General features: G+C 36.9%; 4 protein-coding genes across 6 annotated transcripts in view; 2 read left to right on the top strand and 2 right to left on the bottom strand.

Annotated features, from left to right (window-relative positions):
* LOC583894 (transcription initiation factor TFIID subunit 12) overlaps positions 1–9,002 on the bottom strand; it is a 9,903-nt gene extending 901 nt beyond the window's left edge. The window contains exons 1-8 of the mRNA XM_030995020.1: positions 8,857–9,002; positions 6,439–6,600; positions 5,730–5,825; positions 4,788–4,901; positions 3,625–3,762; positions 2,572–2,649; positions 2,136–2,250; positions 1–142 (exon numbers count right to left, since the gene is read on the bottom strand). The exon at positions 1–142 is cut by the window's left edge and continues 901 nt beyond it. Coding sequence (XP_030850880.1) covers positions 15–142; positions 2,136–2,250; positions 2,572–2,649; positions 3,625–3,762; positions 4,788–4,901; positions 5,730–5,825; positions 6,439–6,591 — 822 coding nt within the window. The 5' untranslated portion in view covers positions 6,592–6,600; positions 8,857–9,002 and the 3' untranslated portion in view covers positions 1–14. The remainder of the gene's footprint in view (positions 143–2,135; positions 2,251–2,571; positions 2,650–3,624; positions 3,763–4,787; positions 4,902–5,729; positions 5,826–6,438; positions 6,601–8,856) is intronic.
* Positions 9,003–12,817: 3,815 nt separating this feature from the next.
* LOC583913 (pre-mRNA-splicing factor SYF2) lies at positions 12,818–23,753 on the top strand. 2 transcript variants are annotated; one of them, XM_783801.5, is made up of 6 exons: positions 12,818–12,863; positions 17,922–18,059; positions 18,616–18,741; positions 19,628–19,745; positions 20,752–20,941; positions 21,894–23,753. In XM_783801.5, the coding sequence occupies exons 1-6, from the start codon at positions 12,843–12,845 to the stop codon at positions 22,057–22,059; spliced, it is 759 nt and encodes a 252-aa protein (XP_788894.1). In that variant the 5' UTR covers positions 12,818–12,842; the 3' UTR covers positions 22,060–23,753. The 2 variants fall into 2 exon arrangements, with proteins under 2 accessions (XP_788894.1, XP_011662337.1); XM_011664035.2 differs by lacking the exon at positions 12,818–12,863 and adding an exon at positions 17,289–17,307.
* Positions 23,754–24,349: 596 nt separating this feature from the next.
* Positions 24,350–41,364, bottom strand: LOC583936 (cell division cycle 5-like protein). 2 transcript variants are annotated; one of them, XM_030995366.1, is made up of 17 exons: positions 41,239–41,364; positions 39,800–39,903; positions 38,805–38,966; positions 37,133–37,202; positions 36,950–37,010; positions 36,233–36,561; positions 35,658–35,737; positions 35,251–35,326; positions 34,854–35,015; positions 33,516–33,690; positions 32,370–32,521; positions 31,213–31,393; positions 30,405–30,526; positions 29,448–29,633; positions 28,160–28,357; positions 27,101–27,313; positions 24,350–26,056 (listed from the first exon to the last, which is right to left on the bottom strand). In XM_030995366.1, the coding sequence occupies exons 1-17, from the start codon at positions 41,281–41,283 to the stop codon at positions 25,916–25,918; spliced, it is 2,457 nt and encodes an 818-aa protein (XP_030851226.1). In that variant the 5' UTR covers positions 41,284–41,364; the 3' UTR covers positions 24,350–25,915. The 2 variants fall into 2 exon arrangements, with proteins under 2 accessions (XP_030851226.1, XP_030851225.1); XM_030995365.1 differs by lacking the exon at positions 36,950–37,010 and having other exon boundaries at positions 37,072–37,202.
* Positions 41,365–41,445: 81 nt separating this feature from the next.
* Positions 41,446–52,130, top strand: LOC583954 (glutamyl-tRNA(Gln) amidotransferase subunit A, mitochondrial). Its single transcript, XM_030995367.1, has 8 exons — positions 41,446–41,566; positions 43,054–43,213; positions 44,371–44,469; positions 44,745–44,841; positions 46,205–46,414; positions 47,301–47,476; positions 48,409–48,521; positions 51,891–52,130. Exons 1-8 carry the CDS (start codon positions 41,543–41,545, stop codon positions 52,101–52,103), a joined length of 1,092 nt encoding a protein of 363 aa, XP_030851227.1. The 5' UTR covers positions 41,446–41,542; the 3' UTR covers positions 52,104–52,130.
* The last annotated feature ends 19,959 nt before the right edge of the window (positions 52,131–72,089 follow it).

The raw sequence follows: 72,089 nt of genomic DNA, 5'->3' as shown, positions 1-72,089 counted from the left end.
TAGTCCAGTAATGTTTATTTCTTGAGTGTTTTTCGTATGAGAGCCATCCTTTGTTTATGTGCTTCTGTTGATGCTGGTCTCTTGTGAGCTTTAGGTGCTTCATCAGGGTTATAACCTGGTACCCACATGTTCCAATTCCTCTCTGTAAACAAAAAGAGAACACAAATAAATAGGACCCTGTCTAATAGAGCTATCTACTGTATTTTAAAGTCTGTTAAAGTCTTGCCTTTTTCAAACGTAATTTTGTACCATTCTTTATACAATACAATGTATTATACATGTACATGTAGTTTCAGTTTGGATATTCATCATGCTATTATGTTCTTATCATTTCATTTCTACTGTACTCACTTCTTGAATTTTTTCTATGTTCCATAGCGCTTAGAGTCTTAATTGTAATTGGTGCTACATGTATATAAAAACTGAGTAATTACTGAGTATTACTATTATTATTATTATTATTATTTCTGATTGCCTTCAAGTTTGTGTATGTATCATATAAAAAGTCTCAGTCTACATCCGCATCTACATCCGCATCCGCAGACTCAACGGATGCACGGCTCTGCAATTAATGCATTTCCTCGTTACTGGGACGAACTCCCCGAGTCCTTGCGCACGGGGGTGGTCGAGACTTCCTTGTCGACCTGGCTTGCTGCGCTTGGGTGTCACCTCCGCCAGTGTGGGATTTAAATGATTGAAAGGGTAAGAGGGGAGAGGAGGCTGGAGCATAATATGCGGTTGAGTGGTTTTATATTAAACTGAATACTAAATTCTACTGCTTCCGCCTCTTCTTGCTTCTTTTCCTCCTTAATATTTCCCCCGCTTATTATATTGTTAACACGCACGTGTTTATAATTGCAAAATAACGATGTTCTTTTGTTATGGAACTGTTCTTCCGGTATCATGGGTATAGGTCAGTATTATAGATATTTGTAACCTGTATCTTTAATGGGTTATATATATTTCATTGTAATTTTATCTTTTGGTATAGGTCAGTGTTATGAATATTTGTAACCTTGAATGGGATATATATATATTGGGATTGTGTGGTCATGTCGAATCCTGTTATGGTACGGGCCTAAATATACACTGTAATTTTGATTTCAAGAAAATATATCACTGATAAATATGTACTTCTCTCCTCTCTGTTTGCTTTACTTTTCCCTCTCTCTTTGCTCTCTCTCTCCCCCCCCCCCCCCCCCCTTTGTCTCTTTTAGTTTCCTTTCATTTTTTATAGTATCTTCTATTCCTTGCTGTCAGGGGAGATACAGTTATAATATGCTATTTAATATGCTATTTTATATTTTAATATGTTGCCCTATACAGCAACATCTCCTACACTTATTCAATGTGTCAAATGTTAATTAGCCTATACATTTGTTTGTAATTGATTAATATTATATAATGTATCTGAAATAATGATACCGCATCTTGCATTTAATTACATCACTTATAATTGTTTAATAGGCCCTAATTACTTTTCAACTTTGAAGGTTACCCAAGGCTAAACTTCTTATTTCTGTTTTATGTAAATCATCCATTGGAATTGGGACAGGAGGCTTTATGCCACAGTAATTTAGTTAACTTTTTCTGTCCCTGGCGTTCCAATGGTTGATAATTATGTCTTATTTTGTATTGTGTACACTGATATGTAATGTTTTCCTTTGCCGAATAAATAATAATAATAATAATAATAAAATCAATCTCCTGAAGTCGTTGGGAGACTGAATAACACATATATTATTATATCTGTTTTATGAAGTCATGAAATCATTCATGTATAACAGGACAAGTAAGGTTATATTGAACTTGCTCATTAGCATGGCTTGTTTACCTACGCCATGTAAATGTATCGCATCCATCATCTTCTGTACAAACAAAAACTTTCATAAGCATGAAACTTTCAAATGCATGAAACTATCAAATGTTTCAAAAGTTTTATGCTGCAAAAAAGGAGGTCCTTAACAAGTTGCAAAGTTTGTGGTTTTACAGTATGGAAACCTGTTCATCGTTACAAGTTTACTGACATCCCATTACAATGCATTTTCAATTTAATACACATATTTTGATAGGTTTTCTGCGAACTTAAACGCTGCCCTGAAAGACTACAGCTGAATGTTGAAATGCTGACTCACCTAGATGCATAAGGATGTCTTTGACTTCAAGAGTTGAAGACTTTCTATGCTTGGCGAGCTGACAGCCTGCCGTTACTATGTTCTCTATGAAGTCATCAGCTATTTGAAGTAGCATCTGAAAGAATACAGGTTTGCATCGTCAGTTGAGTAATGGATGAAGTCAAGAGCGGGCGGTATATACATATATATTGTTGTTTATTGTTTGAATACTTAGGATGCATTAGTAGGTCTTGCATGTGTAGTTCTAAAAACATAATAACGCTTTCATTAGAAGAGTATTAACATACAGACACTGGTCATCGATTATCCTTTTATTACACTAAAACTGCATTAATCAGTTGAAGAAGTTTGACAAATCTTGGAAGATGTATGCTACATCGTTATTTCAAAGGAAAGAGCTCTCTAGCAACTCATTAGTTTGAAATGGATTCCTTACCTCTTCAACGTCTTCATCAAGTTGTGTGTTTGGATCCACCTCCCGAACAAGATCTTGAATCTTCTTCTTGTTTAGGATCTTCAAAAAGAGAATATGATCAAAATACCATCTTGCATCAGTTAAAAAGTAAAATAAACTACAATGAAGTTGAATTGATAATCATTGTCAGATAATTATTTATAAATTGGTCTCCAAGAACCTAGCTGTACACCATAATATAAAGGATTATAACAGAAATCCAAATCAAATTGCTTAAATTTATCTTGTATTTATGTTTTGGAAATTATTATAATTTGCCTTTATACATTTTTCATTTAAAGGTATAGATCAGTTCTGGTCATGCGACTGCATTGTGAAAGAAACGTTGTGAAACTGATCAGAACAGGTTGATCATTTAGCATATGAGGATTGGTGTGTACTGCAAGGTTCTGGAATCATCAAAATGATTTTTTTAAAAATTGGCTCAGTCTTGGTAAAGTTACAAGCACTGAACACAGAAAGATATATATGGGACTATGCGATATAATAATTTACCAAATATATCAATTAGTAGGCGGTTTCCCGGCAAAGTTCGTATCATCACGTATTAGTCAAAACATTCTTTCACATGATTGGTAATATGAGCTTCCATTTCATTCTTTGAGAGGGGGTCGTTTCCAAAATAACCGGTATACCTTTAATAAAGACAGTTTCTTATTTAAAATGCTAAATTTGTATTTTAACATGATATCCTTTTATTGGTTTACTTTAAGATAATCCTATCATGTCTCTTATTACAATGAATTAATAGTTTTGTGATGTAATCAACCTTAAACTAAAAAAAGTTTTAAAGCCCCACAGCACTACTTGTACCTACTTGCGTCCTCTATATAGCAAACGATGCCTAATCGGTGACCATTGGTCCCCCATGATCTTTTTCTTATGTTAATTGAGAGCTGATTTGATGAGATAAACACTTGTCAGTGACCTTGCAGGGTGGTCTAATCCCTCCTGTAAACTAGTACAGATGGGCTTTAAACATTACACAAGTTAGCATGCATTCCAGCACAGTACCTTAGATGCATCTCCTCCTGTATCCCCACCAGCTCCTACAGACATTGAGATTGGAGATTCCCTTGGTGTATCACGTATGCTAGACGAGGAATGCTGCAGTGAATGGGAGCCCGTACTACTGCTACCACTCGCTCCAAGCTGAAACAAAAGGACAAACATAGAAAGTGATACATTTTGTATATTTTATTTTTGTTCTCACAAATTAAAAAAAGTTTATTATTTATTCAGCATCAAATCTGGCATTCCATGAAACCCTGTGATGTACAACAAATAAATATTTTAAAAATTAAATACAAACGAAGGAACATTTTACAAATAAACAACAAAATCAACAACATTACTACAAAATAAATCACAGCAACGAAAATATAAAAGTTAATGACATAAAATAATCCTAAAAAAACACCTACTCTTTCATATTTGATATTTTCAGACATATTTCAAACTTTCCATATGCATTTAGGGTTTCCAACAAAGATTTAAACTGGGGAATTCCCAAAGACAAGGCATGCAAGATTTTATTTCATTTATTATTTATTTCTTTGGCAACTCACAAAAAATATAACAATGTAAATATAAGTAAACAAACATTAAGAGAATGTCAATTATAAATCCACAATCTTTCTGGAGGTCCTCTGAGTGCATCAGTTGGCTGCCGGGGAAGAGGAAAGCAAACTAAATCACTGTAACCGAAATGGTCCCTCTTCCCGACCAACTGGTGCACCCAGAAGACCTGCAAAATATAGCGTGAAGGTAATTAAAATGTATAACATATATCATTAAAAAACCAGCTGACAAAAACAAAGCACAAGGAGGAAATCATATTAATATGTATGATGACACTAGGTCATGACACGATACTGAACATAAACATGAGGAATTAATTCTGGCTAAAAAACTATTGCATAAAATGTCTAGTAGGTAAACTGAAACCATGAAGTATAAAACTGAGAAAAGAACAAAATGTGTGAGAGCATGTAGTAGCGCACTGACAAGAATGTCTAAAATCATACAGATTGACTGGTATATAAAAGTTACAAAAACATGGTAAAGATACATGCAACACAACATAATCAATCTTCTGAGATATGCACCAATAAAACATTTCATTGACATGATTGTTACAAAGTGATAAGTGAGAGTAAGTTTGCATAGAAAGATACCTGAACATTGCTATTGTTGTTACTGCTAGAAGCCATAGACTTGATAGCTTGTGTAGCTGAATTGGGTTGCTGGTGAACGGGAGTCACAGTCACATGCATCTTCTCAACTCGCAGCTAGAAAATAAAATATACGGTAATAAATTAAAGACATATGAATCTGCTAGGCAGAGAATTCGTCTTAGAAGCTATTTGTTTTAATTGCATTATAGAGAAAACATTTTCTCTATGTCCCAACCTTTAAAATAATCCCTGACATGGTGAAGTTGATTCCCATGGCATACATTTAGCTTCAAACTCATAATAGGACAAAGTATGAAAGTTACAGATGAAGTTGAATACTGGTCATGCAATTACATTGTGAAAGAAACTGTCTTGAAACTATCGGGAAACATTGATAATGTATGTAGTACATAAGAAACATTTAACCCTGTGAAGTTTTTCAAATATCAAAATGAAAGGAAAAATGATTACAAAATGAATAGAAAGGACTACATGCAAATGTTTGGTCCGAATTTTCTAGCAATTTCTCGTCATATTTCAAATATGACGTCATTTTACTAGCAATCCTTTTCAGGTGACATTCCTGCTATAATATTCTTTTAAATTGACAATCATATTTTGTGTACAAAGAAAGATGAGGCTCACAATTTTTTTCTTCATCTTGACCAGAATTCAACTTTCTCTTTAATGTCTTGTGGAATTTCATTACGAAGATTGTTCATAAACTTGGTGTCGCAGAAGGGGTTAAGCACTACAAAATGTAGAGGAAATTTTCATTTCATATCTATTTATACAACACTGACAGCTGCAGGAGCTAAAATGTAAATACTTCTCTCTTGGTGGCCATACATCACTGTAAACAATACTTCTTTGCTCATTAGAACTCTTTTTGGATTTAGGTTGTGAAAGATTTCCTCATAGTGTTTTATATCAAATCTTTACCCTCTCTTGTTCCTGCAAAGCCTTCTGATGAAGTTCTCTAAGTTTTGTCAGATCACCCTCTTGCTTTGATGACAGCTGACCCAGCTTCTCCATTATCTAAACAAAATAAAGAGAAAAATTACAAGAACAAGCTACATGTATGACAAAGTTATGGACCAGCCAAAGGATGTTCCATGAGTTGATATAATCTCATCTTAGTTCTAAATGGTTCAGTTTATATTCTACCTTTTTAAGGACTCCTTTACAAGATTAGGTTGAACTTACACTATTAGTCTGTAACCTTGTTCACCTATCAAAGCTGTCCAAAGTCAAATAAAATAACCAAACAAGCAAGCAGGCGACAGTGGAAATTCAGGGAATGGATCAGGGTCCTGTTTCATAAAACTTGTCATCAATAACAAGTGTGACAATTGTCGCATTTTTCTAAAACTAATTTGCTCACAGCCAATCAAATGCAATGATTTGATGAGCTTCTAACAGTTCTTGTAATTAGTTATCAACAAAAACAGGTTTTATGAAATGGAGACTAGAAGGGTGTTTCACAAAAGGCTTTTTTCAATGATAAATGACAAAAATCAGTGACAAATCTGCTGATTACCAATCACAAGCAAGGATTTCTGTAGCTATATAACAAAAAAAACTCATTTGTCACTGATGACAAGTTTTGTGAAACGGGGCCCTGAACTAATTATCTTGATAACATGCTCACATTGATCTGAGTTTCAATGGCCTTGATAGTTTCTTGGAGAGTCTTGCATGGTACGGCTGGTTTAGGAGCTCCTCCTCCTCCTAGAACCACTGAACCTGATGTGATAGGAACCAAGGGTGGCACTGACTGTGTGCTCGATGTTTGTGGATTCATTGTGAAGACCTGCAGAGAAAAGATAATGAAAGGAGACATTAGTTTTGTTTTATCTTTATTTAATACAGAGCCTTTATTAACCAAGCCCCCCCCCCCCCCCCCCCCTTCCCCCTGAGGTTACACCAATCACATTTCCTTGCTCTTTCTCGACCACGAGTATGATATGTCTGACTAAAATGATGTGTTTTTTTTTCCTCTTTTTTTAATAAAGGTCCCCCCCCCCCTCCCACTCAGTGTTATTTAGGATACGTATATGCATGTTCCCTCCTTTTGAAAACACCCCCTAAGTCCGTTGTGTAAAGTCACTACGTGCCAAATTTTTGTGTACTACGAGCCAGACTTAGGTGTGTGAAAAGTAACCCTTTACCGAACATTTTGGGAACATGCATGGAATCCCTCCGTTCACGGAGGCCAGTTCCCGCCCCCCCCCCCCACCAACACAATAATAACATAGGAATAACACCACTTTACTCTAGCTCTGTAATCAAGACTGCTAATTAGACCATTCCCTTTTTATTTAATACATTTTTGATATGCTCAAAGTCAAAAGTCAAATTGGCAACTATCTTCCGTCTCAGATCCTCACTAGACCCTAGACCCTAGTCTACTTTGAAACCCACCATCGGTATGCACTTGTATTGCATATTGTGCAGCGGTTTGCAGTGAAACCTGTGAAAAGTGTATAGATTTAGTCTTCTAAGTTCTAGACCTTCTATTTAAAGTATTATTATTAGACTAATATTGTCTTTGTTTTTACTTCTCATGCTTCTAGCTCTAGGCCCTAGATCTACTTTAGGAAAAATAGTCAAAAAAAGAAAAGAAATTGACACGGAAAACAGGCAAGACTAAGAAAGATAACGACTTTTAATCATGACCAATATTTGAACAATTGTTGAAGATTTATTTCAATATAGCGATAGTCTAGTCACGATCTGATCTCTGACCCGTTATAGGCCTACTTGTGTACCCCGGTAGCGACTTTGCGTTTTACACCCTGGCCTGGACATTTTCCCGGTAAATAGCAATGAAACTGCTTGAATGAGTCTAGTCTACGCTCCTCGATCGGGCGCGCCAGTTCCAAATCGAATCGTACATGCACAGACGTACGTCGATGCAGCATTTATACACACCGTACGCAGCTGCAATACTGAAGATTAAGGGAGAAGATATAGGATTTCAAGTTCAGAACAACAAGTTAAGAAGCTTGCTGCACGATGGAATTCATCGAGGATGATGACGGAGTGGCAATGCAGACGCCTTTGCGGGTATGAATACTGTAAATCCAGTTTTGAATTGTAGTTATATGAGTACGATTAACTGTAACTGTTAGGCATCCATAGTTAGCAAAACTAAGAGTAAGACTAAGTGAGTCGCTGCACAGTGTCACATTGTCACTGTCACTGTCAGTACTGTCAGGGAGAGGGGTCAAGAGAATTAGAGAAATTAGGTCTTAGAAACAAATGACATGAATTTAAAAAATGAAAGACGTGATCCCACAATAATAGAAAATGGTACGAGTGCAATATTTAAATCACAGTTTATGTATTACATTACCATTACACATATTATGTCGAGTGTAGTCTGTGTATGTGTCGATATGTGTACACGTGTGTTAGGGGGGGGGGGGGTCCGAATCAGCAAATGGTTTGAAAGTAGGCTACACGTCAAAAATTGAAACCCTGAAGAAGGCGGAATTAAACCACAAAAACCATAATATTATTTGGTTTCTCTCTTTCCTTACTTTGATTAATTCCTTCTCTAATTTCTCTCTTTCTTTCAAGTTAGTTTTTGTTTTCTCTCTCTGCTTATGACATTCTTTGTTTCCTCTCTGTTCTTTGATTATTTATTGTTTTTCTCTATTTCCTTCTGTTGTTATTCGTTGTTTTTCTCTCACTCGTACGTCTCGATACAAAAGTACATGTACCGCGTACCGCGACACTGGACATATAGGACGTACGTTGAGCATTGCAGAAGAGCTACGTGCGCGCGCAATATCTTGTCATGGATAGACTTTTCCCAGTCGGTTCCTTGAAATTTATTGGGAAAAGGTCCAGGCCAGGGTGTAAAACGCAAAGTCGCACCCCGGTAGTACCGATGCCTCCCGCCCAAAGGCCGGGCGTGGGGGTCGGGCGGCATCAAAAAGGTCTAACGAGTCCGACATGTCGGACAGGTTAAGCCGTGAGTCTAGATTGGAAGTTTAGCAGTACAGTACTTGACCAACATGAAAATAGCAGATCTACATGCAACTGTTATTCTAGAACTTACCAAAAAACACAGGCAAATTGGAAAAAGATGGCCAAAAGTTGACTACAAGAAACTGAAGCGAAGGATTACCAGCACCTTCTTGAAAGTTGAACTGGAGAAAAAAACTGCGAAGGAAACCTTAACTGAAGTTGCGGGCTGGTTTTGGATCTTCGTTTTACATGCACACTGTACCGTAATTCTACTTTTCAAAGCATGTCCACACTGTCGTGTGTTTCTGTCGGGGCACGTCATCCGATCAGCGTAAAACCAACACAATACAGACAAATAAAGAAAGTGAGAAGAGGAGGGGAAATATATGGTAGTGCAAATGTATTGTTTCATAATAATCTGTAAGAGTCCAGCTCCAAAGAATTCTTTCTGAAAATGTGATCCCTTTTTCGGCATGTCTCTCTTTCTCTTTTATTTTCTCTGTTGTATATAACTACCGGTAATACTGCTATATGTTGTGATAAATGATTCTCTTCGTGGTTGAGCGGACTGCCTACATGCCTAGCTGATCGAGCAACAGATGATGATGATAATTATAATAATTAAAATAATAATAATTAAAATAACAATAATTCCAATAATAATAATGCTGATGATAGTACGGGCTTGTGATAATAATAATGATAATAATATTTAATAATAACGATGATGATTGACATTAAGTGAATGATAATAATAATATTGATAATAATAAAAGACCTCTGCCTATAGGTACTATGTCCCATTTGCAGGCCAAAAATGAAAAGGTTAAATTCCAACAGCATTTGAAAGATTATACTAATTTAGAACTTCCCTAAAAAAAACTTGGGGGGCTTGAAAATGTCTAATTACATGGGAAAATAACGACTATAATAGTTGTCGAATCGAACTCTATAGCTATAGAGCCAATAAGTAATAGTCTGATTTTCAGACCATTGTACCGAATGGTCGTTCGTTTTATGCTGCGCAAAGATTCAACCAGTTTAATTTTGGCCATTACAAGAAGTGGGTTATTGATGTAGACAAATGCTCATGAACCCTTTACAACTTATGTATGTTATTACTGAAGAAGAAAAGCGAGTCAGTCACTCAATAGTGTCTGACAGTGAAGCAAGTAAACGGGTTCCTTGCAAAATTTGAATATTAGGACACTACTAACGTTTAAATTGCACAGATAGGAGATACATGACATATTTATAATTCCTGCAAAGTTCTACAGAATTTGATATGTTGGCTGCAAAAGGGACATATTATTTTAACTTGGCTTTAAGTAGCATGCGCCCCCCCCCCCCCCTCCCCAGTGGCGGATCCAGGGGGGAGCACAGAGGGCACGTGCCCCCCCCCCCCCCCCTCCCCGACCAAAAAAAAAACTGTTAAAATCAGCCCCAAATTCGCCAAAAATGTACTGGCAAACAGGCACGTGCCCCCCCCCCCCCCCGGTCAAAAAAAAATAGCCCGTGCAATAGGTTATACCAGGGAGGTGTTTTAACTCTCATACCCCTGGTTATATACGCAGCCCTAAATGCAAGAGGAGCCTCGATCCTATATTGAGGTTTGCCCCAAAACCCCAAATGATATGATTTTTCACTTTCTAAAATGTTGAACTTTAAGAACAAAAGGGATCAAAATATTTTTGAGCACCTCAGTTTGCATTTGAGTGCCACAGCAATGCCTATATAGCCCCATTTCGATCACCAAATGCATTGTGTTTTGCACATGTTATTTTTCTAGTTGAAGGTCAGTCCCCAGACGTAAATAATCATGATCGATACACGTCGATCTGAAATAACTCAATTACACATGACGCAAGATTATTATGCTTTTTATAAAGAATAGAGAATAAAGCTGATTTCCCTTGCAACAAGAATATATTTTTGACAAACCGAAGGCGTACGATCGCCGGATATTGGGATAACTTCTCGGTATTTAGAGATCTATAACAGCTGCATTTTTTTTCTGTCTTATAGGGACCCCACTGAAAATAAGCTCTCGAGCTTTCGTGGGTTATCCTGTTCAAGCTGACTTATTTTTGATCTGTTATTATTGTATATTGTTGTATGTTGGAAGCTTGTCGAATAAAAAATCAATCAGATATACCATTACTAGTGAATTACACATTTTACTGAAATTACATGATTTTCTGGGTTAGTTTCGCACTTTTGCCCACAGTCAGAGGAGGCATTCTTGGTTGGAGGGGGGGGGGGGACACTGTGCCCCTACTTTTTCAGGTCCCCCTAAAGTAAAGTGCCCCCTTATCCTTTGTACATATGTCATTTTCCCTTCTGATAAGTGCCTACTTTTCAAGGCATCTAAGAGCCCTTATGATTGAAATATAGAGCTTGCTTGCGCGTTTATAGATGTTTTAATTATAATGCACTCATAATTACATAAATGTAATTTTTCAAATGGGACCTCATACTTTTTGCTCGCTTGCTCGAAAATCGATATTCAGTGCATATCACACCCAATTGCGAAGTACGTTGTTCCACGTAAAGAAATACACAAATATTGATGTCATGCGTGGTCAGTGGCGTACGCAGGATTTTTTCAAGGGGGGGGGGGGGGGTTTAAAATCGGGTCCAAAATTTCGCAACGATTCAGAAAAATTTGAAAATCGCGCCGGCCAAAAAGTCGCTCAGTGGGGGGGAGGGGGGGGGGGGGGGGGGTAAGAGGACATTTTTTTTTTTTTTTTTTTTGGGAGCCCAAAAAATCGCAACGACTCAGCCAGCCGAAAAGTCGCTCAGTGGGGGGGGGGGGGGGGGGGGGGGGGGGGGGGGGGGGGGGGGGGGGGGGTAAACGGACACTTTTTTTTTTGTCTCAAAATTTGAAAAAATTGACATTTTGCTCCGTTGGGGGGGGTAAGGTCACCTTTCTTAGGTCAGCCATGGTGGTGATTTTTTTTTTTTGATTTTTTTTTTTTTTTTTTTTTAATAATTAAAAAATAAAAATAAAAATAAAAAACCAAAGGGGGGGGGGTTTTAGGGATTTTTTAGGGGGGTTTACACACATAAAAATACCAAAGGGGGGGGTTAACCCCCCAAAACACCCCCCCCCCCCCCCCCTGCGTACGCGCCTGTATGTTCGTGGTAGTGTATTCACAATCTTGACGAAGGGGTAGGCCTATATACAAATGTCTAAAAATGGTTTTTATTATTGTTGATGTATCTAGGTGCCCCTTTTTTCAGAATTCCGGCCATTGTTGCGATCATAGTGTCGTATAAGTAAGGCGCATCATGCATGCAGCTTGAATGTGAAGGGTGGGTGATGAGCCCATTTATTTGTGAACAGCAATATACATCAGCATGAAGAAAACCCTGCAAATCAATCAGATGTGCCAAACATAAATACAAGACAAGTATAGATTCTTATCAACATAATTATATCTGATACATAGTATACAACAATGTGGGCGAGGTAAACAGACAGTAAATTATCACACTGCGCCAGCAGTGGGGGCGGGGGACTCGCCCCCTCCCAACGAAAAAGTGTGTGTGTGTGGGGGGGGGGGGGTGTCAATTGTCAAAACGTAGTTTCATCCTCCCCCCCCCCCCCGAAAATAAAAATCAGCAGTAAAGCATGCAGCTTCATTCTTTAGAACGTATGCTCTCAAAATACTCACAATTTCCATGTTATGATTGTGTTTATAAAAGAATAATGAATACATAAAATGACAATTTCATCTAAGATAAGGGATTTTAGATTAGGTATTATGACGAGATATCCAGGGTATTGTGTCGAGTTGTCCAGGGGCGAGCTGTCTTTGTGGCGAGTTGTCTGGAATTCAGGATTACAGGCAACAATAATCTAGCTCCTAGCTTCATTATTATCGAATACATTAGTTAATAAATGTAGATTATTAATTAATATTTCCACTTTTTTTTGTTTTAATTTTTATAAAAATAAAAATCAATTAATTATATTATTACTGTTCTTTGAAATTATATTTTTGTTTATTATGTTCCTGATAAATTTCTATTTAAAAAAAATACATGAACGAGGATAACACTCTCCAAGATAAGATGGCAGCCACCAGTGATCAAGTAAGTTTAATTGTTTCTCATTTTTGTTGGATAGACGTCGTTATTCCATATTTGATATATCGAATATATATTGGGAACAATTGCAGAATACCCTACCACGGTTTTACAGAATTAGATCTAGAACTAGTCTATAACAGTCTGACAAATATTAGAAATAGAGTCTATAGTCTAGCACTAGAGTCTAGGTCTAGAAGCCAAATTCCAACGACCATCGACCAACAGTCTGACAAATATATTAGAAATTGAAACCAACGACCATCGACCAAATACTATTGAATGGAAGAGTCCAACGACCATCGACCAACAGTCTGACAAATATTAGAAAAAGAGACCAACGACCATCGACCAAATAGTGAGGCATATTGTTTAAAAGAGCCAACGACCAACGACCATCGACCAAGGACTCCCAAATATTAAAAAAGAAGCCAACGACCAACGACCATCGACCAAGGACTCCCAAATATTAAAAATGAGGCCAACGACCAACGACCATCGACCACCCACCAATACTAGTCTAGTCTAAGCACAAAGCTAATTTATTCTTTTGTATTTTTAGCACGAGACATTCCACTAAAAAGTACCCGGTAATCGGTCAGCTCCGGTTTTCGGCCAATTGGTTGGATACATGGTAAAATCACTTTAAAATACATCGCATAATAGCATAACACATATCCCACACATACCATACCATGCCAGTGTCACTGAAGAACCACATTTGCAATGAAAAATATATCCTAAAATATCACATTTTAGCGATGTAATCGGCGGTCCCGCTACCCAAATCTGAAAAATCAAGTTTCTTACGCGTGTATGTAAGAAATATGGGTACCATAAAATGAGCTTTATTTCAAGTATTTTTCAGATATAGAGCCCGATTTTGTGCTGGTCGCAAGCTCAAAAGTATCTCATCGCATGTATTAAATCAATGCAGCCGCACACCGCGACGCACACACGATATGTCTGTCTAATTCAGATTCCAACTTCCGATCACCGCCGTGCCTGTATTCGGCCAGGCGAGCACCCGGGAGCTCCGGCTTGGGATACCTGCTCCGCCCGCTTGTGCTATACATCAGCGCAGAAACGCACGGCGCGCGCGAGCGCTTCCTATTGACTTTGTACATGCGACCGTAAACTGAAACGCTCGGCCGATAACCGGCTCCAAAACAGTGAAAATTGAAATGAATATTGTCATGGCAATTCGTGATTTTTTTTGGGATTCTTTTTTTGTTTAAATAATAATAATATTTGCTTCATGATTTGAACAAGAAATGATAATAAATAGGAAGTAAAGAGTCCAATAAATAGGATTTTGTCTTAAGTGGCCGAAAAACGGGTACTTTACTCTATTAATCTAAGCACAAAACTATTATTTTTCTTTGTATTTTTAGAACGAGACATTACTTGTTGATTAAAATATCTAATAGGGTCTTAGAAAGCAGACTAGCAGTGTAAGAGAGGGCACAAGGTACAAACAAATACGTGTGTGGGACTATGTACGGGCTGGACATTTTGTGTTACTGAAATGTGCTTAGAATTCAAGTAATTCATCTATTAAATGACTATAACAGACAATAAACAAGACAAAGGTAAGGACAAGAATCAGTGCTTATCAATATAACAGACATTTTGCATGAAATACCATCAGGAAAGCCATCTAAATTTGTCACAAATTAGCGACAAACACACCAAATTCAGCGCTGCAATGACGCACAAAACCGCGTAAAATTCAACTTTTCATCCACCAAATGAATTCAAACACTTGCATTATACAATCTTCAATACCTGTATCACCGTTATCACAAATAATAAAATCACAATCTATATCTACGGCTAATAATATGAAGACTAACGATATGGTAGGGTATTCTGCAATTAAGCCATATATTGATGTATAATTTCTAAAACACGAAACCTTCGGCGCTAGTGAAAGTTTCGCACCGGGCATGTTCATTCCGTCATACACAAGTTGGGGACGCAAACTAACAACAACAACAAAGGGTGTCTGATCGCGCACCCGATGTTGTGTGCTAAAATCCTTCCCATAGAGATTGCACGCATACCTATGCAGTCTACGTGCGCATTGCGCGATCATGCAAAATAGGTCAATGATTTTATGAACAAATTAAAATTCAAACCTTTATCGCTCGTGATTCTGAAGGTGAAACTCAATAAATGAGGTGTCATAGAGCAGGTTTTGGAACAATTGCAGAATACCCTACCACGGTTTTACAGAATTAGATCTAGAACTAGTCTATAACAGTCTGACAAATATTAGAAATATAGTCTAGAACTAGAGTAGAGTCTCCGGTTTGCGGCATAGCCCGGTTTGCGGCCAGGGGTATCACTTTTCAAAATAAAATCAAAATGACTCGATAATAATCATTGAAACCTACCGTGGATTCCCCGGTAAGTTCTGCGCTGCCGAAAACGTCCGTAGCAGATGCTCTTGTCGGTACGGAGTATCCGTCAGCGATGTCGGAAATCTACGGCACCAGTCGGCGATGAAAATTCCAGCAGGTGCTTACTTTTAAGTTAAGAGATCGAGGCATGACTAGATCAATATTGTAGCTCTATTTGTCCGATATTTGTCCGATTGGAGGTGAAATTTGATGTTTTTGTGGAAGTATGATGACTGTGGTCTGTCTCCTATCGCAGATATTTTGATTGTGCCACCGCATGGCCAGTTGCATGGGGTGGCCGCAAACCGGCACGTAATTACGTGATTTTCTGGTTTGCGGCGGGGGGTGTTAATACACACATAACATGCGAGATCGTGTATGATGGTATGTGTGCTGATGTGTGTACCCGCTGTGACCCGATAGTTTCTAGTAGTACGTACCCCCGTATGGGATGATCCATTCAGTAAAAAGGTGAAATTGTTTAAAACTTGTAAAATTTACCGTAGCAACAGATAAACATGAGAATTTGGGTTACCCGTAGTAATTTGGTATATGCTTTGATCGTGACGTAGCGCTTAAAGCTTTGTGACGTACGCGTGCCGCAAACCGGGTTACGCACGGCCGCAAACCGGGCAACTTTTACGTCTTCTAAAGTGGACAGTACTGACCACGCTGTGGGTCAGTTACGTTATTTGTGCCTTCTATTTAATAACTAAATATATGAACTCTCTATTGACGGTATTGAAGTATTCTGTGAGTAATTGCATCAAAAATAAAATCGGCAATTCCCACTGGACGGCCGCACACCGGAGCCGCTACTCTAGAGTCTAGGTCTAGAAGCCAAATTCCAACGACCATCGACCAACAGTCTGACAAATATATTAGAAATTGAAACCAACGACCATCGACCAAATACTATTGAATGGAAGAGTCCAACGACCATCGACCAACAGTCTGACAAATATTAGAAAAAGAGACCAACGACCATCGACCAAATAGTGAGGCATATTTGTTTAAAAGAGCCAACGACCAACGACCATCGACCAAGGACTCCCAAATATTAAAAAGGAAGCCAACGACCAACGACCATCGACCAAGGACTCCCAAATATTAAAAATGAGGCCAACGACCAACGACCATCGACCACCCACCAATACTAGTCTAGTCTAAGCACAAAGCTAATTTTTTTCTTTTGTATTTTTAGCATGAGACATTCCACTATTATAAGCACAAAACTATTATTTTTCTTTTGTATTTTTAGAACGAGACATCACTTGTTGATTACAAAAGCACAACACTATTATTTTTCTTTTGTATTTTTAGAACGAGACATTACTTGTTGATTAAAATATCTAATAGGGTCTTAGAAAGCAGACTAGCAGTGTGAGAGAGGGCACAAGGTACAAACAAATATGTGTGTGGGACTATGTACGGGCTGGACATTTTGTGTTACTGAAATGTGCTTAGAATTCAAGTAATTCATCTATTAAATGACTATAACAGACAATAAACAAGACAAAGGTAAGGACAAGAATCAGTGCTTATCAATATAACAGACATTTTGCATGAAATACCATCAGGAAAGCCATCTTAATTTGTCACAAATTAGCGACAAACACACCAAATTCAGCGCTGCAATGACGCACAAAACCGCGTAAAATTCAACTTTTCATCCACCAAATGAATTCAAACACTTGCATTATACAATCTTCAATACCTGTATCACCGTTATCACAAATAATAAAATCACAATCTATACCTACGGCTAATAATATGAAGACTAACGATATGGTAGGGTATTCTGCAATTAAGCCCAGGTTTTTCTCTATTTTCCCCAAAGCCTCAAAGGCAAAGCCAAAGACAAATTCTAAAAATATCTTGGTCAAAAGAGCAATTGAAAAGTTGTTTGCATTCCTAGAATCTAGACTACTCCTACTTCCTAGCCAGAATTTTCTGTCTCTTTCGTTTGCTAGCCTCTGATTGGGAAGGGTCGGCTCCTCTCTTTAGAGCCAGAACTTGCAGAAGCCGACCATCTGACCATAGGCGTAAGTGCTCACGTTCGGTGTAACGTTTTTGTACACCAAACTTGGCCAAACTAATGCCTAATTTTGATATTTTACCGGATGCATAGATGATACTGATAGAATCTATTCAATTTATTTTAATTTGTAAATTAGACTAGGCCTAGATCTAGGCTATAATACATCTAGACCTCTACACTGATTCCACTTAACAACTTGACTGAATAAATCCGTTTAATGGTCCATTTTCAGGAAATTATGGGTCAAAATCGACATTCATGTTGAAAATATTGCAGCCGTATTTTAAACTATCGCTGCGCATGACGTCATCTAAATTTCATCCCTTCTAGTCTACGTGCAAGGCAAAAGGATTATTAAGGAAAAACTGTGATAACGTCATTACAAACTCGTCAGCACTCTTGCATTGCATGTGAGGCTGCAAACATTGTCATTGAATGAGACCAAGATGCTAGGATCTGGATTATCTTGGCATCTGTTGATTTTTAATTTTTTTATGAATTTATTGATTTGTTTCAATATTAATAAAAGGCATCCCAGACAATACTTGTGATATTTTGAGTAATCCCAACAGATAATGCTATTGTAAGACATATTGTATTTTGTTTGTTTTTATATAGACCAAGGATGTTCCATCCAGTTCCTCAAGCAAACCTGAGGGGTCAGCATCGGGGTCAGGGGTCAAGTCAGGGTTCAAGTCAGAGGCAATGAAAAAGTTTGATCGAATGAACAGACTCAAGAACCTTCATCTCAAAAGGGTGAGAATCAATATCACATTCAATACATGTATCTGCAGTATTCACATAAATTATTTATATTATTTATTTCAATTCTTTATACCGTATAAATATACATGTATATGTAGGGCAAATATTTCAAGTAGATTGATTCACACAACCTGTGTCATCATTGCCATGGAGAACATGTGCAAGGCTAAGATTAAAAAGAAGAAAAAAATTGTTCCTTTGTCAGAGACCCATTAAATTAATGAAGATAACATTTTAATGGCAGGATTTTTATATTCATTTATATCACCTACCGGTATTCGTATTATTTTTTTTGAAATAAAAGGTTTGTTGTAAAATGTTTATTACCTACATATAATAGTATATTCCATTTTAACTACCCTGGAGGATACAAACTGTTCATTTTCATTTCTACTTGGCCAGCCATATTGATTGTACTTATAACACAAATCTAGCTCTGACCTCAGAAAATGTCACATGTAATTTCGTAGATGGTCATGAAGACACCTTCAATAACTTTTTCCACTGTCTTGCCTTCATACAATATTGATTTATTGATCGTTCTAAGAATGAAGCCAGAAAGCTGAACCATGTAGAGCTTGTTGAGGAGGACAGAAGAAACAAACTTCCTGCAAACCATGAAGCGCAAAAGAGAAGGAATGAATGGATTCTACAAGATGAAGAAGAGAGAAAGGTAAATGTTCTCTATGCAGGGAATAATTTTCCTCAAATTTTTTGATTAGCAATTTCAGGCGATGGATGAATATTTCAAATGAAATTCTGTACATTTCTATGGAAGAAAACTGCTACACAAAAGATATTTTGTATAGCAGTCATGCAAAAATGCATAGCAAATTGCGATGCGATACCAGGAAAATTATTTCCTGTCTATGTGTAGTTGGCCTCACCTGTGTCTCAGAAGGGTAAAAAAAAAAGCATATAGTCACTATGACCATCACATCTCTCTTCCAGTTTATAACTTTTATTTAGAACAGTCTTTATCGAATGTTGCCATGCTAATTTGGATCCATTTCAACTATCTTCACATTATATGAAGGAAACAACTGCTCTAGGTCACATTAAGGTCCTTCTTATTAAGGTCCTTAAAAGCATGCCTCTTTGAAGTCAAGTAATATTTTGATGTATTGTGTAAGATACAGCTCTACCATATATACATACACCTTCTATAGTTAAAAAGAAAAGCTTCATCAGGACTTGCATACTCTCTGTCCGTGCTAAATATTTTGGCTTTGTAACAGAGATATATGTCTTTATCTTTTGTATAAAATGAGGGGCATAAGACATTCATTTCTACTAGAACATGTCAATCCAGGATGTAATAAAAGATGTGAATGATGCGATGCATTAATGTTAACATGGCATTGTATTCCCCCAGTTAGATTTAAACATTTAATCACAGATTCTATTCTGGTCACATTTTATTGTCTTTATTACCAGTATGAGCTATTTATATAAATATAAATTTTAATGCCTTTGTTGGTACTTGAAGAAATTTAAAGGCTAGTATCAAGCTTGATCATACATTAGTCTTATTTACTCTCTTTTTTTTCCTATCCTAGCAAGCGGAAGCTCGAGGAGAAGACTATGAGAGAGTGAAGATGTTGAACATGTCAGCTGAGGAGGCAGAGAGGTTTGAGAGGAAGAGAAAGAAGAAGAATCCTGACCAAGGATTTGCAGGTAAGTCACATTATTTCACTGTTTGATTGGTCTGTCACCTTTCCCGTTTGTTTCTCTCTCTCCCCCTCTCCCCCCCCCCCCCCCCCCCCCCCCCCCCCCCCCCCCCCCCCCCCCCCCCCCCCCCCCCCCCCCCCCCCCCCCCCCCCCCCCCCCCCCCCCCCCCCCCCCCCCCACCCCCCCCCCCCCCCCCCCCCCCCCCCCCCCCCCCCCCCCCCCCCCCCCCCCCCCCCCCCCCCCCCCCCTCTCCCCCCTCATCTTCTCTCTCTCTCTCTTTCTCTCTCTCTCTCTCTCTTCTCTCTCTCTCTCTCATTCCTCTCTCTCTCACTGTCTCTCTCCCCTCTTCTTTCTCTCTCTCTCTCTTTCTCTCTCTCACCCTCTCTCTCTCTCTCTCTCTGTTTATCTTTCTATCTCCTCTCTCTCTCTCTCTTTCTCTGACTTATAATACCTTTTCTGTCACTTTGTCTCTCTATCTTGACTCCTTCATCTTCCTGGTCCACTCTTAGACAACTTTTGAAATCACTGATGATAATTCATTAGTCAGTAGCAATCAGTTTGCTTGATTTTTAGCATATAATTTTGCAATTCTGTTTATTTAGTGCACCCTTTCTTTGTATCTTCTGCAATAAGCCAGAATTATGCCAACTCTTGTACTTCACTGAGCTTAAGCCCTTCTGGCCCTGTACGGAGCCCTGGAACCAAGAAAGTTACAACTAATTATATCTTCCTTAGATCTCCCCATATTGATGATTTTGATGACTCCAGAACTTTGCAGTACACACCAATACTTACATGCTAGATGATCAACCTTTTCTGATCAATTCCACACAATTTCTTTCACAATGCAATCGCATTACCAAAACTCACCTTTATCTTCAATAGTAAATTAGGATCAATTTGATATTACAGGTAGATAACATGCATGGTAAGGTCCAATTAATTGCTGCAGGATTGTAGATGCAATAGATTTTCATGATTGATTGTAAGTTGAAATCTTCTTTCGTACCAGACTATGAGCAGGCGACGTTCCGTCAGTACCAGCGTCTAACGAAGCAGATGAAACCAGACCTTGATGGGTATGAGAGACAGAAGGAGAAGCTAGGAGATGATATCTACCCAGATCAAGATACTCTCACTCAGGTGGACTTCAAGGATACAGAGGAAGGTATCAATAGGATGGTCGAAGACCTCGACAAACAGTGAGTCTGCCACAATTCTATCACACATATTTTACAAGTTTTATCTTTTTTAATCGACTTGTTGGAGAAAGAGACTTGGGGGGGGGGGGTGTTTCACAAAGATCCTTAGTTGAACTTATCTCTAAGTTGGACTTAACAATTATGGAAATATTTTGTAAAAGTTATTTTAAAAGGCATAAAATGTTGATTCAAATCATACATATTTCTGTTATCAAGAAGATTTTATGTTCTTGATGTGGAATTTATAAAAAGTCTAAAATACTAGAATTTTCACTTTTGAATATATTTTATTTCAAGGCTACAAATGGCTCTCCATAATTTTTAAGTCCAACTAAGAGTTAAGATCGACTTTAAGTTTATCTTACTATGGCAGGCCGTTTATGCCTCTGTTTGCTCTCACCATTTACTGGCATTAGTCTCTCAAGGGACTTACAAATCATGGTCACAAATCTACAGAATTTCTGTTTTTTGATAATTCATTATTGAAGGAAGAAATATTATCTAAAGATCATAATGATGAGAGCAAACGGGCACGAAAGGCCTGCCGTAGCCAAGTCCAACTTAAAGTCGATCTTAGTCTTTGTGAAACACCCCCCCCCCCCCCCCCCCCCCCCAAGGAAAGGAAGAAATTGAAGTAAGGTAAACAGCAAGAGACAATAAAGAGAGAAAGACATGATTATCATGTTATGAATGAATAAATAAATATAAAGAGAGCAGTAGTGATGACAGAGAGAAAGAGGGGATGAATGTGATATGAGAAAAAAGAGAATGTAATTTTTTCAGGGATTTCAATTTATAATGTTGCATTTTGGAGTTGGATATATTATAATCTTAAACAGAATTTTCATGAATCAAAATACTTCTCACAGACATTTTGAAAGACCTTGATACCGGGCATTTACATGTACATGACAGTGGACTTAATTTATTTTCACCTTTTTTTTCTCGTTAGGATTGAAAAGAGAAACAAGTACAGTAGGAGACGAGCATTCAATGAGGAGGATGATGTGGATTACATCAATGAGCGTAACATGAGATTCAACAAGAAGATTGAACGCTTCTATGGCAAGTACACTGCAGAGATCAAACAGAATCTGGAGAGGGGAACAGCTGTATAGTGACAAGACAAAACAGCTTCAGACTTTCAGCATGACACATGGACTAGAGGAAAGAAGCCTTTTAAATGTCTGTAGGTTTCCCATGGTGATATTTAGACAGACTTCATTTATCATAAATATCAGCAAAGTAGTAAAGTCTGCTCTCTCTCTGTTGTTGTCAATCGCCTGTTAGAATTCACTCGACAGGATCCTCTATGTGTAGTTCAATAACGTCAACACCTTTAGAAAGGCTGATAACCCAAACAGCTACTATTGTAACTGATGAAAATGGATGAAAGACTGGAAAGTACGACACTGTCTCTGGGACTTGTGATACTGGGTCCTTTCTTTATTTTATGACAGATGAATTACACCTGGATCCAATTTTACCAACCATTGCGATTGATCCAATTTAATGGCAAGACAATGCACAGAGCAAGTATAAGACTAGAGACCACAAATATATCATCTGCTGGGAGAAAGAAGGTTGTTTACTGGATATCACTTCATTCAATCAACGTTCTTCTGGTGCCCAGTGTATAGTGTATAGCAGAACTGATGACCATAATATAGAAATCAAGGAAGATGTATATATAAACTGTCGCATGACTTTAGATGTTTATGAAAGCACTCCTAAAGCGATCATTTAAGATAGTAACGTCTTTCCTGTTATCCAGATAGATTTGATGAACTTCACAACAACATTCTCACATTATATAGATGAACATTCATGTTTTTTTTGCAAGTTTGTGTCAGGTTAATACATTGTGTAAATAAGAGGAATCAAGATGACACTATATAATGCTATATTATTTTTACCTGCAGTATCATTTTATTTCCTTGTATGTTTTCATTTTTTTGATGTTCCATCTCATTTAACTTAAAACTGTTCTTTGATCAATTGAGAAGGTAAAAATCAACTTTTATAATGACTCATGAATTCCAGAAAGTATGATTTTCAGTATAAATGCAGTGACCTTTTTGAATTTATTATTATTATTATTAGTCTTGTTTTTTCTAAATAATGGAGAAATTGATGCTAATACAACCATCCCAATTGGCTGTCAAAACCATTTTGATTAATCGTATACAACTATTATTGGGGTTATTTGGTTGGTTACTATTATTAGTTTCTATTAACATTCTTTTGTATAATATCAGAATGTATCTACAGAGAGCTAGAAAGGCAGTCAAATTAGCAATTCCCCTTGGAATGAAACACCTACTGGACCTTTGATGGCAAACTGATGAAACATAAAAGTCATCATCTTATGTGCCATGTTTGGTGCAAGGATTCTGGATTTTGATCCATATGAAAGTAGTTGACCATAATTCAGAATTCTTAACATTGTCTGAAAGAGAGGGAGAAATGTTCATAGAGGAGGGTTCAAGGGAGCTGGAACTGTGTTTGTAGGAAACCTGAAGATAAATAGGAAAGTGGTCTTGAAATACTTCATTTTTCTCATCATCTTGCATATTATGTACATGTAATAGTAACAGATGTATATACAAACTATACCACATACATTTTTAGTGCAGGAAGAACCATGTTGTAACTAATGTATTACAAAAAAGACATTTGTCACAGAAAATATTTTGTTCATATATCATCATACATATTTTAATTGTTTATGTTATTACTTATATGTGTATCATATGTCATTTGTACAAACACCAATAAACGCTTTATGAAATGTATAATGCTGTGTATTGGATACTCAGAAATATTTTGTCCATTTATTTCTATTAATCATAATTTAAGTAATGTGTCACCCCAGATCCTGTTTTGAAATAAGTTTGGGGGAGTAGTTTATCCAGTCAAAGATTAATATACATCGTCGCCTGGGTGGCAGAAGGGCGTTAGCTCCAATTTCAGGTCAAAAATGAAACTTTAAGCAGAAGGGCGTTAGCACTAAATCGCCACACAAAAAATGTGGCCGTGTTCTATTATAACGTTTCTATTAGTCTTTTATGTTTTAAACCAATTTTCAGGACGGAAAGCAATTTAATTATAAAACAAATCTTTAAATGTGAATAATTTGAAAAGTAGCTTTCGAGTTGCTTACCATTCACTAAATTTCTCTTACTTTCTGTGTCATTCATTTTCTCTATATTATCTCCCCCCCCCCCCCCCCCCTCTTTGTCTCTCATCTCCACCCCTTTATTTATTTATTTCCCTCTGTGTGTGTCTCTCTCTTCTTTTCTTCGCTTTTCTCTCTCTTGCTCTCTCTGCCTATCTCTACATTGTATCGTGTGTAAACAAGTACACAATTTCACAGAAAAATAATGCTCAGTGCAAATTAAATTCAAATCCTTTGTACAATCTGACCATTCATGTCAAAATTTATTTCTGCACATAATCAATTGCTCTCGATACTTTATGTACAATCAGCATAACCATATCACTAACCTTTACAAGACTGTACTTTTACAACCTTTCATTGTTTTTATTACAAAACTTCTGATGTTGATTAATTATTTCTAACAAATAACACTCCCTTCTGTTTTCATCATAACAGGAAAAGGGATAAATTACAAAATGGTGAAGCTAATTGCTTTGACCTGACACGCATGAAATGCTTACACAATCTCAAGAGCTGTCATCCAAAAGAATCACAATTTGGATGATTTAAATTGCTTCCTGTATGACAGTGTGTCAGATGTGATCTCAATACTATTCATTTAAAGATAAAGACCCAGTTTTGGAAACGCCCTCTCAAAAAATGAAATGAAAGGTTTTTATTACCAATCATGTGAAAGAATATGTTTTGACTAATACGTGATGACACAAATTTTGCCGGAAACCGCCTACTAATTGATATATTTGGTAAATTATTATATCTATCCGGACTGGATAGATATTACCGCAGTCCCATATACATATTTCTGTGTACAGTGCTTGTAACTTTACCAAGACTGGGCCTAATTCCTTAACATTTTGATGATTCCAGAACACCCAATACTTATATGCTAGATGATCGATTCCACAACGTTTCTTTCACAATGCAATCGCATGACCAGAACTGGTCTACCGGTATACCTTTAATACTACATGTAATTATTGTCCATGCACAATTTGAAGATAAAAATACTGATTATCTCTTGCACTTGTAGATATCTTGCATACAATGCTAACAGCCTGGTAACAGCATGACATGACAGGTCAATAACTGCAATACTTCATACTATGTGCAATTACTAATACAGCACAGGCATTGATGAGAGAAGTTCTTCATATCTCATGGTCTCAATGATAAAACTCCAAGTAAATGCAGAAAATAAACTCAGAATAACTGAAATGGATTATTTAAAATTTACCAAATACCGCAATCAAAATGATTTAAACATTGAGCTTACAAAGAGATCTGTGATGTATAAAAGGAGATGTTATTTGTGAACGATTTTCCAAACACAATACTGAGTGAACTATCCTATTTCTTCTCTCTCTTTTATTCATAAAAAGGGGTGAGTGGCTAAGCAGTACTTAAAGGGGGTGTAGCATGACAAATACTGGTTAACACCATCTACGACTTCTTTTGGACAACTGCACGTAAATGAATGGACTTGATTAACAGTCAGCACGCGCTAGCGTTCGCGAAACAGACCAAAGTTCTCCTCATGCTTCGGTTACTGCAGTCGCGTCGTCCGTAGTCATATTACACCCAATTGGCCCTGAGTCAGGCCACAGGAAAGACACATAGTCTTGTCATGCTATACCCCCTTTAACTCTTGATTTATCTGCTCTTCCAAAATTCTCAAGAATTTCACAAGAAAATGGGTTTATCTGTAATTTCACGATCTTGAAATTACAACGTAAGTCCTGCTTGTTGCATCTCCAGTTTGGTAATCTGTGTGCTTAGCATCTCTCATCTTCAGATTAGAACTTGGGTCCTGCTTGTTGCATCTCCAGTTTGGTTATCTGTGTGCTGAGCATCTCTCTATCAAACATGAGATCAGAGTAGCGTTGTTGGAGCTCCCTCTCTCGGTCACTCTGACGCTTCACATCTTCTCTCAAGGACTGAAAAGCAAACACAGAAATCAGTCAGTTATAATGATAATATCGTCGCCTGGCGGGCAGAAGGGCATTAGCTCGAATTTCAGGTAAAGAATGAAGCGTTAAGCAGAAGGACGTTAGCACTAAATCGCCTCAAACTTTTATAAAACTGACCTATAGAGAAAAAAATTGTGGCCGTGTTCTACTATAACATTTCTATTAGTCTTTAAAGTTTTAAACCAATTTTCAGGACGAAAAGCAGTTTAAATATAAAACAAATCTTTAAATGCGGATAATTTGAAAAGTAGTTTTTGAGTCGCTTGCGTGTTAACGCCCTTCTGCCAGCCGGCAAACGTTATAAGGAAGTACACATAAAATACAAACATGTTTTTAAAATGAAAAACGTGCACACTTATCCTTGATTGTAATTGAAACCAACGATAATAATATTTAAGTCACATGCTTGTACACATAAGTATTAAATTATGTACTAAAATTAATATTGTATACAAAATTGAACATGGAACTGCCATGAATAGAGGAAACCTTTTATGTCTCTTTCTAGAGCATTTGATCATCTTTACTCTGAGAAAAAGATATTGGAAAGCTAAAGAGCCAAGGACTGTATTCAGATGTGCACACGATGGCCATTGGCCAAGACAGCACCATGCTTGAGACTTCATAATTCTTGATGACAGTTGATAACAAAGCAGGAAACTTTTGTGAATTACATACAACGTAATGTTGTCATTTGGGTATTTCACATCATTAAATTGAGTGAATCTGGGGGGTGTTTTACAAAGATCCTAAGTCAAACCTAACTCTTAGTTGGACTTAATAATTATTGAAAGCCGTTAGCATCAATGAAAATATTTTGTAAAAGTTATTTAAAAAGGCATATTTTCTATTATTAAGGAGATTTCATGTTCTTGATGCGGAATTTATGAAAAGTCTAAAATACTTCAAGGCTACAAATGACTCTCCATAATTTTTAAGTCCAACTAAGGGGTTAAAATTCAACTTAGGATCTTTGTGAAACGGGTCCCAGGTAAGGTATAACTAGCTCACCTCCATCCTCCTTGGAACAGCGATCTCTTCATTCATCTGTAGTTCCTGGAATGTACAGAGTTCTACATAGGCTTGTTCCCCCTCCTCCTGGACCTCAGCCAGCTGTTTGGTGAGTCCTTGAGCTCGGGATTGGTAGCCTCCAAGTAACACCTTCAGCTTCTTCTCAAGCTTGGCAGCTTTCTTAGCTTCTCGCGTCATCACCCCACGATTGGACTAAATCAAAGAGATGTACATCAAGGTTGAAATGAGGTAGATCATTTTGTTTGCTTAAATACCCTTTCTTCCCCCCTACCATTCAATTAAGCACAAGTTTGATTTGATTTGATTTGATTTATTTATTTCTGTTTGATTTTCTTTTTCTTTTGAATTTTTACAAATATATAACAACAAAACATTGCACATTTTACACATTTCAAAAGAATATAATGTTGAATAAAGTAACTAATCGAAAACATCAAACAGGGGGGTTGACAAAGTAAGCAAAGCTTGATAGCATGACCACCCTCAATGGATACATAATACGAATATGGTAGAACAAATGTTGGTAAAAGGGGAAAGAGAGGGAGAGAGAAAGAAGAAAAAAGAAAGGGGGGTGTACATCAAGATTCACAGAATTTGTGTGACTTGTCATGAGTTCTGGCAGTCAAATTAGATTAAAGAAATTCTTAATATAGTTTATCATGCAGTGGGTGGGTTGTTGATGGGCAAAATGTAAACAAAACAATACCAACATGCTGGAAATTTCATTTACTACGAAACACAATATACATTGTATAGATAAGAACCGAGTGTTCCAGGGCTTGACATTTTGTGTGGACACACAGCTTGATTTCAAGATATTTCTTTGCTATATTTTCTTTCAAAAACGTTTGGTAGATATCTTTTAAGTCGTCTTTGCACATTAAGAGTAAGTTATATTCCTTTATTAAGGAGAGAGCCACAAAATAAAGACACCTCTGAGATAAATGGTAAAACAATCAGCATAAATTAAAGAATTTAATTTACACTGTCTTCACAAACCACAAGTTTCATAGAGGTTTCTTTCAATGGATAACATACCTCAAGTTTCTTCTCGGCAGACTCAATCCTGTCTTTCTTACTGGCCATGTTAGCTCTGGTATATCTGTTCTTAGATGGTATGTAGAGGACCTGACCCAGACATTCCTCCCACACCTGGGTGTAGGCTTCTTTAGGGAGATCCCCGTGAGACATACCAGCTTTCACAACTTCCATCTCAGCTTTTAATAACTCATTGGCCTGTACAAAGAAAAACAAGTAAAACAAAAAACGAAAACAAAACAATATAATTATATCTACAAGTAATGCAAGAGCATAACAAGTGGGAAGGTACATTTTCCTACCAGAATGATCTTTTGCATTCCTAATAATAGTTCATTAATAAATTTTGAAGAAGAAACATACCGTAACGACTTGTAACTCTTCTAGAGTTCTGGTAATAGAATTGCATTTTGAAAGAAAACTGGCATAAACTGATTCAGAATCATTAATCTTGCAATACATGGGTTTTTAACTAACAAAGAATTAACAAAATTGAGTGTTGAAAATCACATTCACTTGAAAGCACAACTCTCAGTCACATAAAGAGATTCTGATTTAAGCACAGGGCAGAACTACTCTGTCTATGAATTCCCTCCCTTGTGGCTCTAAAGAAACAATTAATTCCTTGAATGCTTTTAAAAATGAACCACAATCCTGCTTTGTGTTATCTGTATCCCCTCTTTCTTTCTCCTTTTCTCTCTCTCTCTCAAACTGTCTGTGTATAAGGTTTCACTGTATGTTATCTATTCAAAAATTCAATTCAATTTAAAATCATTTTATTCTTGAACATCAAATAAAACATCAGATTGTACGTTCGTAAATAATTACATTTGAACAAGAAAAGAGAACAACAAAAAGTATACACTTGAAAATAGGAAGCCTCCAGATTATTGCATTGTGTGTACTTGTCTTATTTTGTAGGCTAATCAGAAAGGACCAAGCAGAAAGTGACCCATCAGATAGTGACCAAGCAAGGAGTCAACTATTTCATATATATTTTCTCTCAAAATTGTTCAGCACAATTTGTAGTATTGTAGAACCAAAAACCAATTTCAATTTCAATTTCAATTTCAAATTTATTCATATTTCCAACAAAACATTACAAATCAATTATAAGCATTTAAAACAAATGTAAGAAATACATGTTGGAAACAGAGGGGTCCACTAAAAAGCAATGATTGTACAAGTGTGAACACCTCAAATAAAACTTAAAAATAATGAGTAATTAAATTAACTAATCTACTACAAAAATGGAATCCATTTTGCCTGATTGGCTGAGCCTACTTACATTCTTCATGTCCTCCTCTTGATACTGGTGATATGGAGTCTGCTCTAGGTACGCTGCATGTACAGCTGGGTTGATCTTACTAGAAGGCTTCTCAATCTTCTTGGCCCCTGGTTGATCCCCTACTGGGTTCTTCAACGAGTCATAATGCAGCATCGTTATCATCTCTTCCTTGATCATCTCCTCAGCCTAGACGGAACAAGAACAACATACACAATCCTTACAAGATATGAAGGAGCTTAGGGAGTTTCAAAAGTGTAGATATAATGGATATATCTAATAAACAGTTCTCATGGAATTTCAAAGTTTTTGTTATGTTTTGTAATACTGTAAAGCGCCAGCTAGGGCGCATATAGAGACGCAGTGTCGCTTGACACCCTGTCCTGTGTGCGTTCATTGCTGGTGCTTTGCTGTAAATGTCTTATGCTCACATATACTGTATGTCTTTATAATCTTTTTCTAGTATATATTTGTTTTCCCGTTAATGTTATTTTTGTTAATTTCTTGATATATATAAGTCATGGTTAGTGCCCCAACCACAAGTTTGTATTCAAACTTTTTTAGTGGCTCCTAACCCCATGTTTTTATATTTCCATGAATTATTTCCATGAATTATTGCATATGTATTTTTATTGTTGAAATAAATTAAATTGAATTGAACTGAAAGTCTTTAAAGTACCATTTACCTGTTTTTAATTTGTAACATTTTCCTTCAAGGTTGAAAACTAATAATATAATGGTGTTGATTCTTTGTGAAATAAAATAAATATTTTCAACTCGTAAATAATATTCCCTACTTGTGCCCCCCCCCCCACCCACTTAGTTATTTTGCAAAAACTAGCACTTAGAACTCATCATGGATCACATAATTTGAATTGAGTATACGTACATATGTACTTTCAGTCTATCAAACCATAATAGTATGACATTCATTTAATAAGGGCCCCATTTCTTGCTCACCTTCTGTAGCTCTGTCATAGGAGTCTCAAGATCCTTAGGTCTCAGGATAGCTGTGTTGATATCCACAGGCCTTGGAAGACCTCTCTGGAGCGACTGGGATCTACTCCGCAACTCCTTCTCTCCTGCAAAGAGAAAGGCATTAGAGATGCACATGATCATTAGAATCATGTTTCAGTCAACAATTGTTAGCAAGGGAAGCTAGTTATGAAGAACCCTGATATACTGAGGTATCCGACATTGTAAGAAAATGTCACTGGTCCCAGCTCTTTATACCACATTCTTGTTGTTGTTGTAAACCTTATATAACAAATACCTGATATAACAACATAATTTTCATGGTCTAAATGTTCTCATTATAACAAGATTCCAATGTATTTCTATAATTACATTCAACATTACAGATACAAATAGTTTCTCAAAGTACAATGAATGCCCACTAGATTAATGTAATGATCAAATTTGTTGTGTTTTGTGAATATAAAATGCTGATATAATGCAAATGTCAAAAAGTGGGCATCAAAGTGATTTTAGAAATGTGTGAAAAATTCCAGTCACTTCACAGGGTTCAACATCAGCACTCTTCAAAAAGTCATGAAAGCATCTATGGGTATTTATAAAAAATCTTACATTTCATAGATAAACAGAGTCCATACCCAAGTGATGTTTGAATTCTTTTGCTCAGTCTTTCAAGAAAATGTAGCTAACTTTCTTAAGCTACGACAACCAGAAACCTTTGCCACTGCGAAAATAGCTTTATATGTATAACGCAGCTTTAACATCAAAGATACCAACTTTGAGAGGGACTTACTCTCTTCAGCTAACTTTGCAAGGCGTCTATTCTCTACATCTGATGCGTCTTCCATGAAGTTTGAGCTCTCCTGAGGCTCCTCTAAAAGCTTCTCATCATTTTCTGGTATCACGATCTCAAAGTCATTCCTTGGAGCTGGAAGTGATGACAGACCTCGACGAAGACTGGCCTTCAGCTCCCTCTGAAATAAACAATGTCGTCTTTAGGTCAAGTTTCAGGGTTACAAAGGGGTGATAGTGAGCACTAAAAGGACAAGGACTAGAACATCTACCTACAATACAGCTGTATCTCCATCATGGAAAGTATCACTGATCCTTCACTCACAACAATGTGGTATTTTAAAAATGTCACCAAATCAATGGTAATGTATGTATACAACGGTTGGTCATATAAACTGATTGGACAATTTCATACTGTGCATGCTTGATCCTGATCCACTTATTCATTAATGTGAACACGACTCTCATTGAATATGGTTTATCTAAATTTGAAATAACTGATATAATACAGTGCAGTGCATGAATCAATATCCCTAGTCTAGATTGGCTACCCATCCAGTCCCGTTTCCAGTTTATATTACTATTATTAACTTATCAAGGTTTCCATCAGTTTGCTCCATCATATCTCATTGAATCGTTGATACAGTATAAACCAGAAAGAACACTGCATTCCAGTAAAAAAAATCTTTATTTAGGTCCCACAACTATGATTAAATCTTATGTGTAAAGGTCATTTCCACATGGAGCCACTGTTTTATACAGAAACATAGAAATATAGAAACATACAAAATGTTCAAAAGTACTTTGAAAACATGATTACCAAGTACTTTGTAAACTCTCATAATTATGAACCCAGTGCACCATTGCCACTCCTTCTGTATTCTGTTCTGTGGAGCGCATAGAGACATGCAATTATGCCCATGTTATGCACTATACACAATCGTTGAATTATTATTACTATTATTCAGGGGTGATAGGGAGCACTAAAAAAAAAGGGGGGGGGTTTATTCGGGAGGAAAAAAAAAGAAAAACAAAATTGGTTTAAAAAAAATAAAAATTGAGGGGGGAAAAAAAATCTGGGAAAGAAAATCAGGAAAATATTTTAAAAATTGGGAAACCAATCTAAATCGGGTAATTATCAGGCCTGTATTATCATACCTGTTGTTGTTTGAGACTGTGTATGTTATCATATTCCATGAGCGCTTCCTCCGGGTTGATGTTGAGCTTGTCTCTGAGAGGGGTCTGACCAGGGGTAGCTCCTCCTCCTCCTCCTCCTGTACCCATCCTAGGGGTCAGTCGAGGGGTCAAACCTGATAGGAAAGATATACTGGTGGTTACCTGTTCCTTGTCCCCTCTCACCCTCTCACCCTCTCTCTCTCACTCTCTCTCTCTCTCTCTCTCTCTCTCTGAGAGCATACTATTACTTTTTATATTAGTTGTCATGTTGACTATAATAATAATAGTTCCAGGGATGCCAGTCAGAATTGATCAGAGGGCCTGAAAATCACCTAGAATGAGCTATTTTGTACCCCAAAACTATGGTCTGAAAATAACTTGCCAGGGCCTGAATTCAGGATATTGCCTGAAAATTGGCATCCCTGTAGTTCGTTCTTATATAGCGCTTTTCAGGACCGCAGGCCCTCTCAAAGCTCTTTACAGATATATACCCGGTCTTCGGAATCAGGTTTACCCGGACACAATGTATAACTATCAGTATATCATATATATATAAATATATGTCAGCACACTTTGAAAATAATTACAATAAAATGTCAAATTGATTACATAATAGGGGGATTCATTTGGTGGATTGTCTTGTTTTTTTTTTAAACAAAAGACAAAGAAATTCAACTTAGCTGGGAATGTATGAAAACTAAAGAGCATCATCCACACAAAGTGAACTGCAGAAATTAAAATTGAGCAAATTTCATTAGAACGAGATATGAAGAACATGAATGGATGAGTAATGTCTTCAAACCTCTGTCGCATCACCAAACAAACTCCAAACTGATCTTAAAGTGTACTGTAATTTATTGTTTGGTCTGTTGTCCATCTTTTACCAGTTAGCTTACCTGATTGTCCCTCATGACCTGGTGTTCTGAATGGTGTATTGAATGCCATGTTAGGTGTCTGTGTAGCTTGTCTCTTAGGTGTGATACTGTGAATGAGGTATTAATTGTTAGCTTACCTGATTGTCCTTCATGACCTGGTGTTCTGAATGGTGTATTGAATGCCATGTTAGGTGTCTGTGTAGCTTGTCTCTTAGGTGTGATACTGTGAATGAGGTATTAATTGTTAGCTTACCTGATTGTCCCTCATGACCTGGTGTTCTGAATGGTGTATTGAATGCCATGTTAGGTGTCTGTGTAGCTTGTCTCTTAGGTGTGATACCATCAAAATCACTGCTTCCTACGGCTGTGTTTACACCTCCTTTCAATGGTGTCTCAACGTTCTGCAGTGCAAGGATGTTCTGGGCCTCCTGAACACAGAATCAAATAACAATACAAAGATATATCAATGGTTGTGCATGTATGTATCCTTTATACAAAACGTTCTGCAGTGCAAGGATGTTCTGGGCCTCCTGAACAGTGAATCAAATAACAATACAAAGATATATCAATGGTTGTGCATGTATGTATACTTTATACAAAACGTTCTGCAGTGCAAGGATGTTCTGGGCCTCCTGAACAGAGAATCAAATTTCAATACAAAGATATATCAATGGTTGTGCATGTATGTATCCTTTATACAAAACTATAACACTTATGGGGCGTTGCAAGAAAGTTGCAATCAATTGCAAATCCCAAAAATCAAGCATAAGTCTTGCAATTAATTGCATAGTTGCAATTGATCGCAACTCAACTTTCTTGCACGCCCCATTAGTAAGAGAGAGGGGGGGGGGGGGGGGGAGAATAAAAGCCATTTAACTTAACTTAATTGTTAAAACTTTAATCCTAACAAAATCCTAGGAAATTTAGGAGATTAGTGGGGCGTTGCAATCGATCACAAATATCAGTTATCAATTGCAACGTTCTTGCAATGCCCCATTAGTTTACGAGAAGGAAATAATAAATATCTTTCCATCTCTCTCAAAGGGCATTTCAACTTCCTTGAGTTCAATGGTTCATTGGGCCATTTTTACAGAGCAGAGATTAAACAATGCAACTATTTCATACAAATTCAAGGATATATGGATGTGCATCCTTCCTAAGAGCGGAGCAATGTGCCATGTTCACTTGACGGGCATTACCATGAAGAAAGAAATGTACACCCAAATTATTCTGTTGTGAGTCAAACAGGGCATAGGGGTCAGCTCTGATACCATTACAAGGTATGCATCTTATTAGTCAAACCACCAATTTGAGTCAAATATCAACTGACGATCGACAACAACTTGTCCATTTGGAGTAAAGTATTGTTTAGTTTGATCACTGCATGTTTGTACATTTTTTTTAAAAACAAAGATGGAATTGAATTGTCAATCTGGTGTTGGTTTAATCAGTTTCTCTTGGGTATATGACAGAGTACAAAATCAATAAGACCACTGTAATATGAAAAGACGTTAAAAGATGGGAGTTGCTGCTACCTTGTTTGGAGTGGACTTTAAAAGATTATTATCATACTTATTATTATTATTAATACCTGAAGTACTGTGTCATGTGTAGCAGGGGTGCGAGGTGTTCTCAGATTAGCCGTTCCTGGAGTCATGGTGTAGTCTGAGAGGAGAGCATCTGATGCACCATTAACAGCCCCTTCCTCAGCGATCTGACGAGCATTCTCACTGGCTTGCCCAAGCTTCACAACCTACATCACACAAAATATAAGGATTCACTTTTCATTCCATCTAATACATCATATTTTACTACTCAAGAGCACATATTTTTCAGGGCAAACCATGCTTCCCCAAAGATGTATCTCCATAGGATACCTACAAATATAAACTGGTTTCTAGTTCTATAACTCCACCAACATTAAAATACATTTAGCATGTACTACATGTACATGAATTTCTCAGTATAACAAGTTTGTCAGCACTAACCTCTTCTAACTCAGCATCAGATATCTGTGGTGTAGGTAAGACAAGTTTACTTCTCTTCTTCATTGGCTCAGCCATCCTATCATAAAAAAGCAAAGAAACTTGTCAGTGACTTTCGATATTATGTACAGAGTCATATCACGGACTAGGCTATCATTTGATAAAAAATGCTTTATGTGCCATATCTTTCGGAAATTCATTCTTAAAAGGAAACCATATAACAGTATCATGACTTAGCTGTGATTCACAAAAAGGCAAGCAAAGAAAAATTCATTTGAGGTTATTCAAAATTGTGAAAAGTCCATCTGCTACTAACTTTGGAAAAACTTCATACTGTGGTATGATCTCCCTACAACATCTTGGTAAACAAATATCTTATCATTTATGTAGCCAATGAGCTTCAAACTTACTTGTTTGTCATAGCAATGGCTCCAGGTAAATCATTCTCTTTCCTCTTCTTCAATTTCTGTCTATCCTTCTTTCGTTCTTTCTGTCATGGAAATGGAATACACAAAAGTGAAATAAAAAGTGTTTACAACAAAATCTATTTGTATAACATATGTATGTGTTTAGATTTCTGTTATTGAAATGTAAATATAACTAGCTCAACAGAGACCAAAATGTCATTGAAAATAAAAAATGTAAATGCATTCTCCTAACTGATATCTCTGATACAAACAGATAAAGAATGAAATGTGCAATCGTGTATGAATCTATGGAACCAAATATATGAATCTAAACTACTAATACATTTTTAATCTATAATGGTAAAAGTAGTTATATTACTTATTTGCAAAACCATTCCTGATTGCACATGAGTATTATTACATTCTGTTGATGTTATTGCAAGATCATAAATTTGAAATTAATAAGTAAACTAATAGCTGTTGAAATTCAAAATTTGGGCAGGCATTTTAAAGTCAGGTACTGTCGATTCACCCAAAACTAACGCTTCTCCATAACATTAAGGAAGCCCTGAGAGTACCTCTTCAATCTCATCCCTTCGAGCAAAGTCCATATCCTCCCTCCTGAGCCGCTTGAAGTTTGGATTATGTGGAGCTACTGCTTCATCCGCCGTGTTGTAAAACCCTGGTGCTGGCTTCTTCTCAAACGGAATCTCAGCATTGTAATCCACTCCTCGCTTCTTACGCCTCTTCTTGTTGACCTCGATACCGGCCGCTCGGAGTTCCCTGCGCTTCTGAAGAGCTGCCAGACGACGGGCTTCCTCAAGCTGCTTCTCACGAGCCTTCCGCTTAGCCTTCTTACCCTGGGTGTTGGCCAGACGAGCACGCGCTTCAGATAACATCTCAAGCTCTGTGTGGAGAGTGTGAGAATGGACCAAGGGGGTAACACATGGCAACAAATCTAATTTCACACATGCATGCACGTTCTCATTTAAAACACTTCTGATAGCTAGTATATCTACATTGAGAAAAGTAAAGTAGGCATTTAAAAAAATACATTCTACTTGCTCTTATTGAAGAAAATGTTAAATTTGAATTAGTCTGAGTCCCACTACTTTGAAGAGGAAATTTGGCAAGTTCCTAAATATACCAAGATAAATCAACAAGATAAGTCTAGTGCCATATAAATAATGTGCTATCCTAGTGGATAAGCAAAATGTTTTGACACAAATCACACCACTTCAACATTAAGAATTATTCATCATCTTGATTTGTATATTTCTGTATGTAAGTCTAACCGTCTTCATCCATATCAATAGGATCAGGTCTAGCTGGTTTGGTCTCTGGATTAGGGTCTATCTCTCCTGGTTTCAGGGATAAGTTTGATATCATCTTACTCTCTATATCCCTCTCTACTAACCATCTTCATCCATATCAATAGGATCAGGTCTAGCTGGTTTGGTCTCTGGATTAGGGTCTATCTCTCCTGGTTTGAGCTTCCTAGGATCATCCATGGTCTCACCATCAGCCTCCTTCTTCTGTGCTTGATCCCTGCTCAATTCAATCATATCAACAAACGGTTCTTAAAACTGGCGTTGGAAATATGGTCTCTGTGGCTTGATAGAGGCTAATACAGTCAAACCTGCGTTGTGGCGTGCGCCTGTAATCCAGCTAAAAAGTGGAAGTTACAAACTGATTCAGCCGAGGACACAGGTTCGAAACTGAGTCACGTCTTTCGGATGGTGACGTTTCCCTTGAAATTGGTTTCTCATTGAAACATGTACTTAAGGAACCTGTCTACAAAGACCACCTGTCTACAAGGACCACTCTTTATGTTTCCTTTGGGCGGTCGCTACAGACAGGTTGACTGGACATATGACAAATCTTGAATACAAGTCTTGGAACTAGGAGATCCACGGCTCCAAACTAATTATAATAATCCTTGCTTATATAGCGCCTAACACTTACTTTATCAGCGCCAGGAGTGTCATTTTTGACAGACATGGCGCATTATAAATGTTCACTATTATTATTTTTTATTATTAAGTCTCTAAGTGCTCTACAATAATGCTACTAAGTCATACCTGCCAACCTGAGACGAGAAATTAGGAGTAAATTTTTCTGGATGGACTACGAGGTCGCGAACCACCGAAGGATTGGGGTAGTAGCCCGTAGATTGGGGGGGGGGGGGGGTACACAGGACTTTAGGGTCTATTTTTTTTTCTCTCCATTTTAATGGTGCAAATGTTTCTGAATGTCATTCATTCCCCCATGGTTGATACTGAAGTCGGTCGAACACACAATGCAAAATGCGTGTTGAAGTCCGAGTGCTGATTCTGCAACTGGAAATTGTTTCCCGTATTCTTTCTTATACTTCTGATTATGAACAGCACGAGTCTTACCCATTTTGTCCTTCAAAAATGGAGAAATCAACGAAGAAGAAGAATATAGTTGTAGTAATCCAAAATAAATCCGAGGAAGTCCGGTAAATAACAAGCTTCCACGATCGCAGTCATCGCACAAGCATTGAAGAAAACACGCCAATGTAGTGTATGTATTAGTACAACGTCCACACACACTTTATTATTATTTATTACTAGTACATGCAGTACATGGATAATGACTGCGGAACTAACGATCACGTTCGGGCTGCGCTGTGTATATCTTCTATGAGCGCGAGCGCGGATGTCGGCGTGATCTGGTTATCAGTGCTGTGTTATGCTTTAGTCTTATGCAACAGTCGTTTGTTTTAAAAATATTTTAAAATTTTAAAAAATCTGAGTTTTGAGGCATGAACTCGGAATTCGGAGTTGGTATGAAAAATGCGGAGGAACCCACACCTAAATCGGGGTGGTTGGCAGGTATGCTAAGTCATTGTTAAAATGTAAAATCATATCCCCTTGCTTAGTTAGCATCCCAGTTGAATACTGTTGTATAAAAAATCGATCAGTCTTATAAAGGTTATAGCATTTGTATGTTTGCAAATCAAGTCAATGGCAGAGTTCTTTTTAAAGCAGAGGTCATTTATTTGTAATGCTTAATGCAACTTAGTGAAATTTGCCTTGTAGCATACCAGTGGTAATAAGTGCACACAGCATTTACAGATTATGAGATCAGTTTGAAGGATTACGTTTTTGCAATGTCATAACTTACAGTAAGATTTCATATCTCTCCAGACACTGTGCTGCTGTACGTCCTACGATGGGTGCAATGGTCCTCCATTGGGTGGGCATGAGCTTAGCCAAATGGAGTAGCTTCTCGTCTTCCTCTCGGCCCCATTCTGTCTTCTTGATGCTTGGATCCAGCCATTCAAACCTGACATGAAACGACAGTCAAACATTCAATCTCTGTTTTAGTGGACATTTTCATCAAAAGAAGGACTGAGAACTAAATATAACTTATGCTTGAGAGGCAACTTCTCCAGAGAGGTCAGTCTTTTTTAATTTGTGTCAAAACATTTTTGTTCCTTTATGAGTAAAGCCCACTCAAATAAAAACAAATTTTTCTTCAATACATTAAAGATACATCTCTGCTTCAGAATAATACTTTCACAATTCGACATCCAGGCACAGCTATTGCAATTCTACTTTTAATTGATAGTGACTAAATGATTATAACTGCAATTTTAACTTCTTGTTTCAAATATCAAGAAACTCTCAGATTTCATTTCATTTCTTTATTGTGTCCATATAGGATAATTGTTTATATGCACATGAACAATCTTGCTTCAACATATGAACATAGGAACAACATATAATTGAGATTCATAGGGCCCTGTTTTAGATGAGTTCCAAGCTGTGAGTATCTCACAACCTTCTTACATTTATTCATTTACTCATTCCAGCTCCATTCCAGCAAGAAATCTCAATTTTCAACCCTAACTTGGAAAGGTCAGTTTTCAACTTCCGGCTTGGGAGCTAAATTCTGGCTTGTGGCTAATGCTGGATTAAACATTAAACTGTCTTCTGATCTTTGTTAAGTTTGGCAGTTCAGATTTCTGAGGCCACTTACTCGATACCATCTCAAGTTTGATTTTGTTGACATTCTGTTGAAACCCATTTAAAATTAACACACATTTAAAAATGAATGTCCCTGAATTTGGACTTTGTGACAGTTAAGAAAAAACTTTCCCCCCTGGTACAACTTACCATCTGGCTTTACATTGTTTAGCTGATTTCCTGTGTAGCAGTGATGCAATTCTAGACCACTGATTTTTGCCATATTTCATCACCGCTGCCTTGAGGATTTCATCCTAATACACAAGTGAATGGGGAATAAAATATCAGTTAACAAACATTAGTTGATTTATCTCAATACATACAGCTTAGTAGGTGTAAAGAAAAAGATTAAAAAGGGTAATCCATTGTTGCACTTGTTCCAACATAGTTTGTCCCTTTTGATACTGCATCTTGGATTATAATGTAGGCATGCATTATAATCCAAGATGACAGCCCGCATGTTTTGCCTTTGCTCTAAGACCAATATTATTAATTTCAAAGTCATGAAATAGACATGGTCTACAACAACTCCAAATGACAAAATAATCAGATTTTTTTTAAAGCATTTGATAGCCAAAAACTTGAAATTTTTCGGCAATAAAAAAAAATTGAAAAAGAAAATTTGGCCGATTTTGTTTGCCGATACCGATCACAGGTGCGAGGGTGTCGCTCTTATCTTCCAATCCGATCAAAGCCCCAACTTACAGGGTTACCTAAAACATAAGGATCATCCGCATTTCCGCGGACGTTTTTTGTTCTTCGGCGCTCTGCAGGTTTTAGGTTCAACGCGCGGATCGGAAATCAGAATCGTCAGCGAAAATGCAGACGATTCTTATTTTTGCGGACACATCTGTCCGCGTTAGGAAGACGATCCTCGTTTATGTGGACGATCCTTATTCTCGGACCAGCACCATGCTCAAGTGGTTAAGTCGCCGGACTGTCGATCAGGAGGTCCGCGGTTTGAGACCTGCTCATGTACTAATGTCCCTTGGCAAGACATTGATCTTCATTTGCCACAATAAACCCAGGCGATATAACCGGGTACCTGGCAGAAATTAATTCTTTGAAATGCTAGAGCGCCGTAGGCGTAATGGCAGCACAGCTAAAACCGGGGACGGGGTAATAAATAATCTCCAAATTTGGAAGCACTAATAAGTGAATAAGTGAATAGTGATTATAAAAACTGGGTTTTATTATTATTATTATTTCATAATTGCATTTAAAAAGATTACCATCCAAGCTCAAACAAAACAGCGAAAAGGCTGTGCATGTGCATAAAACAAAATGCCCTGGTCATGCTGGTTGTCAAAATATCGCTTCACAGAGTCTAACAGATCATGTTAAGAAACCAATATTGAAAAATATCATAGAATAGAAGAACATATTACTGATAATACATTTCCTTTTCTCTCCTCCACTTTGAATTTCTACACTACCCTGAAATACACATTACCCATTCCTATTACACGCTTGGTGTACAACATCATACATGCGTCGCATCCTGAACTCGAAGTTCTGTAGATCACCCGATTTTATTTTCATTTAACACAATTTGAGGCAAAATCATAATAACAAATTAAAACACTCACTTCAGTGTTCCTCCAAACACCACCTTTTATCTGAATTCGTGGCATTTTCTCTGTCTACAGAATGTACAGATAACTTTTCTCGGTCGAAATCGGGATTTACAACCCTTTATCACGCAACGATTTAGTAGTCTTATCACCAGCACATTTGTATTACCAGCGAATTCTCCATGTCTCCTTGCGTATATTATTGAAGGCGCGCACGGCATATCGTCCTAAAGTAATCAATAAGGCGACTGTACCACTTCATCTACGCTCTAATCTGTCCACTAAAATTGTCCCAGCTAGTTGCCGATAATTTACGGAAATGCTCAGTTTGTCAATCCGTGAGGTAGATACGAACCCCAATTTTTTATGAAAATGTATTTCTCACATAGTTTATATATAAGTAAATACGAAGTTTTTGCTAGTAATATTCTAAATGCACGTTTGTTTGCAACGATAACTGTTTTGCTTTAGTCCCACATGTTTTAATATTTGTGTGAATATCAGAATAGGTGATCAGTGTGATGATATGTTCGTGGCAGTCATGGGGGGAGGGGGGCGAGGGGCCTGAGTAAATTGTGACTAGTCCTATTTTAGAGTCTGTACTTCAAAATATATTTTAATCAAGAAGATCTTTTAATGCAGCAACATGAGCTTTGCACGGTGGACCTGCTTCCATAAACGTGATAAAGTCCAGATTAAAGTTGAAAAATAGACGCTAAGTCTAGATCAGGAGGCCGTTTCTCGAAACCGTCATAACTACAAGATCAACGACATCTCGCCACTGTCACGCAACTTGTCAGCAAAGTGTTTCACGAAGCCGTCTTTGCCAAGATGAGCGACAACTTCCGCGACAATGAGTTGTCACTGCTCCGAACCCGTCATATCTTTTTAATTGCTGTAAAGCACCATCACATGTCAGTTTGTTGCTATTCCATGGGCCGCAAAATGTATGATTAGTTTCACTATCATTTTGAGAAAAATATAGACGAGTTCGGTACGTAATTCTCTGGGATGCGAAATGCAAATGCAAAAAAGTGATAATACAAATTATACAGAATTTTTTCAAAGCTGAATATAAACATTAAATCACAAATCATTAAACCATAACATATAAATAAGAGAGATAAGAATGTTACACACCGTTTTCCATAGTCGATCCATAGTCTTTTCTTGGGATACCGTCATACCTTTGGGGTCTATGTGCATTTTTATTCCCTCTCTAATTACTTCTTCCAAACTATATTTTCAATATCAAATCAATCATATAACGAGTATTTAAGAGACTCTAGAATAAAAGCTGGCTGAGAAAAGGTATTTTGCATAAAATTCCTCATCGCAATAAACAAAAATGTACGTATTGATAAACTATCACATTCAGTATCCTTCAACTAACTTATATTCGACTGTCAAAAAAAAAAAACACCGGTTTTTCTTCAATTTAAGAATCTTTACAGAAATTTGCAAATTGTTTGATGATCTACATTTGATTATGACACTATTTAGTATTTATTTTAGGAGAATTTATATGTATATATTTCTTTTTGAACAATTTTAGCCCCAAAACTTGTTTTGGGTTATTCTTGATAAATCAAATGGATCGTGACAAAGACTATGTTCTTGAGCTGCTAGTATTGCGATATATCAATATCAGGTCTGTCATGGCTTTGTGAAACGGTTTATCCACTTCATGACATCTCCATAGGTCGCCGACAAAGATATGACTGTCATGGAGTTGGTTTTGAGAAACGGCCCCCTAATCCTTAGACTATTTCATGATTTGAAGTTTGTCATGTTTTCCTTTCCTTTCATTTCATTTTCCATTTATTGCAGGTCGCCCTTCGGCTGCGGGATGGCCGTCTTTCCGCCACTGAGCTGTGTTCTAGATGTATAGAGAGGGCAAGGCGCTGCAAAGAACTGAATGCTTTCGTTACAGAGCGCTTTGATGAAGTACTAGGAGATGCAAAGAAAATCCATGAAAAAATATCTAAAGGTAGATGAAAATAAAAGGTATCGGTAGATGAAAATAAAAGGGTGATGAATATATACCAGTGATTGACAAGATTGAAAACTTGAGTATAGCTTTTACTTTAAGTAATAACCGTATTCTCAACAGATAGTCTATGTCTTTATCTGATTGTGGTGAAAATGGTAACATTCTATCATTTTATAGTGATAATGACATTTTGAGCTCTTCTTCTTCTTCTTGGCTTGGCTTCCTCCAGTTTGGAGAACTGCAGTTGGTGCAGGTGTTGGTAGTACACATATAAAAAAGGATAGGTAGGTTTAAAGGTGGCATCACATGCATGTAGTGGAACGTTTAACATGGAGGTCAAGTATGAAACTGAGAGAGAGATTGTGAAAGAGTGAAAAATATTGTTCCAGTTTGACTAAACGCTCATGTGACTTTTTATCTGTTTGCATCTTAGGCAGATATTTATTTTTATGATTTGTAGGATCTATATGAAAGATTTTTTTTTTTAAATAATCCAAGTAAATATCTATTTCAACATTGCAAATCTGACCATGTATACGTCTCATGAAGATGTCTCCTTTTGTAAAATTAAATCATGATTTTAAGTCAAATTTTCATGTAAGGTGCATTTGTGATCCTACCCAATATTCTTGAAGAAATACATAAAGTTCTTGTTAAGACGCACTTTAAGAAATAAAATAGACTTGTGCCATAACTTATCAACAATTTAAAAAATCAAAAAATATATAGTTCAAAACTTCTCGATCATGTTTTTTATGGAGTAAAGTTACTTCACATTTTGTAAAGCAACTGCAATCTTCAATTATGAAATACATTTTTATATATCAAATAATGGAAACTATAAAATCATGTAGGTTCAGTTGTTGCAAATGTAAATGAATATGTAGAGTAGTAGATTTGCTCATCATATGAAGATATTTTTTTGTTGGTATCATTTTGTTGTCACATACTATTTCTTCCTTCACATTTATCAGATTGATTGAGAAAAAAATGCAAATTCTGAAAATGTTTTCCGAATTCAACCATCAAGGAGATATTGTTGTTTTAGAATCATGTTTTAATCAAATTATAAAGTGCATTTACTATCCTATCCAGAATTTATGTAGGCATACAATTTTGCCTGGTAAAATATTATATTTCTTGTCAATTTTCAGGTACAACAATTGGTACGTTAGGTGGGATACCCATAGCCGTCAAAGACAACTACAGCACAGCAGGGCTCAGAACAACTTGTGGTTCAAAAATGTTGTGGAGTAAGTAACTTTTATACATCAACATAAAGATACAATAAAGTTGTTTTTAAAGAACGAAACAGTTTCTTACCAATCACCCACCCCTTGTTTTTCACTGTAAGAAATTTCATAGTCTTTTTTTATTTTTCAGAAGAGAAGTTAGCATGATAGGATGATATTTGTTGCCCATCACTTCAGCCAAAGAGCAGAATGTGTGGAATAGAGGAGTCAGATTAATTTGTAATTGTAGAAACCTAACAAAGGATGAATTCTATATTTTGTTCAATTCTCCGCAGATTACAAGCCACCTTTCACAGCTACAGTTGTACAGAGACTTGAAGATGAGGGCGCAATCACAATGGGCAAAACCAACCTAGATGAGTTTGCCATGGGGTAAGATCTATAGAGATCTTGGAATAAGGCCTTAAAAAAGATGTTGTATTGCCCTTTAGGTGCCAAAACATGGGTCGGTCGGTCAGAAATCTTCTTCTTTTTTTTCCTCTTTGGGCTGATATTTTTCAGTTTTTAATGCTTTAAAAAAAAATCTCTAAAAAACGGTTAAAAAAAAAAACTTTTTTAAAAAGCTGACCATAGACTTCAAGATTTTTGGATCGGTCGCAAAGGGCAATACAACATATTTTTTTTTAAGGCCTAATAGGAATGGTCATCATTGTATAGTGAATGTGCAGGCGTTAGGAATGAAATAGAGGAAATCTGATAAGGTTGAAAGTCCTTTCTAATACCTAGGAAAGTATTTGATAATGTACAAGATTGTCGCACTCCAGGAAACTCTGTGGATCCAGAGTGTCTACATGAGTCGAGTGGTGTGGGTAACATTTTGTCCAGTGCCAGGGTTGTGAATTACAGGGGCACCCCAGGGCTGTGTCTTCTCTCCTTCGCTCTTGTCCCTGTACATGAGTGACTGCCTGTGTAATGTAAGAGAGTCAGAGTGTAGCATCATTGAATATGCAGACGATACCATATCAGGAAATTTTATTTCCAATGGCTGGTACAAGTAATACAATACAAACATACCGTAATTAATGTTGTATTAACTGCACTCTTTTGCCGTCGAAAAAATTTGTCAATGTCTCCCAGCTCAGTAATCGGTGTGTTGACTCACCACTCGGAAACTAGAACAACACTCAAATGTGTCAGTCATCTTGGTTTGAAAGTAATCTTTCTGATAGATCTCAATATGTAGTTTATAATAATAATTCATCCAATTTTTCTTCTATTACACGGCATACCACAAGGTTCTATCCTAGGTCCTCTACTGTTTTTTAATTTACATTAATGATCTTACACATTCAGCTGCACCTCGCAGTTAAATGAAAGGCCTTCCCGACCTGGCTTGCTGCCGACAGAGTCGGCCACAAATTTTTTTTTTTTTTTTTTTAGGGCGAAAAAGAGAGGTGCGGTTAATACACGAGGGCGGTTTATACACCGTTAATTACGGTACACAAAATGAGACAAAATGATATGGACAATAAATTATATACTTATGATTTAACCTCCTGAAATGCTGAATATTTGCCCTTTTACCAAAAATTGACCTCATTAGGAAGAATGAAAATGAAGATAAGGTGTACTATTTTTTAAGCCATTAATTATTTCACCAATTAATTTGTAGTAATATATGAATTAAGAGCTGCATTTTGTTATGTAGAATACAATTTTTGTGACCAAGTCTCATATCAGTTAATGAAAAATGACTGAAAGCCTTTTCACTTCTTCTTCTACTGTGATTCTGAAGGAGTGGAACTACTGAAAGTTTGTTTGGACCAACACGCAATATATGGAGATACCCCTTCCATAGGGTACAGAAACGTCTTTCTCAGACTGCTGGAGGAAAGTACAGCTCAGAAGGTGATGTTCATGAGTCCGTTGCTGATTCAGATTGGTTTGTGAGTGGAGGGAGCTCAGGAGGTAGTGGTGTCGCTGTAGCAAGTGGCTCATGTATGGCGTAAGTTGGGCATTATTTAGCATATTCTTTTCTTTCTGCTTCTCTGTGTTTATTACAATTCTGTTCTGTTCTTTTCATATACCGGTAGTAGCTGAAAATACCTAATATCTACACACAATGTGTCCATCTGTGTTCTCAGTGGGTATTTTTGTGCCTCGTATTTAAAAAGGAAGAGAAAAGTTGAAGTCTCCAAATTTTTTAAGTGTTTTGCCGTACAATTTGCCTATTATATCTTTTGACGTTATTCTCTCAACATTTTGTCTTTTGAGATACTGTATCTTTTACCATATCAACATAATATAGCAGTAAATGGAAAAAAAGAGAGAAAGGGAAGTAAAAAGCAGTGTTTCCACCATGCATGAAAAGATGAATAATTAATCAATTTTCATGTGAAGGAAAGATATCTGGTGGAACATCACAGTGACATTACTCATTCATGAATCTGAAATCGCCATATGTAAAGTGATGACAACTTTCAAATTTATTGCTTTCTTGTTACTCATCATATTTTGATCAAACTTTCACCAATTTCTTCTTTCCTTCAAAGTACCTTGTGATATAACTGATGGATTACCAAACAACCGGAGTGTTGGCTCAGTCAGTAGAGCGTCCGCCTCACAACTGGGAGGTCGTGGGTTCGAATCCCGGCCACGTCATACCAAAAGACGTTAAAAGATGGGAGTTGTTGCTACCTTGTTTGGCGTTCAACAATAAGGGGATAGAGCAACGTCGATCTGGCGCTGCTCAGTGGCTGCCGGGTTCACGATCAATTGGGCAAAAAGAATTTCCGTTTCGGTTTAATAAAATTTGGAGTGGACTATTAGGGTATTATTATTATTATTATTATTATTAACATGACTGTTATTATTTACTGTTGTACCCTCAGAGCCCTTGGGTCCGACACAGGAGGCTCTGTCCGTCTTCCAGCATCCTTCTGTGGTGTAGTCGGTCTCAAGCCTACCTATGGTCTCTGCTCAAGACATGGTCTGATATCTCTGGTCAATTCACTGGACGTCCCTGGTATCTTCACCAAGACTGTCGATGATACAGCCACTGTATTAGGTAATATGATGCCATTCTCATGTGTCTTCAAGATTAATGCCATCCGCAGTGAATCACACTAAATCAATTACATGTACTAAGGCAAATAAATATACATCATGAATGTAGTGATAAATAAATCTGGAGTTACATAGCACTTAATACGGAATACCGTCTCTAAGTACTTTATAGATATTAGTATTACCCCTGTCATCAGATTCACTCACACACAGTGTGCATCATCTCCACTCCCTGAGGAGTATTCCTACCGTATAGGCACATTGAGGGCATATGGTATTTACAATCACAAAGGCTTTAGTCGTCCTACCAGTTCCCATTTCTCTCCAAATTCATGACCTCATACCAAAACTTTGTATTACCTTTAAAAAATTCACTTGAAGTGACCTTGATGGAATAATAATGATAATTAACCATTCTTTTAGGGCGCATATTTCATTATGATATAACAACCATAGGCTCTTTCAAGAAGTTTTCAGTTTCAGTTTCACTTTGTTGTTTTCCATGTTTCACATGATACAAAAAGAACAGGTCTCTGTAAATTATAATCACACAAAAGGGAAATAGATACATGTTACACAGTTAGTTAATTATCGACTTATTTAACAGCTTTTACAAGAAAGCAAATATATTTATTTGATAGTGAAATATGATGAAACCTAATAAAAAGCAAAGCTTGTGAAGAATAGGTTACATACAAAATATGATGAAGAAGATCATTGATAATTTGACATGGCGCTATGAGAAAGTTTGGATATCAATACTTTAGCTTTAGTTCTGGCAGCCATAACCAGCAGAAAGCGTGTATTATACTGCAATGAAATTGTACCCAAATTAAAACCTAGAAACATAAAGATGTTTTAGAGCTGAACTCACATACTGCAGTGGCATAATCAGTGTATTTGTTTTTCCTTTCTTATGATATCTTGTAACAGGTGCTATGGCAGGTCATGACCCGATGGACTCTACCACGGTAACAGATCCATTCACACCCTTTACGTTGCCAGATGAGATCGATGTGAAAGGGCTTCATATAGGTATACCACAAGTGAGTATTCCTCTAAAACCTTTCATACTAAAATGAGATTGATGTGAAAGGGCTTCATGAAGGTATACCACAAGTGAGTATTCCTCTAAAGCCTTTCATACTAAAATGAGATTGATGTAAAAGGGCTTCATATAGGTATACCACAAGTGAGTATTCATCTAAAACCATTCATACTGAAATGAGATTGATGTGAAAGGGCTTCATATAGGTATACCACAAGTGAGTATTCCTTTAAAACCATTCATTTTGAAATGAGATCGATGTGAAAGGGCTTCATATAGGTATACCACAAGTGAGTATTCCTCTAAAACCATTCATTTTGAAATGAGATCGATGTGAAAGGGCTTCATATAGGTATACCACAAGTGAGTATTCCTCTAAAACCATTCATTTTGAAATGAGATCGATGTGAAAGGGCTTCATATAGGTATACCACAAGTGAGTATTCCTCTAAAACCATTCATTTTGAAATGAGATCGATGTGAAAGGGCTTCATATAGGTATACCACAAGTGAGTATTCCTCTAAAAACCTTTTACGTTATGTTTTAAATACATGCGAGTACATTGCACTTTGCATATTCATGTTTTGGCAGGGAGCTAAGAGATCATTTTGGAGCAAGTAAACCTACAGGAAATCAATTGTTTTATTTTCTGCTAATTTTCATTAATATATCTTGATATTGTTAGTTAGGGGAATAAATGTTATATAATGCTTTTTTTTTCCTGTCGCAACCTTACTAATGAGAGATGAGATTCTATGACAGGGCTCCCTATACACATGAATATTCCTCATGAACCTCTCACCCTACACAAGACTTGTCCCTAACTTTCTCTTGGGGGTCAGGATTAAAATAGGTATTTACCAGACCCCTTTGAGACTCTTAAATGGAGAGAGGATTGGGGGAGGGGGTGTATATATACAGGACACCTGCTGGTATAAAGCCCTGCCCGACCTACCAGATGATAATGATATATACAAGGGTACGATGTAATCATGATTTTCAAGGCAGCCATGTTGGTGAGCAAGAAAAGCAGCTCTGTGACGGCCACAATGACCCTTAAGATCGATGCTCTTTGAATTGAGAAGCAAGGAGGCTTACTGCATTATTGACATGACATACTTTTTAGTCATTTACTTTCCATTTTCTTTATTGTTTTATTCCAAAACCGTGACAAATCCCACTCAAAATTAGTAGCATGAAAGGAATGTTTTTCTTTTCTACAATATATTCTGCACACAGCACTAGCTGCCCTTGGACTGTGGTCTTGTATTATATCATGAGCGAAGTGAATTGATTAAGAAAGGAATGTTGGGATAAATAGAATGAATTAACCATGTCAATAGGTGTGAAAGCAGGAAGTGCATGAAGTATATTCCCACAATGTTTCCCACAGGGGATAGAGCCCTTTTTGTTGGTATGGTTTTACCGGCACAGTATATGAGATCAAAATTTAATTGAGAGAAAGTTCAGTTCGTGCAGATGGCATTTAGTGGGATTCTTTAAAAAAAGAATAACATGCTGTATATGTTCAGCTTAATATCCTTGTAGTAAGTGAGTTCCAAAAAGGTTTGTCATGGTGTGCCAAGTTAAACCTCCATTGAATTGAATTGAATTTCTTTATTGTCATGCACAAAATAAAATGAAGGCATAAAAATTGTCTTACTGCTCACATTTGTATAAAATATAACAATACATTAACATATCATAGACAGTAACTACAAATAACATAAATAACGTAACAATGTAATATAATTTAACCTCTCTGTTAAGAGCCAGGGGAATTATTTGATTATTTGTACTCTCCTGGCTCCCAACAGACAATACTAACTTAAATAAATAGCAGAAAATGTACATGACAACAATCAATGTCATATAACATATAAATAGAACAAGACACAGCAAAGATCTAAAATCAGTTATTCATCAATTGTTAAAAATTCCAGATAAAATCTGCTTATTTTGGGTAGCAGACCTAAACTAAAATCCATGATTTGAACCAGGCTATACATTCAGCACAGGTACTTTACAATGAATGTTTTATCTTAGAAGGGCAATAAAATCATTGTCCAAATTGAATGTGTATAAAAACGAAACGAAATCAGAAAAAAAGTTATTTAGGGTTTGTTAGGAATTTGGCAAATAATGATGAAGGTATGAATATTTTGAATCCGAGATCATATAAATCTATCAGAATCATGAGTTGACAATTTGTGTTAAGATTGGGACCATTTTGGAACCTAGTCCCTACATCATGATGAACTTACATATAATGTCGTTTCAAGAAAGGGAAGCTCTATTCTTAGTTCATACATACTGTACTGCAGTTATGTTATTTTTGGATTGGATTTGCAGCCTGTAGCGCAGGATGTGTTGAAGTCTTGTTCCTCTAGATTTTGTGACAAGGGACATACTGAAATGCACTTGATCCTCTACAGTAAGGTGCATATCATTTAAACATATTTCTCTCAATGCTATGGAATTTATCCCCATGGCAATAATGAATAACATCTCAGGCCTTCATTTAAAAACAGCTTTCTTGCCTCATCATTCCCTTTTTGACAGTCATTTGTCTCTGTCTTTGTTTGCTAACAATCTTTCTCCATCTCTCTCTCTCTCTCTCTCTCTCTCTCACTCTATCTCTATCTCTTCATATCTATGTTTTTCTGTCTGTCTTCTTCTTCCCTTTAAATCTCTTCGACCGGCCTTGCTTGCTCTCACTCTCTCTCTCTCTCTCCCCCCCCCCTTCCTCCCTCCCTCTCTCTCTCTCTCTCTCTCTCTCTCTTGTTTTCTGTCTATATTTACTTTCTCCATCTCTCTTTCTTGTCTGCCAACCTTACTTACATGCCTCCTTCTCACCTTCTCTCTCTCTCTCTCTCTCTCTCTCTCTCTCTTTCTATTATTCCTACTCTGGACTTCACTGCATGAAGGTAATAAGAGTAGCCACAGCATAGTGTGCTTCTAATACATGTATCTTGTACCATTCACATGCTTTAGAGTCATTGTTGCCCACGCAGAGCTAATTTTTCCACCCCCACTTGCCCTAATGCTTTCCACACTTTGCCAATCACTTTTCAAATTAAAATCTACTTTTGGTTTCTCTCTCTTCAGTGCAACCATTAAATCCTGATGTTAACCACCATTCATCATCATTTCCTTGGCAGCTTTCAAGTTTAGCCTCATTTGTAAACAAGGCACTACTGTTTCTAAGAAAAGCTGTTGAGTCAAAAGCAAAACTCAGCAAAATAAATGGCACTGTCCAAAATCATTAGTCTGGTGTGAGTAGATATATTCAACTTTACATTATACCCAAACATGTTTTTAAATTAATGTTTTTTCTCCTTTTTTTTTGTTAATCTTTCATTATAGGAGTACCATGCCCCAGGACTGAGTGCAGATGTTTTACTAGCCTGGTCCAATGCTGCCAATCTATTTGAAAATGCAGGGGCTAAAGTAAGCCCAATATCTCTCCCTCACACACAGTACTCCATAGCTGTCTATTCTGTTCTGAACACTGTAGAAGTAGCATCTAATATGGCCAGATATGATGGCATAGAATACGGTAAGTCCCCTCTTTTTTAAATGAGGTAAACAAAGAAAAGATCTTTTGACTATATAAATAATATTAATAATAATATTTCACTTTTATATAGCGCTTGATACATCAACGATGTCTCTAAGCGCTTTACAGATATATATTATTACCCTGGTGATCGGATTCAGGCTTGCCAATGTATGCACATTCTTCACTCCCTGGGGAGCATTCCAGCCAGGCCTCATTTTACAGATGCTCACAATGCTGAGCAAACTACATTAACTTTCACAATCTACTGGGTACCCATTTAACACCCGGGTGGAGAGTGGCAAATGTTGTAGATTAATGTATTGCCAAAGGATGTAAGTGCCTGGCTGGGATTTGAACCCTGTACCTTGTGACCTGCAGTTGGATGACTTATCCACTAGACCTCAACACATCTACCTATTGAATTCCTCTTTTGATATGAAAGAAACATTCTTTTCTTCCTTCAATGTTGTTACATATCTAGGAACATGTCCACTCCAATACAAAAACTAGACAAAATGGAGGAGTTCCGCTTGTATGATAGGACGCCATTATGCCAATCGTATCTTTATTTTAATTGAATGGAATTGAATTGCACTTCACCCATGATGGTGGAATCGCTAATGACGAGAAACACTATAGCTTAAGTGGTTTCACCTTCCAAAGTTACTTAAGTACGTAACTATTTTAGTCTTTTTTTTTATTTTCATTCAAAATGAATTTCTTTTGTTTCTACTGATGTAAATTGTTTATGAGATTTGTATTTATTCCTATTGTATTTTGTGCTAAATGCTTTGAACAAGTACTTATCCCAGCAGATATTTATGAATCAAACTTTGAGTTTCAGTCCTAGTCTCAGTTGGCTATAGAGTATCTTCAAGGCAGCAAACTTTACAATACACACCTATAGAGTACCGAAGCTGTGACGTTATAAAAATCAATTTTTTAGAATTTCTCAATTTTTCTTCATTTTTTGAAAGAGCATCAAAAATAAAGTCCAAATGTTGAAAACCAATTGAATAATATAAGTTAAGCATTGGCTGAGATATGACCATCTGAATGAATTTATTCATTATAGGAACTCAGTGTTATATGCTCTGGCTCCATATTCAATTGGTTTTTGAGAAATTCTAAAAATAGATTTTTGATGACGTCACACTTCACCACTCTATTTCTTTTGAAGGATAAAAAAGTATGTAGTTTGATCGGAAGGCTGTTTGTTGTATGTCACTCTGTGTGAAGGATGCCATGTATTCTCTGAATCTGCATACTGCGTATCCATTTTATAAAACAATGGACTTTTAAACAGGTTTAAAAACATGTTTTAAATCACCCTTTTTTTTTATTCTTTTACCAAAAAAACAAAAAACAACACACAAAATATGAAAAACCCCGTAAAAATATATGTTATGAACTAACCGTGCATTTGTTTTATATTGTGTTATACTTATTTTTATTTTTTTAATTAAAGGGCCCATGACATGTATCTTTGTCGAAGTCAACCACCTGTTACAATATGTAATACAATAGCAACATACAAGTTGCTATGTCAGACATGCTGTAGCATCACCAGGAAGACAAAGGCAATGATGATGTATTGGACATATGTATGGAAGCAATTCTATTATGAACGTGTGCTAAGCTGGGGGAAATTACATACCATTGTCTATTCTAGAATATTAGTTTAGTCTGACATGTCTGACATAGCAACTTATATGTTGCTATTGTTTGTGGTATTGTAACAGGTGGTCAACTTTGGCAAAGTTACCACATGCCACTTTCTCAAGTTAGCTCAATGATGACTGACAGACGATGTCACAAGGGGAATGAGATCTGGAGGTTTTTGGGGTGGCCGGAGCTTAGCAAGTTTGAAAAACAAATATTTAAAAATCTATGAAACAAATTCAGAAGTTTACATATCAAAATATGAGATGTATGCAGGACTGCACACGAACAGGAAAACACTTGTATTTTATTGTCATGGGCCTTTTAAAGATACTTTTTGATCACTACCCTGTATGTACCCCATCCATGCTAGATCTATCACACAAAGGTACTCTACATTCCCTCACCTGGCTTGTATCATTTATAATGTTTTTCAAATGAACTTTCTGTGGCAAGTCACCAATGGCTTCTCATGCTGCCTACATTATTACAACAATAGATGGAACTACTAGGTCGTAACATTATATGTCTTTGTCATCTGAACAATACATTTATCACAAGAAATTTGAACATGTTTTTCAGTCTCCACTGAAAATTGCTTCATAAATCTGTTTCTGGAAATTAACATAAAGACTGACTATCTGCCTGATTGACTTAGAGAAACAGGTGCTGATATTTCCTTCTTCTTCTTCTTCCAAGGAATGTGCTGCTTCGAGGCCTTGAAGATTTTACGCTTGTGACACACTAAGTTCATGGTTCTAACTTCTAAGTGTACTGTAAGCTTTGCACAAACAGCTTAGGCAGGAAGAAGGATAGACAGATGAAAGGATGGTGGATGAAAGGGTTAATGTGAATGAGGGATGACTTATTAGTATGAAAGGGATGAATCATAGATATCAAGGGGAGTTTAAGAAATTCAAAATAAATCCCTACACTAAAAATAGATGTTTGGACAGCACTCTAATTATGTTATCATAATAGGTGTAGTAGAATTTAAAGCGGGACTTCACTACCTGTAGCTACTTGCACCCTCTATACAGCCAACAATGCCTTAGGGGTATCCGTTGGTCCCCCATGATTCCCTTTTTCTAATGTTAATTGAGAGCTGATTTGATGAGATAACTACCTGCCAGTGACCTCGCAGGGCCGTTTAATCCCTCCTGGCCAAACTAGTGCAGATAGGCTTTAAGGGGGATGATCATTTCAGTTCTGTACTTAAATGGTAAATCATGAAGGAAATTTGCCATTCAAAGTGTACTAATCACCTAAAACATTATTTTTGATAATCAACCTTACCCTTTTTTACTCGGCATTCTATAGGTTAAAAGGTAAGCTAGTAAGAAGAAAATAAAAGATTATAGAAACGCCTTATTCTATACAAGCGTGTAGGCGTGCATCAACTAGTCTACTCAATGCAATTTTTAAACTCATAACTTTTTTATACAGTATAGCAGGCCTGATAATTTCCTGATTATTTTTTTTCCCAAATTTTTCCCAATTATTTTTCAATTTTTGTTTTCTTCATTTCATTGATTTTTTTCTCACAAAATGGAAAGTCCCTGAAATCAATGTAAATCCAGTTTAAAATTAGGGGGGGGGGGTGAGGTGCCATTTATTCATGACTTGCTTGAACGCCTCGCGCATGCTCTCAGATTTCTAAAAAACCTCTTTTTTTTCTCACTTAAATTTTCTTCTTTTTATAACTTTCACTATCACCCCAGGTATAGAACACAAAACTCCTTATCTATCTATCTATCTATCAGGCTATAGTTCATCCAGACGTTGGACAAAGCCCTCCTCATGAAATTTCCATTCTCTTCTGTCTCTAGCTGTCCTGGTCCAAGCGGCCGTTCCTATGTATGATGTTAGGTCGTCTCTCCATCTTCTCTTCTGCCTTCCTCTTCTTCTCTTTCCCACCCTTGGTTGCCATTCTGTTAAACGATTTGTCCATCTATTGTCCTGCAGTCTTGCTACATGCCCAGCCCATCTCCACTTTGATTCTCTTACTTTCTCCATGATGTCTTTAACCTTTGTTTTCTGGCGTATGACTTTGTGGTTGATTTTGTCTCGCAGAGATAAATGCGACATCTTTCTCTCCATAGCTCTTTGAGTAGTCACAAGCTTCTGTTCTAGATCCTTTGTCAATGACCATGTTTCTGATCCATATGTCATAGTTGTTAGAATGCATTGGTTGAACATTCTTCTTCTTAGTGACATGGGTATGTTTTTATCGGTCAACATGTCTTTGTATCTTCCAAAGTTCATCCATCCTGCTTTTACTCTCATCATAACTTCTTCTTTTGTGGTGTCCTCCATTTTCAAAGTTTGTCCCAGATACTTGTAACTGCTCACTCTCTCTAACGTTCGACCTTCTATCTCGATGTTTTCATCTGTGTCATAATTAGTCATATATTTAGTTTTCTCTTTGTGCATAGTTAGGCCAATACGTTTGCTCTCCCTATTGAGACCTGTCAGCTGGTCTTCCAAGTCTTTGGTTGATGTTGAGATCAAGGCCACATCATCAGCAAATCTTAGATCAGTAAGCGTTTCCCCATCAATGTTTATTCCTCCATTTAAATGCGACTTTTTAAATACTTCCTCTATAGTGGCTGTGAATATCTTTGGAGATAATGTGTCTCCCTGTCGGACTCCCCTCTGGATCTTGACCTCCTTTGATACATCATTATCAATGTGAATTCTGGCTACTGCGTTGGAGTAAATATCTTCCAGGATGCGCACATACCCTTCTTCAATGTTAATCTTTCGTAGGGCATCAAACATGTCTGTGTGTTCGATGGAATCAAACGCCTTCTGGTAGTCTACGAATCCGAGGCATAGTTGAAGTTGGTACTCATTTGCTTTCTCAATTAGTTGATTTATAGCTTGTAGGTGGTCTGTTGTTGAGAATCCAGCTCTAAACCCTGCTTGTTCTCTGGGTTGATTTGAGTCCAATCTATCTTTGATTCTATTTTGGATTACTTTGGTGAAGATCTTGTACAGATGAGATAGAAGGCTGATAGGGCGATAGTTTTTGACATCAGCTTTGTCACCTTTCTTGTATAAAAGAATTATTTTTGCCTCTTTCCAAGTGGTTGGAATCTGTTGCTTTTCCAATATCTGGTTGAATAGTTTCATTAACTGTGTGATTGTCTCCTCCCCTCCTTGTTTGATAATATCACTTGTTATTTCGTCATTTCCCGGTGCCTTGTTGTCCTTCATACTGTTTACAGCTTCCTCAACTTCTCTCTGTAGTATTGGCGGTATGTCTGATTTTCTGGATGAGATATCTATATGATCCTTCGGTTGTTTTTTCGTTGAACCATAAAGTTCCTGGTAGAAATCGGCGCATATTTCTAGCAGTTCCGATCTGTCAGAAGTTATATTTCCATCTTTTTTCTTCAGTTTGCTCATTCTGGACTTTTTGCTTGCCATCTCCTTATATCGAAAGCAAAATATGTTTTGATGATTTGTACACTTCAAAAATATGGTTGAATCCAAAGACTGCTTATGGGAAGAAAAATAAATGGCCATTGTCGAGAGTTCTCTTCAAAGTGTTTTACAAAAACCATGCTCCAGGCAAATCATTTGAAGAATGGGATCTTTATAGGCAGAATGTTGGGTAAGGCTGGCTTTAGTTCTATTTTCATTCAATTAAAAAAAATGATAATAAAAAAAAAAGTTGACTTCAAATGTCTTTCACAGTTAAAACTCATGATATTATAGTTTCGATAGATAATTTTTCCCCGAGTACTTCCTGCTTTTTATGTGTTGTCATGTTCATATTCATTCGCACTGATGAGACCAACAGCAGATTTTCCCCAAATAGCAATGGCGTGATGGGTGATAAATGAAACTGCAATAAATTTCATTAGCTGAGTACAATGTACAATGATATTCTTTTCTGTTCTTGGTGAGAACTGATGTCTGTACTGGAAGAAAAATTCTACAAATTGGGGAAACTTCCTTCCAACCTTTTGTACTTGGTGACATATCAAACCTGTAATATAAACATGACCTGTTTTCAATCACATACAAGAGAAGGAAATTTCAATGAACATAAAATGTTCTTAGGTATTTCAAATAAGTGTTCTTCTAACACACCAAAATGATAATGAATTTCTCATGACTTTTAACATTTCCTGTAAATATAGTATGTCAGAATAAGAAGCTAATGAGCTGTTTCACACAGGTTTTATAAGATGATTCCAAACATAGTGAGCATGCATGAACAGATGGAATCTAGACACAGAATTTATTAGGTACACCTTAACCCTTTGCTTACGATAACCTGGTGGTCCCTGTGTTAAGCCTATGGGACCTATACAACTCAGTAGTCAACAGGTTAAATATCAAAAGTGTATACATCCAAAGGTGTATTGGCTGATTGACTATTTGAATAACCCTATCAAAATGATGTTTGCAAAATCCTATGATTCTTGTGTTATGTTCAGACTCATGAGAACAGAGAATATGATGTGATAACTGATTTGCATCTCAAAGACATACCGGTAACAAAAATAAGCAGAAATAACACCTGTTCTCAGTATATGGAGCATATTGTGATACCTGCATATGATCTAAGTGTATAAATATAGTATAAAGTATGACCTTAAAACAATGTCTTGTTACGAAAGAGATGCAACAGATATGATCTACCCTTAAAGTTTGAAATCAAGTAATTTGGAATAGTAAAAAAACTTCTAAAGGCCTACTGTTCATCACACATTTATAACCAGCGCTCAAAATACACGGGGGTGATGGGCGATTCGCCCCCGTGAGCTCCATAATCGCCCCTGTCAGGTTGCTCACGGGGGCGATTGAAAAATTGAAAATCGCCCCCGTGGAATTATAAAATTAAGATTGTCTTTTCTGATATAACTTTAACACAATATTGAGTATCAATTTTCAAACCTTAAACCAATGAAATGGAACTTAGATGGCGCTTTCTCTCCCATCTCTATGAGTATTACCGATACAAACAACGGAAGCTCGCAGTGCAGCTAGTGCGGCCCTCAGCAGTGGCTATACTGCGCCGGTAGTACCAGTGTGCACGCTGACGCCCAATATCTGCTGGAGCTGGAGACGATCGCGCAAGAACTGAAACATGGAGAATTTTTTCGTTGTGAAAAGTGTGAATCCTCTGAAATCTGGTTATTCTAAAAGGCCAGCAAATAATGTAACTCCACCAGTAAATCAATATTGAGAAGAAGATCACCAAAGATGTTGCAGGGGCGGATCTAGGCGGTTTAGGGTGTTTAACCCCCCCTCCCCCCTTTGGCTGCCAAGTGAAAATGTGATGTGCATAGAAAATGCTATCATGTGTTCAGACCTACACAGTATTAGTAGATGGGCATGGGCTCAGTTTCGTTTTTTCTGGGACGCACTGTATAGTAACATGTAGACAGAAATCATACACTGCGAGTTCGTTGTGTAACGACTTTACACAACATTGAGTGGTTCACTCCTTACACAGGGGTTGTGTTAAGTTGTGTGAATAAAAATTACACAATTTTCCACTGCAAATTCGTTGTGTAAAGTTGTGTAATGTTTTATTACACGACTTAACACAACCCGTGTTTAAGGAGTGAACCATCCAATGTCGTTACACAACGAATTTGCAGTGCACACACATGTAAATCTGAGATTGTTCATTAATATTATGTTATTAAATACAGTTTGCAGAATCATCAGTAAATAACTATGTTTAGCATTTACAGTCTATAAAAATTGGTTCCATAAATTGATATCTCTGTGTTTGGATCAAGCAAAAAAAATGCGTTTCTGGAAGCGAGAAAAAAAAATATGGAAATATGCTATTAGGGCCTGCCTATTTAACAATTTTGTGTTCAGGCTCAGTAGCCTGATATTAAATATCACATCTGGTAGATTTTCTGACTGAGGGTAGTCTTCCTTTTGTATGTTCGTAGCATCTTTTGTGGATTGCTGAAAAGAGACCAAAAAAATCCTAAGTGGATATTCACAATGTAAAATCTAGAAATAGGCCAAATATCAATTGCCAATTACCATTTGTTTCCCTGCCAAAAATAGGCCAGACCATTCCTAGAAAAATAGGCCCAACCCTAAACTATGCAAATATCACTGACCTTCATTCGAGTGCAACTTCAAAATGATTTTGGTAATCTTTAAAAAAGTTCAGGAGATGCCCTAAAAGTGGGAATTGGAAATTTGTGCATAAAAAACTACATTTGATTTCAACATGATCTGAATTTGTGAATAGGGCCTATTTACTAGCGTAGGCCTACATTTAACACAATTATCATTATGTGGGTAAGCCTAAGCTAACTACAGCATGCTTTCATGTGAATAAAAAAAATTGGGTTGTCCATATAATAATACTATGTTTAAATTTTTAAAAAATACAGTAATATGCATTCACTTTACATTGAATTAATATGATGGGGTTGGTTGGAACATGTTCCAATAAACCTCATGCCCAATGTTTCAACTAACCCCAAGAGCACATAGCAGATGTTTAAGCTTATTGTGCAAAAAGTGGCATACAACTGCGCACCTATTTAGCCTTATTTTGTAGCTTAGTATAAGAGCCTAACATACCAAAAATATAGCCACATGAATCTACGAACATCATAGAGATAATTCAAAATTTCTTAATGTCAAAAAATTTAGTTAAAAGTTGAAAAATCAAACTTACCTTTCTAACTCCAAGAAGACTGAGACCCATGTGCTGTAGGCAATGTGGTATGTGGGGGTTGCTTTTGCACACCACCTGATGGCAGTGTTTCTAGAAATTAATTGTTGATTTTTAGGAAAATCTCAATGTTTCAACTAACCCCGCGTTCCAACCATCCCCACTCTCCCCTAGGGTTAGCAAACTGAATTACTGTGACCCTCTGTTTGGGTCAGGTTATGATTTGGTTTTAGGTTAGATGTAGGGTTATCAAAGTGAATTACTGTGACCCTCTGTTTGGGTTAGGTTATGATTTGGTTTTAGGTTGGATATAGGGCTAGTGTGAAGTTAAGTAGTATAGGTTTAAGTTAGGAACTTGATTGATGTATTAAAGGGATTGGGCAACTTTGCCTCAGATTCTTTAAAAAATCCTGGATTTAGCTCATGCTGCAATCATAATTATAAACCTTTAGGTCATAAATGAATCCCATGACTTTTACAAGCCAATTGCCTGTCTGATTATCAAGATATCTATGATTGGAATTAGAAATGTCAGAATTCGTTTTCCAACAGTTTTTATAAGATTACAGTCTACTAGGGAAAATGAGTATGGTAAAACCGGTCACTCAATTTTTTTTACTTTTTATGAGGCATTTCATGATCATTTTGAAGCACAATTTTTTGATGGCTTATTACACCATATCACAGTAACTGATAACGCGTAGGGTCATGCATCTCAGATTTAACATTGTTAAACGATCCCTTTAAGTTGACCATTGAGCATTTTTCATGCAAGATCACAGCACTGTATCCTGAAAATCATGCAGGCTTCTTAGTGTGAGATTCCTTTTACTTATAACTGCTTGGGATATCAGCTGTTTTAATCACCTTTTTTATTGGAGCTTGGTCATGAAGATAATGAGTATACTTGTTTTCATACTTTCCACTACCATACAGCATACATTTATGTAATAGCCATTTCACATGTGTCTGTTTTAAGATTATGACTCCTGCATATTGTAAAATCAAGTTGTTAACTTTCAAAGCTGTCAAATTATGAAACAGGGGGGGGGGGGACAACAATTGTTTCCTTTAGAATTGAATGACATAGTTTTTCAACATTCTATGTTTGATGTATACCTCTAGATCTATCTCCAAATATGGCATTGTTCACCTATGATGAGAAGTTTTGGAGGTCATGCTTACAGACTTTATGTATTCCATTTCATTTTCAGACATAACTTCATTTTCAAGGGAATTGACAGAAAACTGTTGACAAACTGATCAAATATTTGCATACATGCCAACTGTTCAGATTAAAGAGGAACATTCCTCTTTTTGGGAGAAGATAATTATCATTTTAATGCAGGTGTTCCTCTTCCTGTACAAATTTGTCTGTAGTATTGAATAGGAGAGTTAGGATTGTTCCTCTTTTTTTTTTAAATAGCATAATTTGTACAGATTTCTGATTTTCAAAGGTTGGCATGTTTGTATTTGTAGTGGTTTAAGTGCCTTTGAATTGATGAACAATCAAGGATGAATATTATTGTTTGTATCATACTATAGAAGTTATAGTCCAGCAGCCAAACCCGGATTTGGGGGCCTAACCTTGTTTTGGTGAAATAAGTTTTTTTTTTTGATGGATTCTGATTGTCTAGGTATCCACTTTGAACAAGCAAAAAACTGGAGCTCTGTCAGCCTTGAGCAATTTGAGATATAAGCAAAAACAAAATGGCCACCAAAATGACGTTTTCTGCTCTAAAAATATGTGAAAACGTGTACTTTGTCATGTTTTATTGTTATATTTAGAACCCTTTTCTGATTTTTTTTTACCAGATATGATATATATGATACATTTTTTGATAATTCTAAATATTATTTTAGTTGGCAGAGCAATTTGTACATTATTTATACAGGGTGATTCATAAAAAAATGTACAAGAGATTGACTGTTTGCGATTTCTACTTCGATATCAAGCAATCAATGTATACACACTCTGGCAATATATTTTGTGATGTATATAAGCTGCATTTTAATTGAAGCTAATTGATGTAGCCTATCATTCTATCGCCATTACTCTTTAGCAATTTGTGATTATAAGCAAAAACAAAAAGGCCGCCAAAATGGCGTTTTCTGCTCTAAGTATATGTAAAAACGTATACTTTGTCATGTTTTATTGCTGCATTAAGAACCCTTTTCTGATTTTTAAAAACCAGATATGATATATATATTTTGATAATTCTAAACGTGGTTTTAAATGACAGAGCAATTTATACATTTATACAGGGTGATTCATAAAAAAAATGTATATTTCTACTTCGTTAACAAGCAATAAATGTATACACATATACGCTGCATTTTAATTAAAGCAAATTGATGTAGCCTATCATCCCAAAGCAAATGCATTTGTAGAGATACCCTGTTGAACATACACACATCTATGATGAACTGCTACGATTCAAGAAGTCTGTAGCTGTAGAGGCAGGGAAAACACTGAACTGACAGCATTATCAAGTGCTGAAGATGGTCTTGTTCAGATCGTAGTTGACAACTTTAATGCAGATGTTTCATCTAAGAACGGTAAATTGTCAACACATTCTCTTGCAGTTCTCATGACCCAGCCAGATACAAGCATGCACCATGATGATCAGCAAGAAATTTCACAACTGAAGAAGGCTGAGATGATATTGACTACAAGCTTGACATCATGATATACAATCGTCCAAGGAAACCAGATATGCCACCTGTCAAGAACTAAGTTCCACCACTTAGTTTTCTTGCTCATATGGTTTCTCCACAGAGACCTAATGAGTGTGACCTCAGGTTCTTGACAGATGTTGTGCAGCGTGATAACTGTCCTGAATTCAATTCAAGATTCAAGATTTAAGATTTTATTGTCCATAATATAATACAGATATTTCTTTTCCATTGGTATAACAATACATAAAACATAAGACAAAAACATGGTGTCATGTGCTGAAAGCCAGAAGGGATATGGAATAATACGCATTTGTGTCGCAATCAAGGAAGCCACACATTCCAAAACTAAAGCGGTGTATCTATCATTGATTGATATGCCACCAGCACATCCAGACACAACAATGACAGCCATGAGCAAATCACAGCAGTTAAACAGAGAAAACTGGTCAATGTTTCACTGTCTTCACTGCAGATCAACAACTGTACAGGGTTGCAGTAAGAGGTACAACCTGATCAAACAAGTACTGATAATGATGATCTATGTATGGGCTGAACGAGAAGGTGATTGAGCACTACACCTGGAGGCAGTGAAGCTTATGATGCCCCACTTCTTTGCGTCGGGACATGTAAACTACGCGCGATATGGGTTATTCTACCTTCAATGCATGGAAGCCCTACCAGGAGATGCTCTCCAGCATTCCATGAAAGGGTCTCATGTGATGAGACACGCTCAAGGCTTATGGAATGGCATATGGAGCGACATGTTCATCAAGACAACATCCATGCGATATGGGCATGGTAAAGCTGGTGTGATTGGCATCACTCTAAAGCCAGAAACTCTCAATACCTGGGCCCTTAGCTTGCACATAATTATGTATCAGACTTGTGGAAGACGTTTCAACTCTGAGAGACAAGTCGGCTAGTTCTAAAACAGCTAGTGCACAAAGAAGAGGATCCAGCAAGGATATCTGCAGACCAAGGTGACAGAGACGGGTTGCGCAGAAAACTGGATCTTAGCATCGATCCAATGGACCAAGAGAAGCACCCGGCAAACATTGTCAATGTGGCCAATGGACGGATCGCTCCTGAATTAGTGAATTTTGACAGAGCAGTTGAAACTGGTGCTCAGCAAATGGGTGAGTTTAAACGGGAATTGCCTGGAGGTTTCTACAACACAATTTCGAAGAAAGATCAAATCATGACTGTCATGAAGAAATCAATTGACGTAGGCGATTCTAAGGTATACGATACCAAGTTGCTAATACTCTCGCGCGATAGGTCTACAAGTAAGTTCCAGAGATGTTGAATTTCATGATGTAATGTCATACGAGCTGTCACCAGTTCCTACAGCTCTGTTTGATGTGTCTGGAGATATGGGTACCTCGAAGTCCAAGGCCGCTTTGAAGAACCAGAGACAAAGGTTAAAGTATCAGCTAGACATGTGACACTTGAAGGAACGTGTAGAGTGATCGATGGCTGTGCTCTCTTTTAGATTCCTAATTGGCCTTCATCATCACCAACACGACAACCAACAGTGGTGGACTTTGTATCGAAATTCAAAAGCAAGATTGAAGAGAGACTAAAATCCGGTGATGTGTACTTGGTCTTTGACAGGTGCAATGATTACAGCACCAAGTGTGCAACCAGGATATCGAGAGGCAATGATGGTTGCAGAGTTTTCCAACCGAGTCCAACTTCACCCCTTCCGTCTCAGAAACTGACTCTGACAGTCACAGAGAACAAGAAACAGTTGATTAACACCATTTGTCAACATCTGCAAGGCGATGCAGGTTTCATCATGGAACACAAGCTGGTGATCACCAGCCAAGATGGCACTCCTGTTCGACTAGGTCCAGGTGGTGTTCCAATCCAACGGCACGATATGGCCACATCTCATGAGGAGGCTGATGTGATTATTGTGCAGCAGGCTATCATGCTTGCAGATGAAGGACGATCCATCAGGGTGCTTGCAGACGACACAGATGTCTATGTTCTTCTGCTTCATTTCTACCAAAAGCAAGGCCTTCAGTCACCCTTGATAATGGAGTCGCCCATCAGAGACACATCTGTAATCGATATACATGCCACAGTGGACAGACATAGAGACATCATCCCTATGTTAGCAGGTCACCCATTGGCAGGTTGTGATACTGTTGGTGCACATTTTGGAGTTGGCAAAGGAACTTTGCTAAAGTGCTGCAGCAGAAAAATGGGTTCCCATTGCCATCGATTGGAGACAAGTGATGCAAATATGGCCGACGTGATGAAAGATGCAACAGCGCTCATAACATCATGCTATGGACAACCCAAGGCTACGGACACTGTCAAATGCCCGCCTGAATGTGTGGACTACACATGTCGGGAAAGCAGGAGCTACCAACACTCCAAATCTTGCTGCAATGCCACCAACAACTGAAGCTTTCAAAGATAATGTTAAGCGTGCCCATCTGGAAGATCTTGGAAGAGTGCTTTGGAATTGAATCCATGGACATTGGATCCCACTGCATTTGGTTACATGAAAGATGAAGCAACAAAGTCACTTATCCCGGTAACCACTCTACCAACTTTGAAACTTGCACCTGCAAACATACTGAGACTTATACGTTACAATTGTGCAAGTGACAACCAATGCAAATCATCAGGATGTGGATGCAACAAAGCCTAATTAGTGTGCACAGTGTTCTGTGCGTGTCATGCATCCGTGCGATGTCTAAATGATCAAACTCTGGCGGCAAAAAAATGTAAATCAAAATGACAGTGATGCGTGAGCTCAGTTCAGCAAAGGAAGAAAAGGCGTATCCTTAAAAGAATTGCGTAAAAGATGAATTGTGAAGGTAAAATTCCTAATATCGATATTTACAGTGACCTACGCTATAAAATGGTAACACGTTCATGAAAGAAGAGTGATCAAATTATCATTTTTCACGTAATGGTATCTTAGAAATTGTGAAAACAAATGTTTATTACTATAGACTATTGATAGAAATTGTGTGATAAACTAACATTGCCGCCATTTTGAATATGTAAATAAGCAAATATACAATGACCGCCAAAGTTAAATATCCAAATCAATTCATCTCTGATTCATGAAGTACCAGATTACTACTCTGCCAATTTCCGTAATGTATAATACTTATGGCAAATGTTGCTTAAAATTTATCATTTTGGTGGCCATTTTGTTTTTTCCCATCATCTAAATTAGTCATTATTGACAAATGAGTATGACATAAGTATTTGATTCACTTAGGTATTCTAGGAATTGAAAACATGAGATAGAAAGAAATGAGTATAATACTATTTTATTGTGATTCTAAGCTTAACAGCTGGCATTTATCCGCCATTTTGAATATGCAAATTAGCAACAATTACAATAGAAAATATGCTAATTAAGTCATCTATGGTCATCTATGTTCATGTATGATCATCAGGAATGTGTTGACAATGGTCTTCGTGAATTATAAGCACACCATTCTGCCAATATTTCGTAATGTATTATGAAATAATTCAAATTTTACTGAAAATAGGCTATTTTGGCGGCCATTTTGTTTTTGGCCATGTATCTTAAATTGCTCAACACTGACAAAGCTCCAGTTTTTTGTTTGGTCATCTGCAATGCCTAAGGAAACAGAATCCATCAAGAGAAAAAAACTTATTTCAACAAAACGAGGTGTAGCTCAGTGGCTGCCGGACTATTATGCATTCATGCTTTTCTGGACATGAGGTATGCTTTTCATGTCATCTTTAAATAATTCACCACGCTTTTTTCACATGATCAAAAGTGACTTTCTAGGGAGAAAGAAAATCACAATTATTTTCTTTTAAAAATTGACAATCGATATTGGGAATCGATACCACCGATATCCATTTTTTTTTTTTTTTTTTTCAAATTCTTTAAACAGGTAATTTTTTCTTCTTTCTATAATTCTTATATTTGTTTCTTTTCTTTTTTCTTAATCGTTAATTTTATTATTTTTTTTTTTTTTTTAAATTCTGAAAACCGGTAAAAAAAAAATTCTTATAATTCTTATAATTTTTTGTATTTTTTTTTTAAAGGCCTTACTGTATTCTTATAAATTTGTTAGTTGTCATGCGTTTGGTAAAAAATTTAATGCGTCGAGTAAAAAATGTCATGGGTAGAAAAAAATTCATGCGTCTGCTAATTTATTTTTTAATTTTCAAAGAAGTCCATTCTATAAAACAGATGATACGCAGTTTGATTTCATGGGTCAGTGGAATTCTGTGCATGCTGTAACTTTGAGCAGGCCTGAAACACACCTGGCTACGCCTTGGGTGTTTAAACCTTGTGCACACAAATCCTACCAACCCACTCATACCTACGCATCATTTCTATACTCTCTTCCTGTACACAATTTATTTGTTTTTAAGTGATTGGTACACATGAATACTGTATTAATAATAAAAGTAAGTCATTACAATTGTTTTCATCCATTGCACTAATAACCCCTCAAATTATGCAAATTCCAAAATTCTGCTTTCAGGTCATTATACTGGAAGTAGAATCATTTGTCCTGTGATAACATGAAGCATGCATATGAAGCATGATTTTGCCATGCAGCCGGTAAATCTGTAAAATAACATTTTGTTGTTGTTGAAGATTGTCTTTGCCCCATTTTATAAAACAGATGATGTACGGTTTAATTTGTGGGTCAGTGGAATTGTGTGCACACGGTACCAAACCATTCAAAGGTACCTTGTGCACACAATACTTAGCAACCCACTCAAACCTGTGCATCCAGGCCTGATAAAAACCTGATTTAAATCGGTTTCCCAATTTTTTTTATTTTTCCCGATTTTTTCCCGATTTTTATCTTACTTCCCGATTAAAAAAAAAATCCAGATTTTTTTTTTTTTTTTTTACCAATTTTTGTTTTCTTCCCTATTTTATCCTGATTTTCCCGATTTCCCTCTTATTTTCTCTATTCTTCCATGTTTTGCCCTATTTTTTTCCAATTTTCTTACTTGAAAGTGGGGAATGTTGTTAGATGCCATTTTTTCCCCGCGAATCCTCTTCTTTTTTTTTTACACAAGAAGGGCGTGGTTGAGGGGAAAACAAAAAACCTATTTTTTTTTTAGTGCTCACTATCATCCCTGGCATCGTTTGCATATTGTTGGACTTACCTGGATGTTCGCTTCATTTCACTCGATTGTATTTTATGGTTAAAAGATAAAGACTCTCAGTCTATAATTTTACACTCATCTCCTGAAGATTTCTTTATTTTTAATAGAGCCAATTAAACACAGTGTACTATCTATTTAACGAGAGATCACAGGAAGATATTGATAAATACCATCCTATGTCTATTTTTTCTTTCATTTAAAATAAAGCTATTTAAAAAGTATATACATGTATATATTTTTCCCACATGTGTCATTCATACTGCCAGTGAAATTCACTCGTTATGGCGAGCCTCGGCCGGATGTGAAGAATTATTGCACTATCGCTTGTTAGCTGCTGGCACAGTGGCACATGCTTTGATTTTTGATTAAGCAGACAGTGCAGTGCAGCTAGTGTGCAACTAGCTAGCTAGCTAGCTAGCTAGTTACCTACAATTTTACAATGCAGCTAGATTCATATCGCGCTGGTGGTGGAACACAATCATTAAAAGCATCGTGTAACAATGTTAAATCTGAGATGCACGGCCCGACATGTTATCAGTGTCTGTGATATGGTGTAATATTGAAGCCCTAAAGAAATTGCGCTTCAAAATGAGCAAGAATTGCCTCAAAAAAGTAAAAATCTTTGAGTGACCGGTTTTACCATACTCATTTTCCCCAATATACTGTATTGTTATGAAAACCGTTTGGCAAACGGTTTTCAAAATGTGTAATTCCAATCATAAATATCTTGATAATCAGACAGGCGATCGGCTTATAAAAGTTATAGGGTTCCTGACTGACCTAAAGGTTTATAATTATCATTGCAGCATGAGCTAAATCCAGGATTTCGTTTCAGAATCTAAGACAAAGTACCAGATCCCTTTAAAGAAAAATGCCATTTGCTAGATTCCATCTCTCACACGGGTACATGCTAATTTGGAAGTCCTAGTTTATGGCCCATATATGGTTCCAATTAATATTCTTGAAATGTGTTATGGAAGTATGAACACAATCGACTTAAAGGTATAGTTTTATTTGATGTTTTGTCTGACCCAAACGCTTTTGGGAACAAAATAGCAAAGACTTTCGAAAAAGGCAATTCCAATGGCCTAGCCCTCACCTATTGACATTTTCGAGCATTACAATGATGTATTACGTAATCTGAACATGATTCCTATGGAATTTACAATAGGGTATTGAAATTGCCCTTGAGTTGAATTCTCGAAAGTCCTTTGCGATCATGTTTAGGGCTGTAAACTTCATACAGTCATCAAATAAACAGAAACGTTGATGTGCATGGTCGGTAACATTGTATGGGACAAGATTACTTGGACTTGACATCACCTGTGCGAGGTGGGCATGCTATTTGTTAGCTTAAAATAATAGGTATAATTAATAAGTAAATAATGAGAGAGAGGGAGATAGAGAGAGAGAGAGAGAGAGAGAGAGAGAAAGAGGGAAAGAGAGAGAGAGAGAGATAGAGAAGGGGGTATGGAAAAAGAGTCACGGAAAGTTGCGTGATCAATACGAGTTTATAGTCAATGGTGTCACATTCTTGTAGGTATCAAATATTTTGTCTAGATATCAATTGGCACAAGGTGATAAAACATACACTTGTTTGTCTTGTACAATGGCCAAGTTTCTATTTCGAGATCACCCCTGTGTGAGAAAAAAGAAGTTATATATTTTCGAGCTCAAGTACTTCCTTATTTCAGCTTTTAATCAACTACAAAGGCGATAGGGGCGCGACAAAAAAAATAGAACAAAATAGGCTAAAGTTCAGTCAATTGTAACGGTTTTTCCCTCTGGCATTCCCGAGTTTTCATAAAATTATATAATACTTGACTGTATGTTTAAGAGAACTAGTCTTAACGAACAAAGAAAACTCCAATTTGACTATACTACATTGCGACGATCATATCTCCTATACAGATTGGGTAATGCGTATGCAAATGAAGATTAGATTTATATTTTTAAAGCGAGCACATTAAAGATAAACTCCAGTTCTGGTAAAAAAAAGAAAATTAATTCTCAGAGAATCAAACGAACTTTACACTGAATGTTCAAGATTTCATCCCAAACCCATTCATAGTGGCGGTTTCATCCCAAACCCCATTCATAGTGGCCGTTTCATCCCAAACCCCATTCATAGTGGCCGTTTCATCCCAAACCCCATTCATAGTGGCCGTTTCATCCCAAACCCCGTTCATAGTGGACATTTCATCCCAAACCCCATTCATAGTGGCCGTTTCATCCAGACCCATCCGATGAAAATCCGGCCACTATGAAAGGGGTACTATAGAGCGATACATTTTTATGCCTCCGTTACGAACTAGCCGGAGGCATTATGTTTTCGGGTTGTCCGTCCGTCCGTACATCTGTACGTACGTCCCTTTCTCGTGATCACGTTATCTCAAGAACTGATTGATGGATTCATGCCAAACTTAGGTCATGTATGTATCTTGCAGAGCCGATGAATTGATTAGATTTTGGGGTCACAAGGTCAAAGGTCAAAGGTCACAATGTTCATTATGTATGCAAAAATAGCTTGTGAAAGCATTATTATTAGAACCGATCCGGGAGGAATTACCATCAAACTCAGGACATGTACTGTATGTATCTTGCAAAGCCAATGAACTGATTAGATTTTAGGGTCATGAGGTCAAAGATAAAAGGATCGTACAGTGTACATGTATATGAAAAAAAGCTTGTAATCACGATATTCTGAGGACCTGTGGATTACAATTAAACTTGAATTTGAAAAATTGCTTCTCCTTTGGTCTGTGAAATCGCTCTATGGCGGAGGCATCATTTTCGACTGTGTGCAGTCGAAGTTCCATCTAGTTCTTTCTTTGTGACTTTTAAAGTGCTTTCACCTTAACTCTTGAATGTGTGTTTTTTTCACTACTTAGCATTATGGCACCGGCATACAAAATCAATCTAAAATGTGCTTGGAAACAACATTCAGAAAGAGAGGCTCTGATGAACAAACACAGTTGATAATCAAGTTGATAGAAATATTTGTTCCTTTTTTACGGTAATTGAGGGGAAATGAATACAGTGTTCAAAGTACGAAAGGGGACTTAAAAGTGTAAAATTGAACCTTGGAGGTTGTTGAATACTATATGCCTTAACTAATCTGGCTGGGTGGAGGAAATGCATGTGATATTGGTGCTAATGCATTATGTTGTATGCAAATGTCCTTATTTTTATTTTATTTTTAAATTCTCTTCTCTAAATTAAGTTTCTCTGCTGCTACTGTTTTTCATCTACATTACTTATTTTTTTGAGGAACCTATATTATACAAGCATTGATTTTTAATAGGTTCCTCACCATCTATTTAATCTATTATATGAATTGAGAATCATTGAGATGTGCTCATTTATACTACAATTATATTGTATAATTTTAATTTTTTATGTATGTCTATATTTTCTGTAAAATGTGGAACAAATAAAAACTTGCAAATCAAGGGGTATTGAATGTGTCAAGGTGATGTTTAATCTCTGTATACACCTTCATGGAGAAAAGCAGAAAAGCTCACAATCTACTTAAAATTTTTAGCTTTACATTGTTTGTACAATATACAGAAATTTACATGTGTCACTTGATGAGGGACGCTATACTTGGCGCCACGGCAACATACTTTTGTATCTTGACAGACAATGTGAAGAGGCTAAAGCAGCTGACAGCTGTTGAAAGAAATTGGAAACCTGTCAATTTGAAATAAGTTTGACAGAATCTATCCTAATTATCTATTGTGTCTTCGTTTGTCATCTACTACTCAAAGAATGCCAATATCAAAATGGGGAACCAAAATTCCTCTTCGCATTTCAAGTATGTAATGGATTAATTACAACACACACACACACA

The sequence above is a fragment of the Strongylocentrotus purpuratus genome, unplaced genomic scaffold, assembly GCF_000002235.5.
Source record: "Strongylocentrotus purpuratus isolate Spur 01 unplaced genomic scaffold, Spur_5.0 spur5_scaffold_21, whole genome shotgun sequence".
In the NCBI taxonomy this organism is placed as follows: Eukaryota; Metazoa; Echinodermata; class Echinoidea; order Camarodonta; family Strongylocentrotidae; genus Strongylocentrotus; species Strongylocentrotus purpuratus.
Note: the sequence above shows the minus strand (reverse complement) of the source record. Positions and strands in the feature narration are given on the sequence as shown.

Excerpts from the sequence above, each read along its gene's own strand:
- LOC583936 (XM_030995365.1), bottom strand. The coding sequence starts at position 41,283 with ATGCCACGAATTCAGATAAAAGGTGGTGTTTGGAGGAACACTGAA. Across the intron at positions 35,738-36,232 it reads GAAGGGATGAGATTGAAGAG|AAAGAACGAAAGAAGGATAG; the intron begins GTACTCTCAGGG and ends TTTCCATGACAG. Across the intron at positions 31,394-32,369 it reads ACAGTCTCAAACAACAACAG|AGGGAGCTGAAGGCCAGTCT; the intron begins GTATGATAATAC and ends TGTTTATTTCAG.
- LOC583913 (XM_783801.5), top strand. The coding sequence starts at position 12,843 with ATGGCAGCCACCAGTGATCAA. Across the intron at positions 18,742-19,627 it reads AAGATGAAGAAGAGAGAAAG|CAAGCGGAAGCTCGAGGAGA; the intron begins GTAAATGTTCTC and ends TTCCTATCCTAG. Across the intron at positions 20,942-21,893 it reads GTCGAAGACCTCGACAAACA|GATTGAAAAGAGAAACAAGT; the intron begins GTGAGTCTGCCA and ends TTTTCTCGTTAG.
- LOC583954 (XM_030995367.1), top strand. The coding sequence starts at position 41,543 with ATGCTCAGTTTGTCAATCCGTGAG. Across the intron at positions 43,214-44,370 it reads CCATGAAAAAATATCTAAAG|GTACAACAATTGGTACGTTA; the intron begins GTAGATGAAAAT and ends GTCAATTTTCAG. Across the intron at positions 48,522-51,890 it reads TTCATATAGGTATACCACAA|GAGTACCATGCCCCAGGACT; the intron begins GTGAGTATTCCT and ends CTTTCATTATAG.